Source organism: Nelumbo nucifera, chromosome 1 (assembly GCF_055504915.1).
Source record: "Nelumbo nucifera cultivar China Antique chromosome 1, China Antique-T2T, whole genome shotgun sequence".
In the NCBI taxonomy this organism is placed as follows: domain Eukaryota; kingdom Viridiplantae; phylum Streptophyta; class Magnoliopsida; order Proteales; family Nelumbonaceae; genus Nelumbo; species Nelumbo nucifera.
In genome coordinates this window covers 197,119,388-197,191,476 of record NC_142649.1, presented here as the reverse complement: position 1 = coordinate 197,191,476, position 72,089 = coordinate 197,119,388, and the positions used below count along the sequence as shown (strand labels likewise).

The 72,089-nt window shown below is 36.2% G+C and overlaps 2 protein-coding genes across 6 annotated transcripts in view; both read right to left on the bottom strand.

The window, feature by feature from the left end:
• Window positions 1-2,726, bottom strand: part of LOC104602305 (vesicle-associated protein 1-3-like) — a 23,592-nt gene extending 20,866 nt beyond the window's left edge. For both annotated transcript variants that reach the window (XM_010265931.3, XM_088895770.1), the window contains exons 1-6: window positions 2,544-2,726; window positions 2,251-2,321; window positions 2,054-2,135; window positions 1,796-1,911; window positions 1,537-1,698; window positions 1,360-1,401 (exon numbers count right to left, since the gene is read on the bottom strand). In XM_010265931.3, coding sequence (XP_010264233.1) covers window positions 1,360-1,401; window positions 1,537-1,698; window positions 1,796-1,911; window positions 2,054-2,135; window positions 2,251-2,321; window positions 2,544-2,595 — 525 coding nt within the window. In that variant the 5' untranslated portion in view covers window positions 2,596-2,726. The remainder of the gene's footprint in view (window positions 1-1,359; window positions 1,402-1,536; window positions 1,699-1,795; window positions 1,912-2,053; window positions 2,136-2,250; window positions 2,322-2,543) is intronic.
• Window positions 2,727-32,744: 30,018 nt separating this feature from the next.
• Window positions 32,745-63,764, bottom strand: LOC104602304 (oxysterol-binding protein-related protein 2A-like). 4 transcript variants are annotated; one of them, XR_016080871.1, is made up of 12 exons: window positions 63,611-63,751; window positions 62,944-63,357; window positions 58,384-58,743; window positions 53,483-53,579; window positions 47,373-47,815; window positions 45,940-46,095; window positions 36,388-36,555; window positions 36,157-36,297; window positions 35,487-35,717; window positions 35,258-35,407; window positions 33,796-33,994; window positions 32,745-33,069 (listed from the first exon to the last, which is right to left on the bottom strand). XR_016080871.1 is itself a non-coding variant. In XM_088895769.1 (12 exons), the coding sequence occupies exons 2-11, from the start codon at window positions 63,349-63,351 to the stop codon at window positions 33,830-33,832; spliced, it is 2,283 nt and encodes a 760-aa protein (XP_088751895.1). In that variant the 5' UTR covers window positions 63,352-63,357; window positions 63,622-63,764; the 3' UTR covers window positions 32,745-33,069; window positions 33,796-33,829. The 4 variants fall into 4 exon arrangements, 3 of the variants coding, with proteins under 3 accessions (XP_088751895.1, XP_010264228.1, XP_088751894.1); XM_088895769.1 differs by having other exon boundaries at window positions 35,258-35,371; window positions 63,622-63,764; XM_010265926.3 differs by having other exon boundaries at window positions 35,258-35,371; window positions 63,611-63,749.
• Window positions 63,765-72,089: the final 8,325 nt, after the last annotated feature.

Here is a 72,089-nt window from a genome sequence, read left to right as displayed (position 1 = left end):
GAATGACAACAAGGCAAGTTCGGGCAAGGCACCCCCTCCCTATCCTCGCCCCTGCCCCATAGTCAAGACATTGTACCCCATCCCCGATGGCGGGGAGGGTTCAAGGCAAGGCACCAACTCCTCGTCAGGGACGAAAATCCCCGAATTTTCCCCGCCCACCTAAAAATAATCTAATTTGTGGATATTTTACAAATAGGATTATAGGAATTTGAGGATATTTTAGGAATTGGATTATAACGATTTGGGAGTACTTTATAAATGGAATAATGGGATCCTAAGATTTCAAGAATTTGAGAAAAACTTGGACATATTTTAAAAATCAATATTAAATCTAGGGATATTTTACTAATTTACCATCGAGTTCGAGGTGAGTTTGGGGAATTATACTCAAACCTTGTACCTGCCCCGTCCCCGATTCAGGGAAAAAAAAAATTTCTCCATCCCCACCCAGTCCCCATTTAAGATCAAGGAAAACCCGCCCCATGTGGGGCAGGCCCCGGTTTTATGGGGAAAGTTGACATCCCTAATAGTTGGAATAATTAAAAAGAAAAAAATGGCGAAAAGGATTCATGTAGCCAACCTCATATGGTTGGGATAAGGCTTGCATGATGATGACTTAAAAACTAAAGTTTCCCAATTTTTTATCCTGTATTTTGAAATCCATATTATTCAAAAAGTATACATGTTCCCAAATTATTCGCATTTTTTGTGTTTTTTGAAAATTCACAATTCAGGATGTTTTCTTCAAAGAAACATATGCATGTAATCTTCACATGATACAAAAATTTGCTAGCCATGATTCCTCACCATATTAAAGTTGAAAAAAAGCTAGAATGAAGGATTGTACCACTGAAAAAACAAAGTGCAAACCTACCTTGTATCTTATGAAATTCCAATATAATCACTTTTAGTTGAAGTTTCAATTCCTTATGCTCTCTATGGCTCTACCCTCTTATTACTTGTTCTTTTGGATAGTAACTTAATTGTTAATCTCATTTTTTGCATATACAGTATCTTCCTGAAAACAGGACTAATCTTGAAGAAGGAACATCAAACAAGAATTGGCTTCCCTCTATGATCTAGGAAATCTGTTATGTGAGTTACATGTGAATAAATTATCTCAGATAAGTGCAAGATACTATAAAGTCCAACGTCAACATGCATTAACTTGCTGAGCAAATATGGACCAAAATTCAGTTATGAAAGCACAGGAAAAAGTGTAGTAAAATCCAAAAGTTAAAATAATAAAAAAAAAGAGGAACAAGAGCTCTGCCAAAACCAGTAGGACTGAGAGATACTGAACAAGGAGAATCAACTTTTAAATGCATGTACTGAAAGTAAAAGAATAATCAATTTTACCTCTGAAGATTTCTCTTTTTGTTCCTCTACCGATCTTGTTGTCTGAAATTTAAAAAGTGCAATGAAAAAAGTAAAACTAGAGGGAAATAATATAACAAATTGGTGGTTAAATTCCAAAACAGAATAAGTATCAAATGCCCTTGGAACAGGGATACAACAATAATAAGAAAGCCTTACAGCTTCAGATAACCCCATGTTTTGGTTGCCATTCTCTAGGATAGGTGCCCTAGGAGAAGATCCTTCTTCAGATCCTTCAGGAACAGGGGAGGGAGGATTAGCGGGAATATAAACCACCCTCAATTTGAACTCCTCCACAACCTTCCCAGCCTCTTTATTGAACTGGGGAATCATTTTATGCCACTTATGAGTTGCCAGAAACAAAAGGCCAAAAGAAGATACCAACAAAATGGATAAGAGGAAAGAAAAAACACCCTACCATCTCTGGGGTTATATCCTTTGTGGTCGCACCATGAGGAGCAGCAACGCTCTGAAGGAGGAATTTGTCTTTGCATTGCATATCAGATGGGGCCTCCTTTTGCGCTTGCATTGTCACTAGTAGGATGCAAGATCAATAAGAAGAGCAAACAAGAAAGCAAACAAACGATTGGTTGAAACTTACAACCCATTAACAAGCAAAACAATAGTAAAGGTCCAGAAGAAGAAGAACTAGTTTAGGTTAGAGATTGAAGGTCACCTGTGACATCGCATGTTGTCCCAGGTTGGACTATTCCCGTGTTAGGTCGCACGCAGTATTTCTTGGGGTTAGTTGTTTTAACCTTCCATTTTGCAGAAATGATCAAGTAAAATAAGTATCAAGCTCAACCATTACAACCTAGATTAACAAATACGAAATCACACGGCGAGATGACAACAGAATGCAAGCATAAGTACCTTGAAGGCTACATATTGTTCGGTCTTGTTTGTCAATTGCAGAGAACATGAACTCTGCTTCTTCAATTCAACTTGTCAAGACATACAAGGCAGTCAAAAAGAACATGCAAGAGGATTAGAAACACAAAATTGAACTAAGAAATTGAGAGTACAGAGGATCTAGGGCAAGAAATTCATCAATGGGGAAAAGAAAAGAAAAGTAAGAAGCACCCACATTCATCATTAAGAGATAAATGATGAATTAGTAAGAGAGAAGATCGGGCAATGGCAATCGAAGGACAAGACCTGCTTACATGGAAATTTGAGCTCGTGGGGTTGAATGTTGATAAGATCCCCGCTACTCATAGTTAAATGACCAGCTTCACCAGACGAAGATTCTGATTTACGGCGAATTTCGATAGTGATCAAAGGATAAAAACAGAGATCAAGAGAGAATTTACGAGGCAAACAAGAACCAAATAAAAGGAAGAATTTCTATTTTCTTTTTCCCCCCTTTCTTTTTGTTGTTGATGTCGATGAATGGCGGATCCAATTCTAACATCATCCACCCATACCAATACCATAAAACCCCGCAGAAAATAGAGAGAGACGAGGACAGAAACAGAGCCAGTGGGGTTATTAATTAATTAATTAATTAATTAATAAGACGTCCCCGGTGGGACACACATGGATCCTGCGGCTGCGGTGAATTCAACTGGAGCGTGTGAGTTTGATAGTGATACAGATTACAGTGTACCAGTGGGCACTGCGTGTGCGTGCCTCACTTCTCCATAACCATAAGCCACTATTATTACTAAGCTACCCCTAATATCTTCTTATATTCTCACCAAACCTGACAAATTTATCAAGGCAAAAAAATTCAAAGACGGTAGATCGTAGATGGCGCAAATGAAGCAAAGATTGGTGGTACATGTGGCATGCATATCGGCTACGTGGACCAGTGAAATCACCCACACCCAGTCACCCTGTTGGTGCGGTTGCCTTCGAAGGACTCCTCATGCGTTGGGGTCGCATGTGACAACTGTTGCTGCAGAATTTTTCACGCTGACAACAGGATAATGGGTCCAGGCTCCAGCCAGAGCCAGCACCGGCCATGCCGCTGCTACTGTATTTATATACGACCCCGATGAACTGATGTGCTCCCATTCCCATTTCATTGGGATAGCATGCGGCCACAAAGCTAGCAGCAGATTTTATTTTCTTTTCAAAAGCTTGGTTACGTCACGTGAGCTCCGGCTAGAATTTGGTAGAGATGTTCATCGCCGGGCTCGGGCTAAGCTTTTTCCAGAATTTGAAAGGGTCCGACCAACGCCCAAGCGGCTCAGCCCATATATATGTATTTATTTTTATATGTGCATATTTAATTTTGAATTAAATTAAATCATTAAAATACTAGCAGTGACCCTGTGATGCATGAGCTGCTTTTTAAAAATTTGTTTTTAAGGGAAAATTTAAGTAATAGGGATTCATCAAAGTTTTTATATATTTTTAATTCTTTACATATAAAATAGTAGAAAAAAATTATTTTCCTTTTTAGATATTGAGTTTCAAACTTATTCTTTTTTATATAGCAAAAAAAAAATGTGCTTAACATGAAATCAATAACTAAGTTAAAAAAAAAATCAAAATTGAACTAACAAAGATAACTAAAGGCTCATCTTTAAGTGCTTTTTATTGTTGAATCATAAGAATCTATGAAACAAATCTACATTAAATTAATAAAATAAGAGAAAACCTAATAACCCATGGAAAAGACAAATAGTTTCTTTAGAATTTTATATAAGAAGAAAATTGGTTCACCCCATGTATTCGTGGGCAAATTTGGGTTTTGACGTTAGCTTTGGTCAAAGCTAGGGTTCATATTTAGATTGGCCCTTAACCTAACTCAATCCATCTAATGAATACCCCTACTTTATTAGATATATCCAAAAGAGATTAAAAAGAGATTTAAGAGAAAAAGAGGGATTTAATGGGAGAGGAGATGTTACAAACATAGACTATTAAGGTGAGAGAGAGAGAAAAATGATGTTATTAAAGAGTAAATATGGATTTTATGAGAAATAATGAAGATCCATGAGGGTATTAATTTTGATTTGTTGTATTTTTAATGATTTCATGTAACTATAAAAAGCACGAATGTGCTTTCAAGATTTATAGAACTTTTTCTTAACAGAAATTGTCCATACATTTAAAGATGTTCATACTTGAAAAAGAAGGTCAATGATGTAAAATTCAATCACTTACAACATTTATAGCATTTATTTCTCTAGGAAATAATACCACTTTTTAAGTTACTTCTATTGATTGAAATAAAACAGTCATCAATTATAAAGTAGTTCAGATCCATGCAATTGGATTTCAATAAGAATTTTCCATGTCCACTGATTAGCACAAGGTCAAACCTTTAACCTTATCGATCTCTAATAAAAAGTGAAAACTAATAAAAGAGTATTTTGAATTATTTATTTTATTTTTTAAATATCAAAACTAAACTTAATGGCTCACCGTTTGCTTTCTTGACTCCCTTCAACCCAAACAAACATGGAGAAAAAGCAATATGCCAAATCAAATTTCAAGGTAATGGTAAGAGGGCAAAAAGTAGGAAAATCTTTCAACCCCTTGAGAAACAATGATGTAAAAGCTATACTTCAGCTGAATAATACATGACCATTCAAAGGAAATTTCCAAGGTTTTTAAAATTGACCTAGAGAACGAACCGGTCAGAGGTCCGGTTCCCGAATCGGTTAGTCCAACCATTTGAACCAAACGGTCGGTCCATTCTAATAAAAAATAAAAAATGGTCAAAACCATTCGAACGGTTAACCGCCTGGGTCAGTGGTTTGCTAACCAAATTAAAATCAACGGTTTTTGGGAAAAATCCGGTTTTCTGGAAAAAATGGAACCGGTCAGGTGACCAGTTCCCAGTTTTTCTGGTCTGGTCCGGTCCAATTTTGAAAACCATGGAAATTTCTTACCATTTGCAATTAGTGGGTTAAACGATGAATGGCTATTTGGTAGAGTGTTGTTGTAATTGATTCGCTTACATTGTTATTATTGTTTTCAACGATAACAGCAATGGATTTGAAGTAGCAACCCATCGACCCTGTATTGGAGATTCATACGAAAATGATGTAAAACTCTAGAAAAATCTCCTATTCTATCATGGGTTATAATTTAAACAGTAAATATTTTTTTATCAAAAGAAACAACATATTTTAGGTGAATTTATTTCTAAAGGGATTTAATTATGAATCTTTCTTAAATTCATAAAATAACAAAGGATGTTATTTGTCAAGACAATAGCTATTGGCTATCAAAATTTCAAGGAAGATCTATAGTTCTAGAAAGGTATAATATTGGAAGAGGTTTGACCGGTCCAAAACACAGGTTATTTTGATAAATGCCACCTAATTAGTTACAACTTTTATGATACCAATTGATTGGTTACAAAAAATTTCTGGTATCATAGTTGAACCCCCAAAGTTTTGCCATTCATCATAAAAATGGTCAAGAAGGGGTTGTTGTCGTTTCAAGTTTATATCTCTTGAAAACTAACAAAAAGAAGTTGTTTTCATTTTAAAAACAAAATCATATATATTGGCATATACTTCCAAAGTGAAAATTTCTCCAATTTTTATTTGGTCATTGTAGACACAAATCTAGAGTATATACACTAATATCAAGAGTATATTAATTAAATTTAGTATATAAATTAATATCTAATATTTTAATTACTGAAATATTTATTAAAAAGTACGAATATCATGACAAGGTTGTCTTATGCTAGTCCTAGCTAAAACCTCATTACAAGACATTGAGTTGGTGCACATTTTTTGAGATGCATCACTCCCTTGTGATCCTCCAATTAATGAATCACTGAACTTTAGAAAATAACATATAAATGCTAATAAATTTAAGTACTAAGATTTGTAATGAACCCTAGAAAACTAGAAAAATCGTTAATAGAAAAAAAAACCTTGTAATCCACAACAAATCGATTTAGATGTAATAAACAAATAAAATACAATAAAAAGCTTACAAAATAATTGAATATGTATTTCCTTTTATAGGCTTGGTTGGAAAGTTTCTCCATTGGTTCTCTCATATTGCCATACATATCAAACATATCAAAGTATGCCTTTAATATAGATAACCTACACTTTGTTTTTCCTTCTTATGATGACTAGAAATTAATGTAGTCATGATCCACCTCAACTGATGCAGTCTCATAAGACATAGGCCAAATTGGTTTAAAATAAAACTAGAAAAGTTAAATCAAATTAGATTAAGAGATCTAATATCCATGTGTTAAGTTTAAAAGAGCCTTTGAGAACATTTTTGTTCTTTCTTCTTCTTTGTTTATTTTGGTTTAGAAAAATATATATTTTAAATGGATGATACATTGATATATATATATATGACATTTCTCATAATTAGATACATGCTTCTCTCTCTCTCCCTCTCTCTCTCTCCCTCCGTGTGTGTGTGCCATTAGTAAATACTAAGGGTGGAATTGAGCTGAGCCAAGCCAAATAATTGGCTATTCGAGCTTGACTTGCCAAAACAATGTTATGCTTGAACTCGATTCGAACTAGAGACTTGACCTTGAATTCAACTCAGCTCAAAATCTCATAAGTTCGACCTTGGGTCAGCTCGAGCTCGACTATGAGCCAAGCAAAGACCCCCCTGTACTATGACCATGAGACAAAGACCCCCTTCCCCGTTAACTCAGCTAACAGAAAATGTCATTTGACGAAAATGCACTCCATAACTCAAATTAACATTTTCCAAATGTCGAAAATAGACACCCACCGAAAAAAACTCTCGTGTAAAACTCTGCCTGAAACCCTAAACACTGCCTAAAACCCAACCGAAATCCTTCGTGTAATCCATCCCAGTGTCCTCTATCAAAGATCGCACCAATGCCACACTGAATGTAGAGGAAAAGCAAGTGTCATCGTCACCAGAAAAGAAGATCTTGTCGCTGTCGCTGAAGAAGAAGATCTATTCCCGCCATTGCTAGAGAAGAAAGCCTCTTTTCACTGTCGTAGGGGGAGAAATCTTATTTTTTCGCCGTCTCTAGTCAAGTGAAGGTTTATTGTCTGTAAACCTTGGAGAAATCTTATTTTTTCATCGTCTCTAGTCAATGAGAAGATCTAGGGTTTCATTTTGAACTAAACATTAGATTCTTTGATTTTTCCTCTGCTATAGTTGTTCGAGCCTACTATTTAGTTGGATTTTTCGATTTTGTCTGAAGTGGGTGTTTATTGTCTATAAACAGTTGTTCGTGCCCATTGTTGTTTGTGCCTATTGTTTATTGTCTATAACAGTTGTTTATTGTCTGATTCAATTTTGTCTCTGTAACAATTGTCTTAGATTCTTCGATTTTCCTTTGTTATAATTGTTCGTGCCTATTGTTTATTGTTTGTAACAGTTGTTTTTCGTTTGATTCAATTTTCTCTCTGTAACAATTGTTTATTGTCTGTATTTGGTTGCCATTAACATTGTTTTATATAAATATAATAATGAAAAGTTAAGTGTGGGGTTGCTTCTTTTAACCTACACAAAATCTTCTTGGTGGGTTTATAAAAATAGCTTGTAGAACCCCTTACAATGAGACATATTCACAACATTTAAGTGTGGGAAAATGGGGCCAAGAGTGGAGGAAAACTTTTGAAATTCAAATGTCAGAAGGATGGCCCTTGAGTGGAGTTGCTTCCCTTAACCTACACAAAATCTTCTTTGTGGGGTTTAGAAAAATAGCTTATTTCTTATATTTTCCGAATTATTTCTTATCTCCTTAGAGTGTAAATCAACATTATATTGTTTTTGATTTTAGCATAATGCTTGTACATGTTTTTTGCATAGATGTCAAGTAATATATATAGCATGAGCATACACCATGGTGGTTATTTTCTGAACCTACCACCAACGATATACACTTGTGGTGATGTCTTTGTTAAATATAATGTTGATGCTAACTTGTTATCATTCATTGAGATATAGTTATTGGTGAAAGGTCTTGGTTACAACTCGATTGGTGAGGTATATTATAAGAGGCCAAATGCAAATATAAATGATGGGTTGATAAGAGTGAAATGTGATGGGGATATACTAGAGATGTGTAGGGTCCATGAGGATTGTAGATACATTCAAATATATGTGATAGGGTGTAAGAGAGCTGATGTAGGGTTGTCACAGGCAGTAGTGTCACAAATATGTCTTTCACAAGTTGGTTCATCTAGTGTTGAGCCACCACCACCACCATCCGGCTTAACTAATAATGTGAGTGAAGTTGATATTGATGTTGATGCTGACTTTGGGTTTGAATATGGGTCTGATAGAGAGGATGATCCTGATTTCAAATTGGAATGTGAGGTGGAAGAACAATTGGAAGCTAAGTATAAGGTTGAGGATGCTGATGTCACCAAGAACCCTGATGATCCTATTGACAATGTTGAAGCAGTTGTTGGATCAGACATACTGTCTGATTAGGAGTAGCCGGAGGAGTTGGAGAGTTTATATGGTTCTGATGATGAGGAAGGACCTCCATTTGATGCTTTTGCTAAGAAGCAAATGGAGAATCCATAGTTGGATGTGGGTATGATATTCTCCAATCTTGCAACCTTCCGAAAGACCTTAGTCAACTATGCAATCATGGGTTGGTTTGATTTCAAATATGTGAAGAATGAGGGTACTAGAGTGACAGTTGTTTGTAAAAAAGAAAAGTGTGACTGGTGCGTGCATGCATCCTGGTTGTAGAGTAAAGAGGCCTTCCAAATCAAGTCGTTTAGGAGTATACACACCTTTGAATGTGTATATTCAAATACAAAAGTTACATCTACATGGTTGGCAGATAATTACAAAGACAAATTCAGGGATGATCCTGATTAGAAGAGTGGTGCACTATAGAATGAGACACTATGATAGGTTGGGGTTGAAGTTTCTAGATGTAGAGCTTACCGTGCAAAGAAATAGGCACTTGTCAATATTGAAGGTGTACATGTTGAACAATATAGCAAGCTACAGGATTATTATAAAGCAGTTATAAAGACAAATCCTAGAAGTGTAATCATGATTGGGTTCTGTGAGGATTGTACAGGCCAAAGATGTACAGGGGAATTTCAGAGATTGTTTATTTGTTTGGCAGCAATGAAGAATGGATTTAGAGATGGTTGTTGCCCTATCATTGGGCTTGATGGATGCCTTCTAAAGGAACCTCATTTTGGCCAGCTTTTACATGCTATTGGGTTGGATGGGAACAATGGAATTTTCCCTATAGCTTTTGCAAATGTTGAGGCAAAGGTGAAGGATTTATGGGCTTGGTTTCTGACATTGTTGAGTGATTGCATTCGACCTCCAAAGGAATGTGATTGGACCTACATCTCTGTCAGGAAGAAGGTAGATTGACTTACACGTAAATTTAAAATTTCTTTTGTTTATTAATCAATTCTCATGCTAACAAGATAATGCACAATTCCTTTCAGGGGTTGGTGGAGTGCTTTCAGAGTCTTATGCCAGGGGCTGACCATAGGTTTTGTGTTAGACACATGTATGCCAACTTCAATGATAGATTTAAGGGAAAGGATCTTAAGGATTGCCTATGGAAAGCTGCAATGCCATACACCATGTTAGAGTTTAATTGGCATATGGATAAGTTGAAGGGTTTGAATAATGATGCTTACTAGTGGTTAAGTGTTGTGCCAGCTAATTTATGGTCTAGAGCTGCTTTTGGACGTAGAGCTAGGAGTGATGATATATGCAACAAATTCTCCAAGTCATTTAACAAGTTGTTTTTTCCATTTTGGATTGTAGAGACAAGCCAATAATCACATTGGTTGATACTATTCGGAGGCAGATGATGAAGTTGATCCAAACAAGACAAGAGAAGTTGAGAAGGGACAAGGGGCCAGTGTGCCCTAATGCTAGGTAGAGATTGGAGAATGCACAAGCACATGCTAGAAACTACTTTCCAATATATGTGGAGAGTGGAAATTTTGAGGTTGATCATTTCAAGAGAAGAGTGGTAGTGAACTTACAGTCCAAGACATGTAGTTGTAGGGCTTGGAAACTAATAGGGTTGCCTTGTTGTCATGCCATTTCATGCAGTCAATCACAACATGTAATATTTACGACTATGTGGATCCACTATACACTAATGAGAGGTGTCTCAAGGTGTTCCAATCAAACCACCACCATTTAGAAAACAACCTGGTAGGCCAAAGAAAGCTAAGAGGAAGGCGCCAAATGAAGTAAGTTACGGGGTCCATGTGTCAAGGAGGTTTAAGAAAATGAAATGTACAATTTGTGGTGCTGAAGGCACAATAAAAGAAGGTGCAAAGGTCAGGGAAGAAGCAATGAAGGACCACCACCTCAGGTAATTCATGATATTTGTAGCTCTCTTCATTACTTGATAAATAACAAAAGTTGATAGCATTCTTGTTTCGTGTACAGGAAGGTCAAACAAGCATGATGATGTAGGGTATTAGTGGGAGTTCTACATTGTTATTAGAATCCCAATCAAATTAGGTTAATCTCCATGTGTCTCATGCTGGAGATGTTATCAGAGGAGTGACACAACAACTGGCTCCACCATAACAAGTTCCAACACACCAGGCTCCAAGACATCAAAAGGTAAATGCTCTCACAAGGAAACTTTTGTATTGTGTTTGTTTTTGGGTGTTATAGCTATCAATCATGATATTGTGAATTTGGTTTTTGTTGCAGGATATTTCATCAACTACCAGTTATAGGGGCAGGGCCATGGTAGGGGTGGGCCTATACCACTTAATCAAGTTTCTTCAAAGGTACAGGGTCACTACATATATAATCCAATTCAATCACATGGCATTACATTTTAATGACATTTCAAACTTTTGACATAGACTCTTGTTGAAACTTTGAAACACCATCTAGCTTCAATTCCATCAACAAGTCTGCTTATGGCAATTAAATTCATTAAGTGCCAATACTGATAATGTATACATGTACATAGACATGTATATTTATAGGAATATGTGTTCATTTGCATGCATTCAAGAATCCATGCAAGAGATCAAACTTTGCTTCTGAAATGGAGAAAAAGGTGTTGAAAATTCGGTCTTTTTCATCAAAATGATATGAATAGATCTTATTTTGGAAGCCTATCCAAACAATTAATAACTAAAACCCAAACTTAAGACCTGGTTTTTAACAGAGAAAGAGAAAGAATGATGTAGCAATGGTCAGGTGCCTATCTATGATTAAACAGTGTGGTGATTGTGTTTGTTTTGTCGAGGCCATGAATTATGCAATAATGGTGATTGTGGTGCTGCTTATGTATTTCTGCATTAGCTTTGGTGTTGGTGAAGTGTTTATAACCATCAATTCTTTCTTGTTGATGTTGTAGGAGATCTGTTAACTGGTTGGTTTTCTGGCCTATGACATTTCTCTGGTTTTCAGTCCATTAGAACTTGGTTGGTTTTCAACATTTGATAAGAAGACTTGGATGACTTGCAATTTATTTTTTGTCAACTACTTGGACTTTCGGGCAACCCAAGTTGCCTAGTTTCCAAGATACACACTTTACCATTGGGCCATAGTTTCATTTTACCCTCTATAAAATCTTTAATTTTCAATTTACCTCCATTTGCCTTTCTTTTCTAGTTCTTCTTTTGTAGCTTTATTGTTACTTTTTTCCAGCTTCTCCTTTTTAAACATAGCTTTGGTCAAAACAGCATGGCCCCTGCACTATGCTATAAAAATTTGAAAAAATAAAAAGAAGATTTACTTAAAAAGCTTCATTGCAAACATGTTTCCAGGTTTGCTCTCTCTCTCTCTCTCTCTCTCTCTCTATATATATATATATATATATATATATGTTCATTTATCGTAATACCCATCATGATGTTATAACTACTAGAAAGTGCAGTAAAACTATATTTTTCATTTCATTTTTCCTCTTTCTAGGCTTCTATGAAGTAACATGTACGCCCATAATCAAATTAGGTAGCTATTAAGCTGGACAATTCAACTTGAGAAAATTTAATCTCCCTAGGTTTAAGGTAAGGCTACCAACATTCCCTAATCTTTACAACCAAATAATCCGTCCTTTTTAGAAACAACTTCAAAAACTAGGGCAGGTCTTTTTAAAGCAACCCATGTCACTTTCCCTTTCTTCAACTCTATCATAAACCAAACTAGTATTATCTTTCTCTCTCATGTATGTTCTTAAGTGATCCAACAATAGTCATGTTTATCTCATTGCAAAACTCTATTTCATCTTTCTATAGAGCCTACCAATCATTAAGGAAAAAAAGAGGATTCAACAAGATTTTTTCTTTTGTTCGAACAATCACTACAATCTAAAAGGCCATGTAGTTAACTAGTTTTGCTGTTTCATTTTATTTCTTATATGTGAGTATGACTAAATCTTCAATAGACCAAAAGAAAGATGCAATTATGTATAATCTTGAGCTATCAAAGAAAATTATGTTTGATCAAGATCTTGATCCACTTCTTAAACTGGGTTACTTCAAGCTTTTAGTAGAATTATTTCAGCAAAAAAAATCAATGAGGAACAATGCAAGAAAACTGAAAATAGCAGGAAGTTGCAACAAATAGAGAGAAGAGAAGAAGATAAAGAAGAGAGTGAAAGAACAGTCCAAGTTGTGGGGGTTGAAGGAGAAGGTGAAGACCATGTGGGGGTATTTATAAAAAAAAACAGTCCTAGTTCCTATTTAAACAAGTTTTCTTCTCTCGATGTGTACAATGATTTGTTTTACTAAATTTCAAAACACTAATATTTTATTTTTGTTAAATAATTGTAGAGATTAGATTAGAATAACAAGCCTCTTATATTTCAATCTTCTGACACCTAATATCTGTATATATCTGAAGTTGATATCTAATATCTGTACATCTTACAATTATAAGTTAGAGTGGTAACAAAAAGGAGAGTTTGTAAATAATAATATTACCTGAAGCCTAAGTCCAATTTCAATGTTCCTAGCTTCAATTATATCTGAAATCCTATCAGTCACAGTAATGGATATCCCAATACTTGAATGATTTGGGGTTTGCTTTCATAATACCAAATGTTTCCTTGGAACCGATGCATGCTTGGTGGAACACAGTCCAAGAGTGAAAAATTAAGGTCCTTTTAAGAACCTTTTTGTTCTTTGTTTTAGTATATTGGTATAAGTTGTGCCTTTCTGTGGAAGCCCTCTATGAGAGGTGGATTTTAGTAGTGATAAAATTGATTTGATACATTATCATTATTCATTAAAGTGCATAATTGTCTATGCCACATAAAATTGATCCTACTAGCACCTTGGTAAAGAATTTAAATCTAGGGCTTGTCCAATTCTTTTTGTTTTATATAGTTATGGCCCATGTGGCCACACTGTTGAAGTGCTTATGTCCTTCAAAAACATCTCAAAGAATTGGTCAACAAATTTGACTTGCCATTACCATATGTTTTATTTAACATTCTCTTTTTTTATAGAGTTCCCTAACATTATTTTTCCTCCTATGGTGCAGGAATCATCATATAGAGTTCATCAAAATTTGGACAAGGATCATTGACTTTGAATGATGTAGCCAATTCGGCATATAGGTTAATTAGACCTTTTTATTTGTTTATTTTCATGAACATACGATATAGGTTGGAACAACACCCAATTGGGCATATGGGTTAATTAGACCTATTTATTTCCTCCAATGGTGCAGGAATCATCCTATAAAGTTCATCAAAATTTGGACAATGATCATTGACTTTGAATGAAGATGTAGCCAATTTGGCATATGGGTTAATTAGACCTTTTTATTTGTTTATTTTCATGAACATACGATATAGGTTGGAACAACACCCAATTCGGCATAGAAGCATATAGAGAATTTTTGTACATAGTCTTTACGTGCTGAAATGTTTTGGTTGAATTTTTTGTACATTTCATGAACATGCAATACAAATTTTTTGGTTGTAGGGGTGCTCATTTTTTTTTTTTGTAAACATATCAACTATGGAACTATCATTACTCAAAAATCCGGTGCTTGAAAAAAAAATCATTTCTAAGTATGTTTCAACTTTCTAAGTTCGGTGCTCATTTTTTTTGGTTGTCACAACTTTCTAAGTATGTTTTAACTCCAACCACTTCTGGTAAAAAATCGTTGGCTTCATCAATAATTAAATACCTTACAAGTTGAACCACTAACCTATTGGATCAGGTCAATGGATCATGGACAAAACATTAGTTTTATCTTTTAAGAGAACATTTACTTGTTCAATACTATCCTTCTAGAATAGGATAAATTATATGTTTTCCAACTCTTAATTAAGCTTGCTAATAATAAGACCAAGTAGCTATGGTCCAATTTGGTTTGCGGGAATAGGGGTCTAGAATCAGAATCGAAATGGTCCAATTGTTAAGGGACTGGATAAAGCAAATCAAGAAGGTTATACAGGCCATTCAAGAAAGAACCAACAATGGCAACTAGATAACTCATGCACATCAGAACCATAATGCATAATATCACAAATTTTGAGAACTTTCAAGCAAAACATATCTCTAGAGATTAGAATACTTTAGTTGTCATCATAATAAAAGTCTTAACTTCCACCCATAAGTTAGAAGTCGTTTTGAAGTCCAGATCTTCAAAGGGTATACATTAATACTCTAACATGCAGAAAACCCATTGCTTCCTCTCTTCTCCTATAATACCCTACTTCCTAAATATAAACATTAAAACAAAGCCAAAAAGAACAATAACTTTCAAGAGGTGCATGATCCCAATTAACATTTGATCACACTTGCTCTCCAGAGTTTTCACCCGGTCATTCAGGTCAGCTAGAAACTTCTCCAACTCCCTCACATGGCATGCTTGGACATCATCATTGCACATATGTGAAGTAACCTCTTTTGAGTAGTTGATGGAAACGACCCATTCAAAAAAACCACAAGGCTTGACATTCGACTATTTCCCTGCATGACATGAAATATCTTTTTAAGACAACTAGGAAAAATGGCCATGTTGCGAAGAAAGTGATGACTTTATCATATCACTTACAACTTTGCGAGGGCATGTATAAAACGACTTTTTTGGGTTCGAATCCATCTCAGAAACCCTAATGATATTAGCACACTTCTTCCGACAATCACAAAACTTTGTCTCGAACATCAGATTATTTGGTGATTGCAAAGTGAAAGTTGAGTGTTCACTCATTTCTACAATAAAGAACAAAAATCCGTGACATAATTATAATTTTCATAATCTATTTAAAAAAGAAAGATTTGTATTCCTGGTTAATGAACAAAAAAGGAAAAAGAATGACAACTATACTATTTGTTGGTGGAAGCACTCCCTGGGAGGAGCAAAGGGAGACAAATGGAAACTAGAGGTTGCTGCATGCTGGAAGTGGTGATAGGTAGGTGGTGTTACAATCAAATTCAGGGGGCTTCAGTGGTAAGTTGTAATGATGCATTTATCAGAATGGTGCATTGAATTCATTGAATGGGGAGATTGGATGGGGAATGATAATGATGTATATATGAGTTCTTTGGCCTAGGGAATATATTCAAAAAGGTATACAACTATACATGAGTTCTTTGGTTAGAAATAAGTCCTACTATAGTATGAAGGAAGGGATTTTGGTTACTAGTGTCATAAGTTTCAATCAAGAGTCATAATACAACTTGTCAAGTGATTTACAAAAGGGAGTATAGAAAGAGGAATCCATTACAATTTAAGTCTAATAATAATATGCACTCTGATTTGTACCCACTGATAAATTGGTGCAAGAGCATGCCAAAACTGGAAATTTCTGAATTTTTATGTATTTCAGTTATTAGGCATATTTTGTTCATTTTATATGTCGTCAGCAGACCTGTTCATGGGTCGGGTGGCCCGACGGCCCGGCCCGGCCAGGCCCGACCCCCGGACGGGCTTGAACATGCTTATAGGCCCGCGGGCTTAAATTCAGGCCAAAAAGCCCGGCCCGCAATAATTTCGAGCCGGGCTCGGGTTTTGTCAAAATAGCCTGGCCCGAGCCCGGTCCGACCCGACCTAATATTAAACTTAAAATTAGTTATGTGATTATGTCCATTTGAATAAATTTTTTGATTTAAGAATGTAAAATTGTGTTTTAAAATATAAAAGAAAGGGAAAAATACCATCTTGTAGGCCCATTGTTCATTTAAATAGAAAAAAATACTATTTGAATGTTTAATTCTAATTTGAAAAGGGAAAATTGATTTTTTTTCAATTAGGTCGGGCTTCGGGCTCGGGCTCGGGCCTAGTATATTTTCATTAGTGACAAGTGAAAGCCCAGCCCGGCCCGGCCCATGAACAGGTCTAGTCGTCAGTGGGGTCAGGCATTAGAGTTTGTTTTTTCAGTCACTGTTGGAAATAACACTGTGACTTGGAAATAACACTTCCAGGGTAAAGAATTAAGGTGGGGGTGGGGGGGATCTGCAATATGCAGTTGAAGGGCATGATTTAACAACACAAAGTCACAAAGTTTGAACTGTGACCTTGTCGCCTTATGGGGTCTGTGACTGTTCTGGAATAGGGTAAATTACAAACTGTTCATCAAGTTGTGACTACAGATGAAATTGTTTATCAAACCTTATGCTTGATGAACCCATCCTTATGCTTTTGAAAGGCATGCCTTGGGACTCAAATGTTATCAACCTAGCCTGTGACTGTTCTATAATGTTATCAACCTAGCATTATGCTTTTGAAAGGCATGCCTTCGGACTGTAACTTGGACGAAACTCGTGAAGGTGTGATAACCCTAATAGAACTACAGACGAAGTGAAAATAGAAACTAAGTGATAACCCCTAATATTGATCACTCACCGAAGTAGGACAAGGTATTTTGCCCTTGCGACTGAAACTCATGAGGGAGAAATCTCGTGCGGCTGAAACTTGTGAGGGTGACCCTTGCTACTGTAACTCGGAGCTTGCAATTTAAACTCGTGAGGAAGAAATCCCGTACGATTGAAGCTCGTGAGGGAGATGTCCCTTGCTATTATAACTCGGAGGGTCAAGAAGAAACTTGGTCACGAAGGAGAAACCCTTATTGCAAGGGAGAAGCTGATTGCAAGAGAAATAAGGTGAGAAAACATATAACTCAAAAGAGGGTTAAAAGTGTCAAAATTGTTATTATAAGGGTAGTATGGTGATTAAAAAATTGCAACAATGGATTTTGGCTGGAAGGCTAACGGAAGGGGGGTCTTTGTCTCACGGTCATAGTACAAGGGGGGTCTTTGTTGCAAAACAAGTAGAGGGGGTCTTTGTCACAAACCCCATAGTACAGGGGGAGTCTTTGTAATTTACCCAAAGTAAAAATTAAACATATAAAAATTATTTATTATTATACATAAAAAGTAAAATATATTATATGTGATAATATTATTATACATGTAATAAAATTTATATGTTAGGCTCACGAGCCTCATGAGCCGAGCTTCACTAGGATCAAGCTCGGCTTGAAGATCAGTTAAAATTGAGTCGAATCAATCTTTTCACAAGCCAAGCTCGAATAGCTTGTGAAAAGATCGATTCATTTACATCCCTAAATACTAAGAATTGAAGCCTTCAAAAAAAAGTTATGGGTTCAAAGACGTCTTGAATTTTCAATGTTTTGAATCAATATTATTTTGTTTTTAAAATGATAAATTTGGAAATATCATCACGTGTGACGCACGTGCACATTTACTAGTATATATACACACACACACACACACAGATAGAGAGATAGATAGATAGATAACAAGTCAAAGTTAAAACCCTCATGGGTATTCATTGTCTCTCATAAAATTTGTATTTACTCTCTAATAAGATCATTCTTAAATCTCTCTCTCTCTTACCTTAATGGTCAATGTTTGTAACATCGCCCCTCCGCCATTAAATCTCTCTTTTCCTCTTAAATCTTTGTTAATCCCTTTGGGTTCTCTCTAATAAAGTAGGGGTGTAACTAATATGGATTGGGTGAGGTTAAGGGTTAACTCTAAATATATATATGAACCCTAACTTGGACCTAAACTAATGTCAAAATCCAAATTAAATTTGCCCACCTAATACATGGGTGAAATAAGAAAGCACTTGGGAATAGCCCATTCCCCAACCCTGGTAGTAGTAAGATTTTATCCCAGCTCTCCACTACAACTAGCCAAAGAGCCTACCAATTGAGCCACCATCAGTTGGTTCGTATACTTCTAATAATATATAAGGTATACAAAAAGAACAAATTTAAATATAAGTAACTAAAAAAGAAAAAAATAATTTTTTTCTATTATTTTATATGTAAATAACTAAAAATATATATAAAAACTTTGGCAAAATCACTATTAGTTCATTTCTCCCTTAAAGAAGTACATTTCTAAGCAACTGCTCAACTCAACGAACCTCCTCCTCTCATTTCTCACACATGTAGTTATTTATTTTTAAATCAAATGTTTAAAAATATATAAAGTAAAAATAGAAAATATCTTGAGTCCCAATTGTCTCTAATAAAGCCAATCATTACTATCTTCAATAAGATCATTCTTAAAATTCTCTCTCTCTCTCTCTCTCTCTCTCTCTCTCTCTCTCTCTCTCTCTCTCTCGCACACACACACACACACACACTAGAGGTGGGCGGGCCCAGCCTGAAATTTTGCTCAGGCTAGATTTGGATTTTCAGTCCTCGGGCTGCACTCAAGCCCAAAAAAGTTGGGCTTTTTTATTTTCGGGTCTGGCCCGAGCCTAGCCCTTAGGTAGCTTGGGCCCGACTCAACTATACACATTTATACATATATATATATATATATATATATATATATATATATAATTTTTTCATAATGTTTACATATATACATAAATATATGCATACATATTTACATAAAACATACATACATACATATATATATATACATACATACATACATACATATATATATATATATATACATACATACATACATACATATATATATATATATATATATATATGTATATATATATATATGTGTGTGTGTGTATAATTTTAGAGTGGGATCATTAACCAACCTGAGCCCGAACCCAAGTGATGTGGGTCGGGCTCGAGTTGGGAAAATCAGGCTTGACCTCGGGCTCAAGCCCAAGTTGACTGAAAATCCAGCCCAATCCGCCCGACTTGCACCCCTAACACACACACACACACACAATTCTCAACCCTTTTGCTCTAAATAAATTAAATGGATTGTGTTAGGTTAAGGGACAATCCATGACCAACTCTAAATATGGACCTTAGCCTAAACCCAAATTGATGCCAAAAAATTAAATTTGCGAACCAAAGCTTAACTTGTGCCCAACACTATTTATGGATCTTAGTCTAAACCCCAATTGATAACAAAAACCTAAATTTTTCCAACCAAAACCTAACTTTAACCCAACTCTAAATATGGACCTTAGCTTAAACCCAAATTGATACCAAAAACCTAAACTTGCCAACCAAAACCTAACTTTTCCAAACTCTAAATATGCATATCTTATATATAACCTAAAAGCAAAAGGCAATAGGGCTGATTGCTGTTGTGCATTTGCCAAATGGAATCTTTTTTTATATAAGCTAAATGAAATCTTATAATCTTATAATCTTTTCCTTTTCATGCTTTTAACCACTAACATTATAAATTTAATTAATTACAATGATGCCATCGAATAAAACAAAAAAAAAACAATCATAACTTGTCATTTCTCCTTTCCTCTTTCATATTTGATACTAAACATGTAATTATTTATAATGGTGCCACTACTAACTATTTACAATGATGCCACTAAACTTCTACCTTTTTCATATTTGTTAAAAAGTGTCTTTATCTCCCATTTTATTTATAATCGAGTCGTGTTGGGCCGTGTTGTGCGGGTCGTACTTACCTCCCCTAGGATACTTTAGGGGTTGGCCTAGCACAGCCCTTGGCCCGAGCCTGAGTAGGCCTATGTTGTGCCACAGGCTGAACTGGTTCGGGGGCCAAGTCTTAGGCCAAGTCGGACCATGAATCGGGCTAATCCATGTTTTCTAAAAATTTTGAAAAAAAAATAATGAAAAAGTTAACATAAATTAAAAAAATAAATAAAAATTTTAAAAAGATCTTAAAATTTTATTTTATATGAATTTTGATGTATAATAAAATGAAATAATATAATAAAATTATATATCATATAATTATTGTATATAATATACGGCCCAAGCCCACACAGGTCGGTGCCGTGCCACGAGTCGAGTCTTAGGCAAAGTCGGGCCACAAACTGAGCTAAGTCATGTTTTTTAAAAATTTTGAAAAAAAATAATGAAAATTTAACATAAATTAAAATAAATAGACAAAAAATTTAAAAAGATTTAAAAAGTTTATTTTATATGAATTTTGATGTGTAAAATTGTTTATATATGCAATAATAAAATGAAATAATATAATAAAATTGAAAATAAAATTATATATTAATATATTAATTAATTATTGTATATAATATTGCCTAACCCCACGCCATCCCGTGCTGTGCCATAGACCGGGCTGGTCCGCAGGCTAAGTCTTAGGCCAGGTTGAGCCACAAATTGGGCTAAGCCAAGTTTTTTTTTTTAATTTTGAAAAAATAATGAAAATTTTAACATAAATTAAAAAAATAGACAAAAAAAATTTAAAGAAGATCTTTAAATTTTATTTTAGCCCAAGCCCGCATGGGCTGGGCTGGTCCATGGGCCAAACCTTAGGCCAGGCTGGGCCACGAAGCGGCCTAAGCCTGTTCATGGGATCAGTAGCCTAGTAGTTCAGCCCAACCCATTAAGAGCGCTAAATTAATTAACTAAATAATTTGAGATAGCCTTTACAAACCTTGTGTTGATAATACATAAAGTTTTATTTATTTATTTACTTATTTTACTAAATTATTTAATTAGTTAATAATTTAATAATCTAACAAATTATTATTGCTAGCAAAGTAAGACATAGAATCATGTATATATTTACTCTCTCACTTGATTGTCTATTTATCTTATTTATTTATTAAATTAAATTAATTAGTATTTAATTATTTACAATTATTCCACTATATAAAACAAAAAATACAATGATAAAAGTCATATCTCCCTCTTTCACTCTATTGCCCAATGGCCATGATTATTTATTTATTTATTGTTTTATTTTATTAAATTAAATATATTATTATCCATAAAATTTTATTTATTTTAAATATATATTTTTCCAATAAACTTTTAATTAAAATTTTAACATTTCGCAATTTTTTTCGTATATAATAATTTACCTTTAACAAGCCACTTACCATCATGTTTTGCCCTTACAGAGCCCCTCTACTAGTCAGCCTAAATCCAAATTGATGTCAAAAACCAAAGTTTGCCAACCAAAACCTAACTTTTGTCTAACTCTAAATATGGACCTTAGCTTAAACTAGGGGTGTTAATTGGACCAAAATTGGTCCAATCCAATCTGGCCCAATATGAGTCCATTGCAGATGGACCAGGTCTAATCCAATGAATACTTTGGACCATTTTTTATTCAATGTTTGGACCATCCAATTTGATCAAATTGGTTACAACCCAAAATTGGTCCATTGATGCCTATATTTTTATCTTCTATCAAGGGAATCGGTTTTGGACCTTTATGTTTGGACTGGTCCACTGCAATATGCATTATTGGTTTGTCCAATCCATCAAAATTGATGTTGATTTGGACAGGGTCCAACCCAAAACTAATCCCTTTACACCCTTATCCTAAACCCAAAATTGACGCCAAAAACCTAAATTTGCCAACTTTGGTTGGGATTTTGTTAAATTTTCAATGGGCCTAAACCCATCGAACAACTTGCATCCTTAAGTGATATGCACACTCATAAATTTCACTTACAATTAGGTAGTGCAGAACAAAATCCAAACATAATTTTACCCAAGTGGAAACTTATGCCCACTAAGGGCCCACTGGATAACAACTAAAGTTGTTGAACTGAAAAATTTATTACTTTGTTTTTTAGTAGATAAACTAATTACAATTATGTCAAAATTAACAAAAAGTCAAAATTAAGTTAGTAGATAAGCTAACTTATAAATTATTAGATTAATTAACAAAAGTAAAAAATTGGCATAGGTCACTCAAAAGTAATGTTTAGGTTGGGACTCAAGCCAGTGCAATTCGTAAATAATAAAAAATAATAGTTACTAAAAATAACTCTGTAAATAGTAAAAAATAAATAATAAACATCATAAATAATAAAAAACAATATTTGAAATACATTACTTTTCCTAGAATAATATATTCTAATTTACTTTAATTTGAAATTCAAAATACATTATTGTTGACTTATATTAATTTATGATTTATTCAATTATTTTTTCTAGGGTAAATGATGTAAGGTTTATATATGCTTTTAATTCCTTTTGTCATCGTATTGGACATTAGGTTTTCCCGCACGAAAACCACTAGCATTATGAAGAGTGCTGAACCACCTTTGAGTTATGTCTTAAAAGGATAAAATGGATGAGAATTTTACCTATAGAAAGCATGAAATAATAAGAAATCTTCATAATATTGAGCCTCTCCATACTAATCTTCTTCTTCTTCTTCTTTTTTGGTAATCAATCTTACAAAAGCAAAGAAAAAAGAGGCAAGAGGGAAACAACGACGAAAAGAAAACTAAAACTACCACAACTTTGCAAACGATCTTCCTGGATCGAAATTAAAAGCCAATCCGGAGGGATCGACCAATTCTCCTCCAGCCCGAAGGCACCCTTTGTAGCCAGCTCATGTGCTGGGCCATCCTGTTGATTCCCCAGTAGGAGGAGACCAAAAAGATGATTCTGACTTCTGAAGTAGCTTAGGCAAACATCCTGTTGATTCTTGATGGGAAACTTTCATCACTTCCCTCATCCACCTGTTTGCAATAATTATAGAGCCCTAGATTAGGAGCAATATCACTAAATACAAAAGCATTTCTAGCTTTCCAGATACTCCACAATAAATAAATTGAAAACTCAACCACATTAGTATCACTTGAACCCACTGCATTTCCTTGACCAAGCCACCATTACCACCACTAAGAAAACTTAGAAAATTGACTGAATCTTGAAGACGGAATTCCAAAACACGATCCAAACCATGCTGATTTCGCATAGTCACAAAGAAACAACATATGCATAATTGATTCAGTATTTTCCTCGCAATGAGGACATAAATTGTTTTGTTTGATTTGACCTAATCGCCAAGTTCTGATTTACAGCTAGGCTGTTTAGGCAACATCTCCATATGGAAATTTTCAGCTTGGGGGGAATATTCATGGCCCATAATTTTTAACAATTTGAATTATGGATTTCGTGCTGTGGGGACTCTCTGTTGCTTGCTTCTATTTGTTGTTGAATTAGATGATAAGTAAATTTCACAGAGAACTATCCTTTTGGATTCAGAGTCCACATAAGTTTATCTTCTCCCTCCATCATGGATAGTTCCATTTTACCTATTCTTTCAGCTAACTCCCTTCCAAAAGCCAAAGTGATGTCTTCAATTTTCCATTTATTATTCCTTTGATCAATCAATTCTGTCAATTTCCTGAACAAAGGGTTTCTAGGACGGGTCTTATTGACTTAATGTGGGGGGTGTTTGGGATCTAAGGGTCATCTAACACATCTATGTTCTTTCCATTTGCAATCTTCCAACAAGTACTTTCTTTTAGTATATCCCTCCCTTCTGGAATGCTTCTAAACTCCCATGAACAACCCTTCGGGACCTTGACAGTCCAGAAGTTCTTTCCTTCTAAATATTTGGCCTTTAGTACTTTGGTCCATAGGCTTGATTGATTTGTCACTAGCCTCCAAGAAAGCTTGGCTAGAAGAGCAAGGATGAATGCATGAGGGTCCCTAAACCCCAGACCTCCCTTGAATTTACTTTTACATGTGTTTTTCCAGCTCACCCAGTTAATCTTCCTATTTTGAGCATTTCCCCTCCAGAAGAATTTTCTTTGGATTTTTGCTAATTGATTACAAATGTCCTTAGGGAGTAGGTAACAAGACATTGTGTGTGCTGGGATTGAAGTTAACACAGATTTTACCATAATTTCTTTCCCTACCAATGAGAGCCCAACCACCTTTCAGTTACTGATTTTTTGGGTCAATCTATCCTGCAGAAAATTGAAATTTTAGTTTTTTATTTTCCCATGATGGGAGGGAGACCCTAGTAAGAAGAAGGTTTGGACACTGCTTTTATTTTCAGCACTTTTGAAATTATTTTCTTAATTTTACAGTGCATTTTTGGGCTGAAAAAAAAAAACCACAGACTTTGAGAAGTTCACCTTCTGTCCAGAAACATCCCCATACTGCTTCAAAGTCTCCACTATACACCTTGCATCAGCTAAAGTTGCTTTCGGAAAAACATACGAGTGAGTCATTTGCAAAAAAGAGATGGTCTTTATTAATTTTGATTCTAGATAAAGTCCCTTTAGTTTGTAAGTGAGATAATTTAGTTGATAACACTTCTGAGCAGAGGAGGAATAGGTAGGGTGACAAGGGATCCTCTTGCCTAATACCTCTAGTGGGAAGGAAATCTTTGCTAGGGCTGCCATTAACCAAGATTTGATAGGACACAGTGGAAATACACGGCATAACCCAACTGATAAATCTACAATCATACCCAAATCTTTCCATTACTTTTTTGACAAAACTCCACTCAACCCTGTTATATGCTTTGTTCATGATTAATTTGATTGCCATGCACATTTGCTTTTGCCTAGTATCCTCATAAAATGAATCAGCTCATGTGAAACGAGGATAATATCAGTGATTGATCTTCCAGGTAGAAAAGCATTTTGATTCTGGCTGATGAGTTTAGGCAGTATGGGCTTCAACCTATTAACCATAATTTTTGTTATAATCTTGTACAGGGTGTTACAGAGGCTAATTGGTCTAAATTGGCTTGGATTTTCAGGCCTTTTGCATTTAAGGACTAATGCTAGGAATGTCCTATTGAGTTCCTTTTTCATTGTTCCAGTCTGGAAAAATTCCATCACTGCACCAGTGACCACTTTACCATCCAGACCAGGTGCTTTCTGGGGACGCAATTGGAATAGTGCTTCTCTTACTTCTTCCTCCTCTATTTCTCTTGTTAATCTACTGTTGTCTTCTTCTACGACTGCTCTTGTTAAACCACCTAGAAAGTCCTCATTCTTCTAAAATATCCAATTTGAACAAATCCTCAAAATAGGTTAGGAGAGTTCTTGACACCAGGTCTTGTCCTTCTACCCAAGTCTCATTATTATCCTTAAGGGTAACAATTTTGTTCCTAGCTCTTCTTCCAACTGTTGCTTGATGAAAGAATATAGTATTCTTATCACCCAATCTTAGCCAATTATGTTTTGACTTTTGAGCCCATAGCATTTATTCCCTTTGATCCATACAATCATTTGTGGACCCCTACCTACTCCCTGCCTGGGTGGTCAACGATACTTTATCACTTTAATTGATGATCACTTTAGAATCTAGATATATGTATTTTTACCTACTGCATAAAAAATTAGAAAACCTAGGGGCATTTAAAGCTTTTAAAGCAAAGGCAGAGAAACAAATAGGAAAGGCCATTAAAGTTGTAAGGTCTTATAAAGGTGGGGAGTATTATGGAAGATACACCGAAACTGGTCAAAATCTAGGAGCCTTCGCTCTGTTTCTCCAAGAACAAGGTATTGTCATACAACACACCATGTCAAGTTCTCTTGATCAGATGGTGTGGTAGAAAGGAGAAACAAAACGCTTATGAACATGGTGAGGAGTAGGATGTGAAACTCTCTACCACGAAACTTGTGGGGGGGAGTCCTTAAAACTGTAGTGTACATACTGAATAGGATTCCAACAAAGGCAGTTCCTAAGACGCCTTTTGAATTGTGGGTTTGAAAGAAACCCAACATAAATAATGTACACATCTGGGTCTATAAAGCCAAAGGGTGTATAACCCACAATTGGGGAAATTAGACTCGGCCAAAAACAATAAGTGGATACTTCATAGGATATGTAGAAAAGTTGAAATGATACATGTTTTACTATCTTAATAATGCCTTAAGGGTGGTAGAAGCTAGGAATGCTGAATTTCTAGAGGATCATGAAGAAAGTGGGAGAGAGCTCCTTGAAGCTCAACCTAGTGGGACAAGTGTTGTTGCATGTATAGATTATATTTTGCCTGTATGAGAAATGGAACAACAACAACTCATCAGTCATGGGGGAGTAACACTCACTGAGACCACTAAAGATGATCAAACAATTGAGTCTACTAATGAGGTTCAAGAAATTGTTCCCAAACCTAAAGGACATGTACCTCCTCGTAGATCTTCTAGAATAAGTTGAAGCACCACATTTCCGGCTTTTGTGTATCTCCAACAAACAGACTATGACATAGGTGTCAAGGATGACCCACTAACCTTTCCAGAAGCCATGAATGGTTCAGACTCTATGTTATGGCTTGAAGCCATGAAAAGTGAACCATGGCCATGAATGGAGTCTGCGAACTCGTACCACTGCCAGTAGAAAAAAGAGCAATTCCATGTAAATGGATATTTAAAACTAAGCGGAATCCTACCTGCATAGTAGAGAGGTATAAAGCCAGATTGGTGGCAAAAGAATATAACATGGAGAAAGGAGTGGATTATAATGAAACATTTTCTCCAGTTTCAAAGAAGGATTCATTACGAATCATAATGGCTTTATTGGCACACTATGATATGGAATTACACCAGATTGATGTAAAAACAACTTTTCTAAATGGGGATCTTGAAGAGGAGATATACATGGATCAATCACAGGGTTTCATAGCTAAAGGAAATGGACATTTGGTGTGTAAATTAAAAAGTCAATATATGGCTTGAAAGAAGCCTCCCGTTAATGGTATTTCAAATTTTACAACGTTATTACATCATTTGAATTTAAAGAAAACGCTATTGACCAGTGTATATACCTTAAGGTCAGTGGGAATAGTTTCATTCTGCTAGTGGTATATGTAGATGATATACTTATAGCATGAACATTGGCTTGCTTAATCAAATGAAATAATTCCTAACTAAACAATTTGACATGAAAAATATGGGAGAAGCATCCTATGTCTTGGGCACCGAGATCCATAAAGACAGCCTGCAAGACACTAGGTTTATCCCAGAGGGCATATATAAACAGGATCTTGCAGAGGTTTGGAATGGAGAATTGCACACTAAGTGTAGTACCCATTAATAAAGGAGACACGCTAAGCATAAATAGCTTCCCACAAACAAAATATGAAAAGAAAGACATGGAAAAAGTTCCCTATGCATCTGCAGTTGGGAGCCTCATGTATGCACAAATGTGCACAAGACTAGATATTGCTTTCGTAGTGGGAGTATTGGGCAGGTTTCAAAGCAATCCAGGAAGAGAACTAAGGACTATTTTCTTACTTATACAAAAGTAGACAAACTAGAGTTGTTGGGTTTTACGGAATCAGATTTCGCTGGGTGCCCCAACAGTAAAGCCTTGACACCAGGATATGTATTTCTACTTGTGGGAGGAGTCGTATCATAGAAAAGTACTAAGTAGAAGATTAGAGCATCCTCTACGATGGAAGTAGAATTCATAGGATGCCATGATGCCATGACACATGCAATTTGGTTGAAGAGTTTTATCACAAGACTCAGTGCCTTAGTGCTCAACTATGTGGATAAATCAATACAGTTGTCCTATGATAATTCTATGGCTGTGTTCTTTTCAAAGAACTACAAGAGTAGTAGTCAAAGTAAATATATTGACTTAAAGTACTTAGTAGTGAAGGAAAGAGTGCAAGAACGGAAAATCATCATCGAGCATATAAGAACTGAACTTATGATTGTGGATCCAATGACTAAGGGGTTGTCCCCAAATGTGTTTATTAGCCATGTTAAAAACATGGGAATTGTGAGTTCTTTTATAGACTCAACATGATGACACGTGTCAATAATTGATTCTCTCGTTCTTGTAGTCCCACAACTGTCTAATGCATGCACATTATTATATGCAGGCACAAGAACACAGCTAGGACCAATATACATATATAATCCACTACACTGAGGGTTACAAGTGTAATCGTCATGATGCATGGACGGAAACTCCGGTTTTAGGAGAGACTGCCATGATCTGAGTTTACATAAATAATTACCTAAGTGTGTTTGAGAATCACCATGAGCTCTAATCAAGTTGCGTCCTTCTATTGTTGACCACACTCGGGCCAAGTGGGAGATTGTTAGAGTGTGGGGCCCATAAATTCAAGGCCCATCATTGTGGTCATAGGGGTTCCCTACTATAACTCTCATTTTGGTTAAATCAAAACCACAAGGCCCTAAAATCTCTCACCCACTTATCATTACCCTATTTTTGAATTTAAAATTGAAATTAGGTATATGAGGATAAGTGGAGAGTGGTTGACCTAATAGGGGAGGTGATTGATTCTTATAGGCTGTTATATTAGGAGTTCTTTAGTGGGGAGAATTACCTACTAAATAAGTGAATAGGGTTCCTCATTTTAACTATCTTCTAAGAGAAAAGTACCCTCATTCGTTCTACTCTTACCCACCGAACCCTTATTGGGAAAATGAGAAAAAATAGTGAGAGAATTAGAATTAACTCTAACCTCTCTAGTCTAGTACTAGAGTATATAAAAAGCTCTCCATTGAAAAATACAAGAAACCTTTACAAAATACTGCAAACCGTCAACCCATGTTCAATAATCCATAAGGAGAAAAGTGCAGTTTAAGAATACAAACAAGAGGTTGGACTAAATGGCTGATCAACCAAACTTTAGGAACATTCTGCTTGACTTGAAATAGAAAGTAACAAGAGCAATAAGAGTTATTCATGGCAATGATTTATGCAGATATCATTTAGTTTATTTGTTTTTTTATTCTATTTTGTTGACATTCAGTCAACCAATACAAAAGTGATTGTAAGAATTTTTTTTCTCATCTCTTCAAAAGCAGTCTAAATGGTCGACTGGTTCTCGCTGTTCTTTTCGATGCAATGGACCTCAAATATGTGCATACCACTTTTAATTTTATTCCGAATGAAGTTGATCGTGTAGTCATCATATAGAAGCCAAGATGGCATAGTTTTTCTCATATTCGAAGTATCAGAAATGCAAACAATTAACTATTATTTTAATTTTATTTACGGATCACATACACTAAGAAAGGGAAAATGTCTACAGGTTAAACTTTAGAACTCCTTTAACAATAAGAGCTAGGACTGTGTCTGGTACAACAGCTGTTTCTAACTGATATGTTTGGGATTGATTGATACAAATTGACATCCAACATTTATTTGAGACTGTTTATACTTTATAGTTGAAGTTAGCATAAGTGCATGTGGTCGTTTATAGAAAAGGTCAAATTATTCTAGCTGAGAATTGACATTTGTTTCTAGAGAAATGAAGTCAAATCATACTAGCTAAAGCGACTCACAAACGTGATTAAAAACAGCAATTAATGATAAAAGACCAGTTAGGTCAAACATGATGTAATAGTAGACTTGTTACCTTCAACCTAAAGGATGGGATTCAAATCTTCTTATATTTTAATATTAAAATCACAGGATATGGGGGTGGGGGGTTGGAATGAAACTTCCGACTGTAAAAGTATTCCACTCGTGCAACCCCAAAACACACATGTATCAATAATTTTAGACGTTGGGAGAAAGCTTTCTCACTCCCCCAAGACTGGATGGAAGATGCTCTTGAAAAAGATCTCTATAATTTCCATGTTTTGAACAGCTGCTCGCACTGCTGAGCATCGCTCGCAACGTAACTAATCACAATTTACAAGTGAACACACTAGTGTGTGTACAGAATAATGTCATTGGTCACATAGCAAATGAAATGATATAGGAGTCTGAGCAGCACAGAATAACAAAGTGAAGATAGAAATGTAAAATTGTTCTGCTGATTGCTTTCCAGCAGTTAGCAGGGTTTGGGTTATATAAAAATGTTTGACGCCTTTGACTGGTTCAATGAAGTTACCAATATGACATTACCAAAAATATATAAAATAAAACAAAGACCTTACTGAAATAGATATGCTCGTACGCGGCACGTGAAATTCACTACCAACCATAGACGGTGGCAGAGTAAGGTATTGATTGACTAGAACTTAGAAGGGAGGAGGGAGCCCATCTTGCTGGCAGTAACAATTTCATACTGCAATTTCGACGGACAAAATGAAGACCAACTTCGCGCGCAAAAATAGAAATCGTGACAGAATGAACGACATTTTGAAGGCTAATGGAACAAAGTTCATGGGATTTTGCACCTAACCTTACCACAAATCACCGTAGACTGTAAACCTTGCAAGTTGGAACGTGCAACACCGTCTTTTTCACAACTCTTTCTTTAATGTCTTAACTCTTGACCAATAATGATAATATTCATTCTCCAACAAATGGCAACGGCCGTACACTTGAAGCAATCTTCCCATTCCTTTTATTTATTGTTTTAGGTGATGCACATAACCCCAATCAGTAGTCAGTACTCAGAAGACCAATTAAACAGGGAAAATAAAAGGGTTAGGTACTCTGCAACTCAATGCAGAATTCTGAATGACATCCCATTTACGGTCAGGATTCATCCCCCTATACCGTGGGATTACAAAATTCTGATCTGGACTCATCAGTCATTCTCCCTAAGCTTCCGTTCTGTGATACATCAAGGCCCAGAGATGTCTATTGAAAACTTGGAATAGGTGCTCATAGGCCCTCGATTTGGAATCCTCTATATGTAAGAAAATCCACTGGCCATGTGAAAAGTCACACCTTAATGAAAGAATTTGCTAAAATCATCCCTGTGAACACACTACAAAATACATTATTATTTATTTTCTAGTAAAAATAAATCTGTTTTCTATCAACTGTTTTTGACTTGTTTACAGAATGGTTATTGGGTCTAAGTTGGATCCATTTAACCTTTGACTAAGTCAGCAAGAAAAGGTTTGACTTAGAATGGGCTGAGTCATTATGTGTTTTAAAACCATGATCATTGAGACACTTGTCTCAATCCAAAGGGGCAGAACAAGTCAAAGTCGGTGACATTATGCTTGGTAATGGCTCTTCTTCTCTTTCATAAGAGAGACATTGTGGCAATTATCTATAAAAGGGAAAGAGTAAAAATCACAAACTGACAGAATATCCTCTTTATTTGGAAGGCTATCAAACCTCCAAGAGTTCTGCCCAATTCCAATTGTAACATCACAGAAATTTATATTTGCACCTTATCTCTATTACTGTTATGTTATTGTTTTACAATGTCTAGGAGTTGGGACCATGCTGCCAGATTTTGATCGTATCTCCACAAGTTCATTAATTAAGAAACTACACAGCCAGTCAATCACTGATTTAAAAACATACTTAACACTAAAAATAAGGATGCAACTTGGGCCGGGTTGGCCTGAACCCAACCCAAAAAAGTTGGATTGGGTTGGATCGGGTTGATGTTCGGGTTAAGGGTCAACCCTAACCCAACCCAAACCGACTCTATAGTACATGTCTTATATAAATATATGTTATATGTAATATATAACATACATTGATTTATTTAGATTCATGATATTTGTATAGCCCCCACCACATAATATCATATATTTCTCTTAAGATAATCACTTCAGTTAATCCTAATCAGAAAGACTAAAACCATAATAACATTATTTTATATTTTTTTGAAAATTTTATGTTTTATCACAAGTCATAACTCATAATAAACTATAGTCCTTTTTAACACTTGTTTTTCTGAATTTTATACCAAAAGAACAAAAAAAAACATCAATAAACAAATACTAATGAAACATAGGATTAATATATGTAGTGAAAATTGAATTAATATCTAAAATTAAAAAATTCTACAAGGTTTTAAGGGATGGGAAAAAGGTTGGATTGGGCCCAACCCAACCCAAAATTGACTTTGAATTGGGTTGGATTGGGGTTGAAGGAATTTAATTAGGTTTAGGGTTAGGGTTGGGTTGAAGGTTAAGTTGGGTTAGAGTTTAGAACTTAGGGTTGGCCTCAACCCGACCTAACCCGGCCCAACTTGCAGCCCTAACTAAAGAGAATGTAATTGAGAATGTGACCAACTCTACAATCGTTCCCCCCTCCCCCACCCCCAAAGAAAAAAGAAAAAAAATATCAACAACCCTGCAATCGAAGGGAATAAAGGTATAGAGGGGCACGGCTTACTATATACCCACGGGAGTACGATGACTAAACAATTTAATACAGGCCCAAAGCCCCATCCACACCCGTGATCCCCCTCCGCCCTTCCCTCCCCGAGTACGACTCAAACTCACAGAATTCCATACCCGTGATAAGTTCCAACAAACCTAGACCAAACACAGAGGTCGAGTTTCAATATCCTTAACCCGTTGTTCTTGACTTCTTGTTCAGCCTCATTTGCCATGAGAAGCTAGAAGATCATGCATAAATATTTCCTTGATCGTCCACCGGCCGTCAGGATCTTTCCATGAGTCGACAACGTCAGTAATGCCTACAATTTTCCTTCTATTCCAAACATTGCAAAAGGAAACTCTAAATATGAAGTTAATACATTTGGTTACAATATAGCATGCCAGATCATGCATAATAACCCAGGCATAAAGGGAAACTTGAGAAATTAACCTTTGCAGGACTTCTTGACAACTTCGAAATTAAATAATTGGGGACTAATTTCGTAAGATATGGGACTCAAAATATTAATGGATTAAAAAAAAAAAAACAATTAGACAATTAGTAACTCAACACCATCAACCCTCACCCTTCCAGCACGTCTTAAAAGCTCATGACCCCCGGGTCTGGTATTTCTGTATCTGCAATAGGTACAGCAGTGTTAGGTTAGTTAGAAAACGAAAGCAAACAAAATGATGTTAAAATGAATAAATACTTGGAATATTATTTAAGAACAGCTAGAACAGAAAGCATAGGACGATTTCTTTTTTCTTTTTTTTTTTTTATTTCTCTTGCAATCATAGGACGATTTCTTTTTTTTTTTTTCTCTTGCAAACATAGAACGATTTCGCTAATAGAATAAATACACTGACATCCTAGGCAAAAAAAGTCCAGAACTGTTTTAGCTAAGGTGGGAGACTGTAGTGAATAATAATGGCAAGGCGCCCATGAACCATATTGATTAAGACAATAGCCATCATCTGGACCAACATCTTTTTTTTTTCCCTGAAATCTAGGGTTAAATTCAACTAATGGAATGGATTGCAAAGACTCGATCCCAACGTTCCATACATTGAAGCAATTATCAATATCATCTAATAAAAGGTCAAGAATGGCTGACGACCCAGTGGGCAGCTGCTGAGATGCTCACCCGGCAGCCCTCCCAATATGCAGGCACCGAGTGGGTGTAGGCTCTCTGTGGTAAGGTCAGTGGACCTCACGCATACCCTGTCTATCCACAACCCCTTAGTCCCCTGTAATGTGTAACAACTAACTAGTACCAAAAAATGAAAAAAGGGTCAAGAATGTTGATTCGGACAACCAAGTATAAATAACTTTTCTATCAAAATACCAGAAAAAGTACACACCTGCATCTTTATTACTCCACAATATTCACATGCATTAAATGACCATCTCTTCCTTAAATTCGCCAAATATTTCCGGACATCCGTCCCATTTTCTACGTTCTCTAGCCTCCCAATAACCGCCAACATAACGGAAATAACCATTTTCGCCATCCTTCTGGAACCATCTTGGTTTCCACCCGTTTTCTTGTAATTTCCTGGACTGCATCAAGGATCAAATCAACCAATAAATAAATAGTCCTTCTCCGAATAATTTCAATATATTTTATTTAATAATTTCAATTCATAAATACCAATAACCAACATGCAAAAGTACATATTGATACAAAGCAACTACAACATACTACAAGCCATGTCTTCCCCCTCCACAAGTTTTTTTTTTTTTTTTTGGTTTCTACAAGTTCATACAATACAAAATCAAATAAAAAAGTTTTGACGCATGAAAAAAGTAGCCATGTATAATCCTTCACAACAGAAATTTACAAGGAAACATCAACCAGGTTCTCCACTCAATCTGGGGCTTTATGGACCACTTCATGAGAGTCCTTTTGATAATTGTAATTTGCTCCTATATAAAAGAAGTGGCACTAGCAAATTTTTTAAAGACAAAAAAAAAGAAACTGGATTACAGTGTTAAAACACCACTACTGCATCAATCCCTACTCTAAACTTTGATGAGTTCAAACAATTCCTGCTGCATAGCAATACCACTATGAATGGTGGGTCCCTGGTGCTACACTTCAACTTTCATCCCTTTAGTTGTTAGGGGGCGGAAAGGATTTCTATTCCATTCAATATACAATAGTGCTAATCAAAAAGAAATCTGTAGCAAAGTTATCATCAAGGAGAACCCCTTTTAGATGAATATGTGAAGCTCACTTCATAGAGAATGAAAAAGTCAGAAGATGGATTATAAATTGGTAAACAAGAGATCAACTTCTTAACCATCTGGAAAAAAAACTGCCAAACCTTTATTTCAAAAGGCAATACAGAACACTTCTACAGAAGAAAGATAGCATCAAAATCAATTTCACCATTGCAATGTCTTCGTTTTCATTTGCATATTCAAAAGTTTCATTTGTTCTAAGGCTCAGGTTGGCTTCATAAAAAGGTAAACACTTATCTTTTCTAGGAATATGTGCCATCCAGCAGGGGAAATGCTTATCAATCACAATAACAAAAAAGCTGATTGTTATATAAGCCAGAATGCAATTTCAATGAGAAAATAATAGGAGTCAAAACAATCAAAGGCCCCTGGCAAGATGGGGAAGTGAACCATCTTAAGGGAGAAATGACATTTGGATAACCCAGATATGAATTATACCATATAAGACTAATTACAGGAAGTTGGCCATGGAAACTAACACAGACAGAATTGATGGATAGCACAGATGTATAGCAAAATTGTTGCTACATATACATCGTATGTGTCAAGAAAAAAGTAGGCAAGTGGTCCTACACATACCATTCTTTGTCTTTGCTCTAACCGCAACTTCTCAGCATTTGCCTTCTCATATTCCCCATTCTCAAGATACCGTTGGTCTGGTCTAAGTCTTGAATCCGTGGGTGGAAGCTTCTCCTTAATCCGTGATCAAACACTCGGGATCAGACACAGCTAAAACAGACAATTAGAGATGAATAAGGGGGAAAAGGAAGTGGATTATAACAAAAGCGATGGAATACATTATTTCTACCTGTAATCCTGGTGTAAGCTCATTCAGTGTAATTGCAAATGATGTCATGTTGTACCGAGTGAGGTTAGGGGGTGGTTTACTACTTTTCCACAATAAAGAGGCCTCAGATGATAGATTACAATCCTTCAGCTTTGCAGATCCATCACCTTCAATATAATATATGCAGTCATCCCACTTTCCAAATAAGGTGGCAACCTTGTTTCCCATGACATCTTGAATATGTCCTTGCACCTGTATAACACAGCCAAGCATGTTCATATTTTGCCATTCAGTGGAGTGGAGTCTTGGTGACAATAAATAACAATGAAATTAGCAGTGGCACAACAAGAAATTTCAAAAGTTACAATTCATCCATGTGACATACAAATGCAGGGAGGTTATACCACACTAAATTGGAGAAAGGAGAGAAAAATTGGCCAAATCAAAATATTCTGACATGTATCTTTCTGTCAGTACCATATGATTGAGCTACTTTTTGGGCTGTATCCAACCCAATATTCCATATAATCATAAAATGGCACTTGATAGATCATATGAGCACATGGACCAATCATATCAAATATAGTTTTTTTAGAAGGTGTTGCATTTAGGAGAGTAAATATGGATTCTCATGTTCCCATGCCTGAGAAATGAAATGTATTATCCTAAGACCTATTGTCATATTACCTACCTGATGAGGATTACGGTCAAGGATAGACTGTTCTTTGAACTTGAGTTTGCAAGAATATTCACGGTTGCCCTGTATGTGCATTGTTCCATGGTGATCACAATACACTTTTCCAAGGATGAGATTGTAAATATTTGTTGTGACCTGAGGTTGGCATAAACATGCTACTAATATTCATTATGTCTGTATTTAAAAAGACAAAAAAGACAAAAAAGCTAAGAAATCAATGCAGACCTTGCTCCACTGGAAGATCTCACCATCATCAAACTCTAGAGTCAGAACTCCAACAGGGTCAAGTTGAATTGACCTTCCCCAAAATTTCGTCCTCAGGTTACTGTCACCCCAGAATTTCCATCCTCTGCCTTCACAGTGGCAGGCAATGAGCGTTGGATGGTGACTAACCTATTTTATCAGACGTTGAAATTAAAAAATAGCATATAAAGGCAAGTAAACAAAGATGTAAAACTACAAAACAATCTAATCTCAAGTAGAATATCTAAAAACTAATAAGTGGTGAAAGTGAGAAAATGAACTTCATTAATGTTAGATGCAAACCACTTGAAACCATGAATACAGCATTTAACAAAAATACCAAACTATCTCCATAACACTTCTTCTGGAGATTAAACATGTTTGACTTTTTACATAAAAACTTGGAGAAATTTTACACAGCATAATTCACCCAATTAAAACAACTTATTATTTTGTATAAAGTCCATTCAGTTCAGGTATCATATAATCAACAGGATTAACTAACATATGCAACTGCAGAATTTCTTAGTCTGCTCTCCTTATAAGATAGAGAGAGAGAGGCCTACAATCGATCAAGATGAATTTTAGGGTTATTGGCCAGGCTTTTTTTTCTTTTCTCCCCCCTTTATAATATCATGCAAAGAACCAAACACACTAAGTTCAAAAACACGGTTGTAGATGGTTTTATTCCCTACAAATCATTACAATTGTTACATTGTTGTAGAGGAAATAGTCAGCCAAGTTTGAAAGCTAAGCTGTAGACAATTTGTTTCTATTAAGTTGTTTACGCAGAAATAAAAGAAAGACAAGAGATATGTTTATGGATGAAGACATTAAGTTGAGAGGAAACAATCATCTTATCCAAAGAGAAAAAACTGAAGAAGGGAAGATGGCTTTCCCTAGTACCTAACATTCATCTATGGTTTGGAGGTTCTTGGACTGAGTTCTCATACTTTTTCCTTTTCTTTCTTTCTCTTTATTTTCCTCCTTTTCTTCTCCCCACTTCACTCTCTTCATTTTATGTATTTCAGTTTGCAAAGGATAGCCAGCCTAGCACTAGGCCTGGAGGTCCCTCCTCTTAATGACAGAGGTTTCCTATTTCGGTGCCATGTGTCCTACAACTTAAAGACAAATGACCATGTATTGGACACATAACAGGCCCGCTTTTTATGCCAAGTGCACCTTTTGATTAACTTTAATGGGCTTCCAAAAATCTCTTTAAGAAAGGTTTCATATCTTGGCACAATAGTTGGGTTGCTCCATTGCAACATGGGTGACCAAGGTTCAAATCTTGGAAACAGCCTTTCTGTATGTGCAGGGGTAAGGCCATGTACATCTGTCCCTCCCTAGACCCCGCATTGGCGGGAGCCTTGTGCACTAGGCTGCCATTAGATTCGGATCAGTATTTGAGGCCATTGCTCTATTCAATAAAGCAAAATATTTTCCTCTCCATTCAGTGTGCATTTATAATGATGTCAATTATTATTACATCCTCCATCAAGGATGGCTACATTCTGACCTGCAACCCTTCCACAAATCTCAACTGCGAAAAGCACTTCAATAAAACTTGACATTTAAAAGATAAAACCGCTTCTTAGTTAATCATGTTTTTAAACCAATAGTATTGGACCCACCAAGATGGCCAATTGTCATCACACCAATATCCTAAACCAAAGATTGAAACACAAACCTCCACTGCACAAAATGGCATTGACAAAAAAATTCAAAAAATATGTGAAATCACTTGAGAAACCAAAGTACCATTGGGAAAAGGAATATCTCTGAAAAAACCCAAAATGTCAGAGTCTGATCTAGGGAAGGGTATGTGGGGCTATCTGGATGGTACCACAACCACTCCTGATGTTACAGATGCTAAAGGGCTGAAACAATGGAAAATCAATAATGCCCAAATAGTTTCCTAGATATTAAGTTCAGTCACTGTCGATGTAGCTATTCCTATGAGAGGCCTGAAAACTACTAAGGAGATGTATGACTACCTTGAGAAGGTGTATCAGCAGTCAAATATGTCCAGACAATATCAGATTGAAATGGACATATTCTCATACACCCAGGGGGAGAGAAGAATACAGGAATATTATGCTGGTTTTGTTAATCTGTGGACAGAATATGAACTCATTCATCTTGGAGCCACAACAACTGATTGCTGTGTGACAACTATGAAAAGGCATTTCGATCAAAGGAAGATCATGCACTTTCTTATGCACCTTAGACCCGACTATGAGTTGATAAGATCCAACATACTCAGCAGGGAAAATGTGCCTGACCTGGACACCATATTGGGTGAACTATTAAGGGAGGAGACTAGATTATATAGTTTTTCTAGCTACAAAGCCAAAGGCAAAAAGTTCTTCTCCAAGATGCAGTGCTATGAGTGCAAGGAGTTTGGACACGTGGCCTCTCATTGTAAGAAAAGGAATTTTTGTACCTACTACAAACAACAAGGTCACATCATTACTGAATGCCCTACCTGACCTCCCAAGAAGGGTCAATTCAAGGCACTTCAAACAGTTACAGAGCCTTCATTTGACATTACTGTCTCCTCCAACTTAGAATCAAAGGGAGAGCCATCTAGTACTCTGACTAAGGATAAGATACGACAGCTTGTGTCTTCAGCTATTTCATCTGCCTTCTCTGCTATCAGCCTGTCTAGTAAGTCTATTACCACTTGCTCTTCTCCTAGCCATATGTGGATTATAGATTCTGGAGCCTCAAATCATATGACTGGGGCCTCATTTGGTTAGACTCCTAAACCCTACCCTTCTAATGACCAGATTATTACTGCTAGTGGTGAGTCATTAAAGATTGCTGGTTGTGATGATTTATTTCTTTCTACCTCTCAATTATCTTCCTTTCATCTCCCAAAAACCTTCTTTATTCCTCAATTAACTACCAATCTTATTTCTGTGGGTCAACTTGTTGATGATGGTAACTTGGTTCTATTTTCTCATGATGGTTGTGTCATACAGGATCAGCGCAATAGGGAGGTGAAGGGGAATGGGAGTAGGCTTGGGAGGTTGTTTGCCCTTGAGTTTGAGAAGAAATCTACATCTTCATTTTGTTTTCTTCCTACTACTAGTGATGTGTTACATTCTCGTTGTAATAATGTGTGGCATTTATGGCATAGACGTTAAGGCCACACACATGCTAAGAATTTGGATCATCTATTTTCTTCTTGTTTACCTACTGTTAATTCTGTTTCTAAGAATATTGATAAATCTTGCAAAACTTGTGATCTTAGTAAAAGTCATATTTTACCTTTTCCATCTTCATCTGTGCATGCTACTATTCCTTTCCAAGTAATACATAGTGATGTTTGGTCTTCTCCTGTTATATGTAGACTTGGATACAAATACTTTGTTTTATTTATTGATGATTGCACTAGATATACTTGCATTTATTTCCTTCGGAAGAAATCAGATGTACTTCCCACCTTTCAGAACTTTCACACCATGATAATGACCCAGCACAATGCCACCATTCGTATTCTACATTCTGACTCAAGGGGAGAATATTTTGATGGGGAAAATGGAGAATTTCAGACCTATTTAAAGAAACATGATATTCTATCCCAAAGATCTTGTCCACGAACTCCTCAACAAAATGGAGTTGCTGAACGCAAGAACCAACACATCTCGAGTACGGTGAGAATCCTTTCTGCTTGACTCCCATGTTCCCGTTACCTTTTGGGTGGAGGCGGCCAGCACTACTGTGTATCTCATTAACATCATTCCATCTTTAGTTCTTGGTAATCAATCACCTTTCTATTATCTTTTTCATCGTTCTCCAAACTACTCTACACTTCATGTTTTTGGTTGCATTTGCCTTGTACATCTTCCTCCCCATGAGTGCACTAAGCGTACTACTCAACCAGCTATGTGTGCCTTTATGGGGTACAGTTTAGAACATAAATGACTTCTCTATTATGATCCTAAAGTTTGTCATCTCCGTATATCTTGAAATGTTTATCTTTCTTGAAAATTTGTCCTTTTATGAATATGTTGTTAAATTACCTGCACCATCCTTCTCTATTCTACATAACTTTACTCTTGCAGGCGATTCAGTCTTGCCTCTTCAAGTCTATCACCGTAAGTATCCAGCTGCACCAATGCCTATGCCTCATCCTCCTTCATCGACCCCAATGCCTATTCCTCTGACATCCTCAGACCCTACACCATCCACATCTACTTCTCATGTAAGTGATCATTCACCTCCTACTCCCACTCCTTTACGACACTCTTCTAGTGTTATTCATCCTCCTGACTGCTATGGATATTCTGCTATCCATGGTTCCCTTTCTACTACTTTGTCTTCTACAGATATCCCTAAGTCTTACCAACAGGCCATAGTTGTCAAGGCGTCACCTAAGCGACTAGGCGCCCTTGGTTGGGCGCCTCGCCCAAACGCCTTGAGTTTTAGCAACTAGGGCACCTTTTATAATGTCATTTATATTGATGCATTTTATTAATGTATGTGTTGATACATTTTATTATATGCCATATATATCAATTATACTTTGTTTTAATGTTTTACTATTGAAATTCAAAAGATCAAAGGGTTTTGAGGAGACAAAAAGAAAGAAAGAAAAGAAATAGGAAAGAAAGAATAGAATTCAAAAGATCAAAGGGCGCCTTTTATAATGTCATTTCTATTCTCTCTCTCTAATTAAATAAAATAGAAACTCCATCCTTATTTTTTTTCTATTTTACTTTCTATCTTGAATATTTATCATATAAAGTTAATAACCATCTTTAGCTACTAATTAATATGAACTTGCTCTATTAAATACTTATTATAGTAGTATTATTTTCGAAAATAATGAAATTAATACATGTAATGGTATATAATGTTCTTAATAAATGATTTGCCACATTTTTAGAGAAAATTTAATGTTCTTAATAAAGAGAATTGCTATTATTTCAATTATCATACATGCTGAATGGTATATAAAACTAGGAAACTAGCCAAAAGTCAGTTTTTTATATTATAAAACTTTTATCGCCTAGGCGACTAGGTGACTAGGCACCCCAATGTCGCCTAGAATCGCCTAAACGCCTTGAAAACCATGCAACAGGCCGCAGCAATTGAGCATTGGAAAGATGCAATGGACTTGGAAATTCAAGCCCTATTGGAAAATGATACTTGGGACCATGTTTCTCCTCCACCAAATGCCTCCATTATTGGCAGTCATTGGGTGTTAAATAAAAAGGAACTATTGCATGCTCAGAATGAAAGGGTAAAATATGACTTTTGCTCAAACAACAAGTAATGCAAGATTTATTAACATTCTTAAAGGAAGCAGTAGAACTCGGTAAACTACCAGAAGCAAACAAGTAATCAAGTTTCTTAAAAAAATGATGTCTGAGGCGTCTATGGCACACATTTTCGTCATTATTACAACTAAAAGATTCAAAACTAGATGTAGTAGGGAGTAAACAAGTAGAAACTGAATTAGCTTTCTTATTATCAAGCTCCAGAGCAATCAGTTGACCCATTCTGCGCCCCTTCCCCTTAACCTCCCCAGTTTGCTAATCCTGTATCAAACAACCATTAGAAGAAAACAAGACAACGTTACCATCTTCCACAAGTTGACCAACAAAAATCAAATTAGTGGTTAATTTGGGCACAAATAAGGTCTTGGGTAGGTGAAAGTAAGATGACTTAGAGGTAGATAAGTGTAAATCATCACAACCAAGTAAATCTAGTTTTTCACCATTTGCAGTGACAATATGTCTATTAGAAAGATGGAGTTTAGGACGCTGACCGATGGAGGCCCCTATCATGTGATTAGAGGCACCAGAGTCTATAATCCAAAGGTGGTTTGATGAAGGGCAAAAAGTAGAAGACTTACCAAACTGACAACAGCTGAGAAAGCGAAAGGGATAGTCGAGGACATGAGCTGCCGAATCCGTTCTTCAGAAATACCACCAAAAGTATCATTCTATGAAGCCACTGAAATAGTGTTAAATGAGGCATCTGAATTCTCTACGGATGACAAGCAGGCTTTATAAGACCCTTTCTTCTTATTAGACCCATTTCCTTTTGGTGGTCGAGTTGGACATTCTGCAATGATATGCCCCTACTACTTGCAATAAGTGCAGGTATTCTTCTTTTTACAATGTGAGACATGTCCAAACTCTTTGCATTCATAGCACTGAATTCAGGAGAAATCTTTCTTCCTTTTTGATTTAGTTGCCAGAAAATAGCATCAATGTTGGAGTCTTTCCTCCCATCAAGTGTGGTCGGTGTAGAAAATCTGGTTTCAGCTCTAAAAATTTCCCCAAGAATAGTATCTAAATCAGGAAGTGTTCATCGACTCAAGATATTAGGTCTGACAACTTCAAACATAGGTCTGAGATGCATTAGGAAATGCATAACCTGCCTTTTATCAAAGTGTTCCTTCATATACTTGATGCAACAATCTGACGGATCCTTTCCCATGTGTACTAACCCATATTCTGCCTAAAGGTTAATAAACCCTACATAGTATTCTTGGACTTTTCTCTTTCCCTGATAGTATGAGAAGATATCAGCCTCTACTCGGTACTGTCTAGAGGTGTTTGATTGCTGATATACCTTCTCAAGATACTCATACATCTCATAAGTTGTTCTATAACCTCTCATAGGAATGGCAATGTCAACCTCAACCGATCCAAGAATCCATTATGTAATCTTTGCATTATCAATTTTCCACTGGTTTAAAGCCTTAATGTCTGAGTCATCAGGTTTAGGTGTAGTTCCATCTAAATAGCCCCAAAGACCCTTTGCCTCAACATGAAATTGGAAGTTAAACTTCCACAAGTCACATTTCGACCCATTAAATATAACAAGGACATTCATTCTTTTTGAAGCCATTAGCATAAAAAAAATGCTGATTTCCAAGACTAATATCAGAAATCGAAGAAGAGATGATGATGGGAAGGTACCTTTCACTCAGATGTCCAGAAAAGGAAACTATCACAGTATGCTGAACCAAGAGAAGAATAAAACCCTTCTTAAACCAAACTGATTTCAACCAGGCTGAAGAGGATCACAAGAACTCCTCTGGTTGACACTAGATCTTGAGTTTCAAGCAGATTTGATGTCTCCAAGTGCAGATCGAAGAAAAGAAGTAAATCCGGTGGCACAGACTTCCAGATTTCAGATCTGTCAACGTTTGATCGAAAGAGCCTTGGGAGAGAATAGTCTAGGGCACTAAAGGGTTCCCAAGTATTGTTAGGAAGACCCCTAGACGCCAAAAGATTCAAAGGACAGAGAAGTAAACTCAATAGATCAGATCATGACCTGCTCTGATACCATGTCAGAGTCTGATCTAAGTCTGTAAACCCAGGAAAAAGGAGAGACAGCAGCAGATTTGTGGGTGTGTCCAATGGAGAGATCGACACCCTAAGAAAGATATTTATATTAAACTGTAAAAGGACCAAATTGTCCTTAGTGTACAAGAGAAGAAATAGTGTACAAGATAAAATAAAATACAGCAAAAGGTAAAAAAACAAAAATAGCCTCCTTGGCTAACTCTCTTTATCTCTACACAAAATACAAGCTAAATATACTGCTTAAATAGATGAAAGCAAGGATTATAGAGATCAAGCAAAATACCATTGGTAACACCACTCAAAACCTATCAAACATGTAATACCAAACTTTTTCAGACCATCCACAATTCACCCCACTAAAGATCACGACATATTTTAAGTTACAAATAACTTCAATGTTTGTATTATCAGTATACTATAAAATCATATTACAGTGTGTGTCATATACACATGTACAGCCAGAAACTATACATCATTATCTCAGTCAAGCCAAGCGGAATTTAGAAACAATTCAATACACTCAATTGGAAATCAATTCTTCTATTCATAGAAATTAACGAAGCCAAATTTCCTTCTATTCTCAATTAATAATGCGACTGACAATGCCATTTCTTATGCTCAAATTGGAAACAAAATCTTCTGTCAATCCAGAATCTAAGTGATGTGCAGAAGAATAAGTCTACAGTGTCCTTGTATGATACTTCTCATGCTATATATACAACTTCGGGATGAATAGTTTTTACTACTTCAAGGTTCCAAAACCATCTGTCAGCCAATCCAATAAATTAACACTTTACATGTATGCATCCTCTGGTGATCACTTACTAAAATGCCAAACATAATCAAAGGGAAATGCTCCACTACTTCGCCACCAGACAAATTTGACACTCTACAGCACTAAACTTAGACACTATATCTGTTTCAAAAAGTATGTCAATTTGGTAAACAGTAAAAAAGAATGTACACAAACATCCATGAATAGACATAAAACTGCTGATGTTGGCTATATTAAAAAATGTTAGACAGATTTTTTTTTTTTTATAGTTAAGTGTAATACAAAGATTATTCAATAAAATTGAAATCCAAATAAAGCTTGATGATAGGGTTATACAGGAGGAATAAACCAACACACATGCTAGGAAGGAGCTTCAGCATTTAATCAATAAAATACAATCTGCTCTAAGTAACGGAGGATTTAAAACATAATTAAGTATATACTATGCAGAGAACAACAGAACTCCTGAAAAGTAAACTTTGACGCGAGTACCCAAGTTTATTAAGAAAATTTCTGATCAATGTTATCAGTGGTGTGGGGGTAGGAATTCTTTTGCAAAGAAATCTGACAATTTCTGCAAACAGGAGTCTGGTTGGAGTATTAGGATGAAATATGGAAGGATTGGTTGTAATAAAGACTTTTGAGTAAAACCTAATATGAAGGAAATCAGAGGTATGACACAAAATGATAACCACCGAAGCAGGTAAGTTTCAGGTTTGGGGAAAACTGAGTCACTGGAAAATTGTCAAACAAATAAGAATACCACTATTCAAAATATGTTGTTTTATCATGCTTCCCCTGGAAATTAATAGCTAAACAATGCTGGAGTTAGAAATTTTGCAAAGAAAGAACAAAATCACTCAATCAGCAAAAGAATAACTCAGAGGTTTATGGGAATCATCCAGAAAAGCAGCAATAAGCAACTCTCTCAAAATATCAATAGCCACATTTTTCATCAAAACACTAGTATATATACTCAAGAGCTCTATCATTTTTATTAAATATAAGGAAAATAGGCATCATAGTACATTGACAGACAAAAATCAACAACTAATTATCTACAAACACAATGACTCTGATACTAATACAAACTAAAAATATATAAAATGACAAATGGAACATTGCAATCCAAAAATAAAATTATACATGCATTTATGAAACTCCAATATCAGACAACTTGGCTCCTGTACACCCCCCCCCCCAAAAAAAAAAAAAAAAATCATGTAAATGCTATGAAAGGTAACTTGCAAGATGGCATGGACCAACAATAACACGATTCCAGAAAAACAATCCTGACTTTGTTGAAATGGACTTAAGAATTTAAGTGTTAATAATACACGAGGCATATCTGTATTTAATTTCAAGTAACTAGTCCATTGATAAGTAGGGTTTTGTAATTATGCCTCTAGGTGGTTAGATACTAACCTTCTCAGAGAAGAAACGAATCCCTTTCTCAGGGTAGTCAGCTTCATAGGTTTCACCCAATAAAGGATTGAAGGGTTTGCAGTGACGACCTTCAGAAGATGCATATCCAGATATTGCAAATGCAGCTACGTTCAAAATTCTTAGGAGACCATTTCCCTAGAAACACAATACAGGCCTCATTTGAGTAAAACAATGTAAGATGCCTGTGCATAGCAATAAATTTACAAACTCTTTGTTCCCTAAGGGGCTCAGTTTGAGAAGAGTGCAAATAGAAAAATGTTCAGTGTAAAACCTTGTATTTGCACTCTTCCCAAACTGAGCCTAATTTGCAGATAGTCTTTAACACATAAAATTGTTACTGTGCACTAATAACATTGGGAATGATAGGGCCATTACCCAACCTTTTTTCTGGCCATAATGGGTCTTGGGAGGGGTGGACTTCATAAGAACCTAACCTCTGACGTTTTCCTGCACAGTGCAGATGTTCTCAGACTCGTACTTGTCAGTCTGAGGTTTTATCATTGCACCAAGCAATGACACTTCAATCTCATTAAGAATCTATAGAGAAAATCAAAAGGTACCAATTATGAAAGGAATAGTTTGGGCACGCCCTATTTCTGATAAAAGCAGGCACCAAAAGTATATGCTTTAAAAGAAAAGGGCACCACAATGTTTCAACATTTATAATTACCAACAGTATTTCTTTTGTCTTTTCATTAGGGATGTGTCCCATTTATCAAAAATGTTGTCTGCCCAAATCACTTCCCATTAACAAATACAATACTTCAAGAAAATATAAATCCTGGTCTCTCACATGGGTAAACTCATCAATGGTCCATAACGGACAATTAGATATATGTAGAAACTTCGCCAGTGAAAAGATTTTTAAAATCAACCTATACCATGTCTTCTTTTCTTTTAACTTTAAGATAAATAAAACTTGTCCACATATAATCAACTAAAATCCAAAGGAGCATCCCTACCTGATGAATAATGACATGAATTAATTTTGTCCAACAAAATATATGAAAAATTGGAAATTGAAAGTGATAACTAATGTCAAATACCCATGTACAAACCATGGTAATAGCAAGGAGAAAGGATTTTCCTGGTCAGTACAAGAACTAACATAACAGGGTAACTTCAACCCCAATTATTTGGTTGTCATAAGATATAGGCAAACAATCATCATCATCATCAAATCCTTTACATTGATAGAATGGACTGGGGTAACAAAGTAAAAATTTGGAACATTGGGAAACTAACTTACTAATAACAAAATTGGAGCATATCTTTTCTTTCTTCTTTTTAGAGAGAGAGAGAGAGAAGCAATCATTGAAGCAAAGCTACTTTTTTACCACAGAAGACAATGAAATGTATATTAAAGAGAGCAATGGCAAATCTAAAAACAAATTCCTGTTTCCAAAACTTGCCTTCTTTCCATATTCATATGCTCGATCAAGAAGATAGGAATACTCCAAGTCCTCAAAGCATTTCTGTAGGGATGATATTGGTTCATTGAAGTAAACAGGGAGACACACTCTTGTGAGATCCTTTCCGACATTGCCTTTGATCATTGACCAAAGACTGACACCTTTCTCTTTCTCAATAGGGTCAGGAAGTTTCTTTCGCCTTTCAATGTGAGGGAATTTGAAGTCAAAGTCCTTGTCAGCATACATCTTGTCAGTAGTAGCAAAGTGGTTTCTGGGCTTCATACAGCTCTCAACATTCTCCCCCACTCCCATCATACACCCACAGATAGAAGTTGAATCACTAAAATACTCTCTTGTGTCAAAAAATAAAGTCTCATCATCATCTGAGACTTCCTCAAGCTCTTGTTTTTCAATATCATCAGATGATTCAGTTGTGCTGTATTCTGAACACCAAAAGAATAAGTCGGTCAAAAAGAGGCAGACTGAAAAATGTTCAAATATAATAACAAATATTCAGGAATATTAGTAGCCAGCAGAAGCTTCCAGTTATTGAAAATTACCTTGACATAAAAAACCATTGAATATGACACAACTAAATATCTTCCAAGGAAAGGGTGACTTTGTAAAGAGAATACAAGTAACACAATTCCTAGGAACTAAAATATACTAAATTAAATAAAGAAAAATATAGAACACTTTTTTTCAATTTGCAGGCGGTTCTTCGATTTTTTTGGAAGCATCTAGAGCTTAAGTGTTGAACTTAAGGGTCATCTTGAGATTTTTTGAGAAGTTGGTGGGGCAAAAGATCAATTTAACGAAAAGTGTGATGATTGAAATAGGAAACATCTTACAAAATCTTTTATAAGATTGTGCAGAAACCTTGGGATGTTTTGTGGGGGAGTTCCCATATATTTGTTTGGGCCTTCCAATTGGTGCAACGGCCTCTGCTTCTCTAACTTGGCAACCAGTGTTGGGTAGAATTGATCAACGTTTGGTAGGCTGGAAAGGGAGATATCATTCACTTGATGGGTGGACAACTCTAATTAAAAGTGTGTTGTCTAATTTGGTGGTCTAATATTTGCCATTGTTAAAAGCACCTGCCACTGTGGTAAAACGCATAGAAAAAATGCGAAGAGAATTTTTGTGGGGATTTAAGGGGGTTGAAAAGAAATACCACTTAGTTAATTGGGATAAGGTATGTAGAGATAAAAAAAAGTTGGAGGCATGGGAATTAGAAGGATGAATCTGTTCAACAAAGCTTTATTGGGGAAATGGCATTGGAGGTTTGTGACTCAGAGGGAGGCACTGTGGAGAAGAGTGTTAGCTTGCAAGTATGGAGTTATTGGGTTCAAATGGAACTCCAAAGAAGTAAAATCAACCTATCGAATGAGTGTTTAGAAGTGCATCATGTGTTTTTAATCATCCTCTTCCTTCCTGAATTCCGTATCCTTTAAGGTTGGAGACATAGTTGTCAAGGCAACACCTAGGCGGGCACCTAGGCAACGCCTAGGCGACAAGGCGCCCTTGAAGGTTCGTCTCGCCCAGTCACCTAGCAGTTTTGTGCACCGGGTTATAAAATACTTTTAGATTTTTAATTTTTTGACATTATAATTATAAAATAGACATTATTAAACTAGAATATTCATGTTATGTGTTTATATACTAATTTCTTTTTATTATTTTCTTATTTTGTTAGGGCTTAATCAATGCAAACATTGCTAACTGCTGTATTGAACCCATGGTTCACAATATCGATTACACCTCTATGTATTGGCAGAGGTGTATCGGTACTTATAACGATACTCCCCCTATTTTTTTTATTTCTTTGGTTTTCAATTTCATTTTTAAATAAAAATATATATTATTTAAAAAATGGGTCCCCAAAAACACCTGTAAACAGGTATCGGGACCCCAAAGATGCAATACAATACACCCGATACGGGGCATACTGTATCGAAATTTTGATCCTTGATTGAACCCTCAAAAATTTCAAAACCTGAACCAAGCAAGGGAAGAACTTAAAATTTTGTCTAATCAACACATCTTCTTCTTCCATGTCTTCTTCTTCTTATTCCACCTTTTCTTTTCTTCTTTCCTATAACACAAGTAGGAGTTCAGCCCCTATATTTTTTGAATTTTCTTTACTTTGTTCTTTTTCTTCTCATAAAATGTTGAATTTCTAGACCTAAACATGAAATTTATACTTTTCTTATGAAAATTATGAATAATTATTGAGAAAAGATGGTTATGGAACCTAGGGAACTACCCTAGGATCTAGGGTTTTACTTAAAAAAATCCATTGCCTAGGCGACAAGGCGCCCCCCTGTCGCCTAGCCTCGCCTTGGCGCCTTGAAAACTATGGTTGGAGATGGATCAACAATCAAGTTTTGGGAAGATGACTGGTTAGGGATAGGAAATTTATGTGATCTTTGCCCTTGATTCCATAGACTGGGCAAGAACAGTTTGATTTCAGAAAATTTTGAAATTGATCAAGGTAGAGCAACCTGGTGCAGAAAATTCAGAAGAGAATTGTTTGACTGGGGGATCCGGGAATGGTGGAAAAATCTAGAAATAGGGTGTACTCTGTTAAATCCTTTTACAAGGCTCTGATAAGAATGGAATTGGAAATTTCTGAGTTAAAAGGGATTTGGGGAAACACCATTCCTCCAAGGGTAGAAGCTTTTGCTTGTTTGGTGGCGTTGGATAGCATTCTGATTTTGGACCATATTCAGAGCAGCGTTCACTTAGCTGGAAGATGCTATTTGTGTGAGAATGCAGAGAATGTTCTTTACCTGTTTGTTGGCTGCCCTATTTGGGATTTGTTTAGGGTTTCTTCTTTGGTCGTTGGCCATAGAAGAAATAGAAGCAAAAATTGTGTGAAGTTGCATCCCTTTTGCTATTTGATGGGAAGTGTGGAAGGAAAGAAATAGAAGAATTTCTGAGAACAAAGCTAGCTCAAGAGATAAATTAACACTCATTTATTTTCTTTTTTGATCAATATAAATTAACACTCATTTATGGCAAAAGTCTTATCGAATGGGTACTCATTCTTCCAGAATTTGAAATAGCTTCTAAGGAAGACTTTGGTGCTGGTTTTTGGAGCCTTATTGAGTTAGACTGGTTGTCACTTGTTTCTTTTGTAAAAGATCTGTTCAGTTTTTTTTTTTTTCCTTTTGCTATTTGCACACTCTTTTGGTGATTTCTCGTCACCCTCTTGATGTACCTTTGTTTCCTTTTATCAATAAAGTTTTCTTTTTTATTTATTACCAAAAAAAGATAGAACATTTTTGACAATATAAAAGAATGGTTCAATCAAACAAGGCAATACTATTTGTCTTTGATTACTTAACCCCGTAAGTTGGGATACATTAACAAATATGAGGCAACAAAAAAGAAATCATACAGTAGAGCTCTTTGGTTCAAGCTTCTGAAGATTGAAAAACAAAATTAAAACAACAAAGGGAACTTAATAGATGTTTGGTGCATTAACGTATGAATGGAAATTAGGCTTAAAATGTCGGTGTTGATGGAAATGCCGATCATCCAAATATAGGAAACATCTCAAAAATGTTGGAAATATTGTAAAAGTTATAGCCATGGTGAAAACATTGTGAAATATGCAAAAATATAGAATGATATTTTAGAAATAATAAAAGAAGCATAGACACACCTTTTTAAATAATTATCTTGTTCCAAATCATTAAACTAAGTTAAGAAGCTAAAGTTGTAGAAAAAATAATACGTTGTGAACATAGTTGTCAAGGCGACGCCTAGGCAAGCGCCCTTTGAGGCTTGCCTCGCCTAATCGCCAAGCAGTTTCCTACTTCCTACTACAAAATAATTTTTTATTCATTTTTTTGAGATTATAATTATAAAATAGACATTATTAAACTAAAATAATCATTCCGTGTGTTTATATACTAATTCTTTTTATTATTTTCTTATTTATTAGGGTTTAATCAACACAAACATTGCCAAATGCTGTATTGAACCCTCGACTTAAAAACCTGAACCAATAAGTAAGAAGAACTCAAAATTTTATCTAATCAGCACATTTTCCTCTTCCATAAATTCTTCTTCTTCTTCTTCTTCTTTTTCTTCTTCTTCTTCTTCTTCTTCTTCTTCTTCTTCTTCTTCTTCTACTACTACTACCACTACTACCAATACTTTTTATTTTCTTTTTTTCCTATAACAAAAATAAGGGTTCAGCCCCTATATTTTTTGAATTTTATTTTCCTTCTTCCTTTTCTTCTCAAGAATATGTTGATTTTCTATACTTTAATATGAAATTTATACTTTTCTTATCATGAATAATTATTAAGGCTGAGTTTGGAAGGAGTACAAATGCAAATATGTAGAGTGCAAAACCTTATATTTTGTATTATTTTGTATGTATTTACGCTGTACATATTTGCATTTGTATTGCTTCCAAACTGAGCCTAAAGGAATATGGTTATGGTACCTAGGGAACTACCCTAGGATCTATGTTTTTAACATAAAAAAATCCATTGCCTAGGCGCCCCCCAGTCACCTAGCCTTGCCTTGGCGCCTTGAAAACTATGGTTGTGAAGTTGTCTTATAAACTGTAAGAGTCAAAAGTACATGATAGAATAAGGTCAAGCAAAACTTAAATTCATAGAAAAACGCAAATGATTTTAATAGACCAACCAAATAATCTATTACACAAACACAAACTAATACTAACTTCATGTTTGAAAAGAACATTGAGATGGCTCAAAGTGGTAATCATCTCCATTCGGTGGGCAATAACATTGCTACACCACATACCTACAATATTGTCACCAACTCACATTATAATACTATCACTTGTATTCCACTTAGTGTTGGTAGTGATCAATGGGGAATATGTAAATTCCATTAAAATTTCATGTCAGTACCCATGGAAATTGGAAACAGCCTCTCTATATGTGCAGGGGTAAGGTTGCACACATCTGTCCCTCCCCAGACCCCGCATTGGTGGGAGACTCGTGCACTGAGATGCCCTTTTTTTACCCATGGAAATGGAAATATGTCATGGAAATATTAGGAAATTTATGGACACATTAAACTTCACAGAACATTTCATCTCCATCTTGTTAGGTGGGACCATTATTTTGGGTAGACCTGGGAAAACAAGAATATAACAGAAAAAAGGGGGAAAAGTCAGGGTGTTCGACGAAATGGTGAAGCAATGTGGTCTCTCTTATTATATGGTTACACACATACATGAGATAAAAAGGGGCCATTACTTGGTGTAATGGTAAAATGTCGGGCTGATAAGCACGAGAAAATGGATTCTTCTTAGGACAGCCACTGTGCAAAAAAAAAAATGCCAAAGGTTTGGACTGTACTCAGTCTACCCTTCCCAAGACCCCAGATAGATGGGATTGCATAATGACCTTTTGGCCACATACACATGACAAAAGTGAAAAATAATAGGAAAAAAACAACAAGGTCTGGACATCAGACTTTCCCATAATTATCTACAATAGAACATAACAGCTAAGGAGACCTCAAAGTTCCATAGAAAAAAACTTGTGATATCAAATAAAGGATAGACATAATTATAGATTTAAATTCACACCATGTGAACAAGCTAATGGTGTAACTGTAGATAAACAACAATTTTGGGAAGCAAGATCATGGTGGTCCACATCTAATCAACAGCCAATCACACCTAAAGATCAAGTCAGCTATGTCTTTCACAAGATAACTCTAAAATGATGAAAAAGTAAAAATCGTAGAAAAAACATCCACTTATAGATTGACGATTTTCTTTGTCATTCTCTCATCCCTTTGCTTCCAATTGTTTTCTTTCTTTGAGTTGTAAACAAACCAAAAACATAACTAAATCCATTTCTCATGCTTGTGACAGAACAACACTCAAATGGTAGACTGATTTCATTTTGTGCTTATATTTACGCAAGGAACATAAATAAAAATGCAAAAGGCAATTGAACTCCTCATTGCTTAATAAAATTGCACAACAATTTTAAAGAACCCAATACCATCAAAAGCTAAAAACTATATTAAAAAACTGGCACACTGAGGAGAATTTGCACTATACTGAAAGGAAAATTAAAAATATGTACGAAAAGTTAATAAAATACCACTATATTTCCCATGGCCAAGGCTAGAAAATTCATGCTTTGTCAGCTGGAATTGGCTTTCATGTATTCCAGGGGCCTCAACTTCAATATTAACTGCCTGTTCAAGAAAACTGCTCATTAATCAACAAGAAAAGTACTTCCAAAGTATGACATTGATACATAAAGAATTAAAAAAAAAAAGACAACTTGTTTACAAGGATAAGTTTGGGAAGAGTGCAGATGCCAGTTCAGTGTATATTTATACTCTGGTTCAGTTGTGCTAGCGTTTGGTAAGACTACATTTATGTCTTGAAAATGACAGCAAACACAGATTTCAAGATATGTTTGCGTTCAAAATGAGAGCAAAGTTTTCATCCAAAATATGGATACAAACTTTGCACATAAAGTGGACCAATGTTAAAAGGGCATCTTTCAATTTTGGGATTCGTGTTTGTGCCTATCAGAACTAAAGATCGTTTGGTAAGAGTACAAAATTACCATTACAAAACTAAACCAACTTTGCATTTTTCATGAATATATATATATATATATATATATATATATATATATATGCACAATTGTACTGATCATTTGTGTATTTGCACTCTTCCCAAACAGAGCCCTAAGGAAAGGTACATTCAAAAACTAAGAAGCATGACAACCTTGCCAAAAACCCATATCTAGAAACTCAACAGCATCACAGAATAAAATATCAAATTTCTTAGAAAATTCAAGGATCAATAAAGAAAAAGAAGATCGATATGCCATATGTCAATGTTTGCATAGTACCAGGAGCTAAAGTTAGTGTATAGTTATTCAGACCAGCCTGACTTTTTTTCTCATTAAAATGACAATCCTGCAAGGCTACACAGGAGTTTTTGGAGTACATGAACAAGAATCATATTAAAACTATATGCTTACCATCATTACTGATTTAACTATGCAATCTGGCCAAAGAACACAACAATTTGGTTGCACGGGTTAAACAACATTCCTTGGCAATCTTGTAATCTCACATCCCTAAATGCATAGATAAGAAATAACTAAAACCAGGATGAACTGGAACAATAAAAACCTATTCAGGGACCTCACCTAACAGCTTAAGCTTTTAAGTTTAACAGTTCCTTGAGATGGCATCAGAGCTTGTTTAACCAAGTAGTCTAGTGTTTGGCCCTCATCGCCCCATTATAATTAGTTAAATTTCAACACAAGGGATGAATTGGTCTGTGCTTGTCCACGCTTTAAGCCCGATGGGCTTTCATGTGAGGGAGTGTCTCAGAGAATTAAAACCAATTTAGGGAGCTCACCTAACAGCTTAAGCTTTTAAGTTAAACAGTTCCTTGAAGAAATGTTTCTTTACTTAAAAAAATTAGGCTGTTAGGTGAGCTCCTTGAATTGGTTTTTGTTCTCTAACAGTAGCATAATGCTTTCCATAGAGAAATGTTTCATTTACTTGTTTTAATTTACAATGATTTAAAAGACGCACCTAGGCACAGTTTAAGGTACGCACCTCACCCAAGCCCAGGTGCAGGTCCTTTGAAAAGACATGTGCCTGGCGTGCCTTGAGCCTCAGTTCATGTGTGTGCCTTTTAAAAATCTTGCACTTTTTTGTTCTTTTGGAAGTACAACGGCCAGTTGCTTCACTTGCTCACCGAAACTCCAAGAAACCTATTTGCTAATGTTGTTCATGCATTCATTCATTCATCCTAATAAAAGATATTTTGAAAAGATAATCAAAATTACAAAATCATGTATTTGTAGGAATAAGGAATTTAAGACCCTAACATGGACATGTTTTGGCTTGCCTCAAGGGGCTTGGTACAAAGACAGCCCATAGAATTAGGAATGAAAGATGTTTAACATCAAATTAGCTATTTGAAATAATGCAAATGGAAAAGAAAGAAAATAAGACATTAAAAGTTTGACATGTTCGAATATATTTTGTATGCTATTTTTATTATATTTTTGCATTTTCAATTTGAATATGTTTTATTTTAATTTGACATAATAGGCTTTTTAAAATATTTATTTTAAAATTAAAGTTTATTTTTTAATTAATACTATTTTAATATTTTCTTAATTTATTTCGACCTTTTTACATTTTTGCATTTTAATTTGATTTTTTTTTAATTTTGCACCTTGCTTCAACAAAGCACGTGCCTCACCTTGCACCTTGTGCCTCAGGTGCAAAATGGCCTTTCTGCTTTTAAAATACTGAATAAACTCTTTAACTTTTTTAAGAGTTTCACAGGAAGAATCCATTACACAACTTTAAATAATCATTGCATATTCTATGGTAACAGCTGCAGTGAATTAATTGTTGATTTAAGTCATCATTCATTTTAGGTCAATGTCATACCTGCCTAGTCTTCAATCAGTTTAAATCGACACATTTTGAATTCCACAGCCCCTCTAGCATGATAATAGAGTGAAGAAAATCTAGTCAACTAAAAAAGGCTATCACACATTGCTGACTCAACATGCCATGGTCTAGAGAGTGGTGGGGACTCAACATAGAATAAATGCCCATCATGTTTAGCATTAAGTGGTTGCTCCCAAACTCAGACACAAAGCCTCACTCAAATGCTTGTCAGCCCATTATTCTACAATCTATAATGAAATGCCATTGTACCACTGTGCATCTCTGATGACTGAATTAATAAATTATAAACAGAAAGAAAAAAATGTCCAGATAAGAAGATCAAAATGGACACAGATGTAGACAATAGTATCCTACCTGATAAAATCTTATCAAGCTTTTACTTGTAGTTTTCAATTTTAATCTTCTTGGGTACTTCTAGCCTATCTGATGTAGTTTTCTAATACTTGTTTATCACCAACTAGGCAAAGCTTCCAACAATTATGAATTTTATGGTAAACATTAATTTAATGTACCCATTTATAATTTTCTTTTGACAAAACAAATACAGAAACAGTTGGGTCTTAAGTGAACAGTTGACTCTAAGTATGGTAGGATTATGAAAGCAACTTCTGTGCATGCTCAGAATATGTGTAGGGAAACAGAGTTAATCAACCGTCCAAAGATCCCAAATAGCTGGTATCAACATTAGGTAATGACCCTTTATACGAAATTAACCACATGGTCCACATCATAGCATTAATGTCCCTTAAGGCATGATGAAAAATCAGTCTCTAACCACTAAGCAATCACCATGTATTATTTTTCAACTTTCAATATATATGCATCTATTACATTTAACCTGACAGCTTTTTACAGCAATATAAAATGGAGAAAGGAAAAAACATAACAACTTCGGTGTTTCTTCATAGTTCCACAGAGAATAGAAGGAAAGGGAGAATTGAATAGAGAATCTAAACAGACATCTTTAACAAGACAGTCAACAGCATGTCAATATTGAGCTGCTCCTCCCTCAAAGTTATATGTAATGTACATCACAACTGTTAGGGTAATGTTCCTTAACAAAGCCATTTTTTATTATTATTGTCATCCAGCTATGTTGTATGGAGCAGAGCCTTGGGCAGTTCAGAAACAGCATGTCCAAAATCCAAAAAATGAGTATGGCAGAAATGCGAATGCATAGATGGCAAAATCCAAAAAACTGACTCTTGGATTCAATTTCTCTAAGCCTCATTATCATTATCTAAGCCTTGTTCCAAATATATGATTGGCAACATGAATTCTGTTTTTTCATTCTGGTCTGTTCAGTATCATATCCATCATTAAACTATGGATAACTAAATCATTTCTCTTTGCTTCCACCCAGATCCTTTCGGTCTGCCCCTAGCTCTTCTAGCCCCCTCAACTTGTAACTGATCAATTTCTATAAAAGCCTATATCCTTCAAATGTCTGGTAAAGCATTACACAACTCACCAAGATAAAACACCATGTCTGAGACCTCTACAAGATAGACTAATCAGCCTCAATCACTTGAGTGGTGACTCAAGGTCTATTACACAGTGAATCCACTGAGAATCAAAGTTACAGTGATTTTTCCTAGACCAGATCTATAGTCATCAACCAGACAGAGAGAAAGAGAGAGAGAGAGAGAGAGAGAGAGAGAGAGAGAGAGAGGGATCTGAAAATTATACTGCAACCAATGAGTTGTTTAATCAATGAGATAACTCTTGACCAATACCCATGTAGCTTGGGTTCTTATGAAGTGTCTCAGGGTGGAAGGTTTCTCAACAAGTAATTTACCACCAACTCTTGAGGGAATATTTATCTGAGATTTATACAACACTGAGGCACAAAAAATCCATACCTCATGGATTTGTAAAGGATTTGTAAGGTTTACTAAATTATATTTATAAATAAATTATACTTTGGAATTGATTTCTTTGCTGAAAACTTTTTTATGTCCTAATGTAACACACGGACAAAAAGATACTAGCAAGAATGGACCTTTGTGTTAAATTCAAGGATTAAAATGTCAATACGACACACCCGTATATTGGTCTATCCAGATACACTTGGATACACCGATACAAAACTTTTTAAAATTTTAAAATTTAAAAGTGGGAGTGAGATCCTCTAATACCTATTAAAAAAACTAAAAAAATAATTAAAAACACCTATGTGAGCACACTGATACCCACTTGACAGTATAAGGTGTATCGATATTTTAATCCTTGAATAAATTCCAAACTTTTGGAGTTCAATTGCAATTCCAATAACGGACACAATTGCATCTAAGGAGAGTAAAATACAAATATGTTCAGTGCAAATACAAGGTTTGGAAATACAAATATAGACCATATACAAAGTTTTCACACTGAACATATTTGTATTTACACTTTTCCCAAACGGAATCTAAATAAAATTAATGCTACTCCCGTCCATAAAACATCAAATAATAATATATGCCAACATAAGTTTCATTTACAAAGAATACAAGGGAAAATTCCAATAACAATAATAAGAAAAAAGAAAAAGAAATACCTCCAACTGCCTTAAAGTGTCAAGCAAGACAGATCGTTCTTCACAAAGAACTTTGAATTGTACTTGTAACTCTGAAAATTCTGAGAGCATTATCTTCTCACAATCCTGGATAAGTGTCTCGTTGCTTCCCTCTTCAAGTAAGCGGCATCTAAGCTTTTCAGTCGATATAGATAAATCATTTGGTATAACGGAAAGCTTCTCATTTAATGGTCTTAGGGAAAAAAAGCTTCTGGTAGAGATTAATGCATTAATCCAAGCAACACGATCTTTCTTTGAATCAGTTCTCAGATAAAGTGTCTTTGTAGCAGTAAATATGTAGAATCGTTTATCATCAGACTTGCTCTCACGAAATGATGAAATCTGGGATAAATAAAAATTGTTTAGCTAAATAATTTACAAACCTCTGTACAAACTAACAAATGAAGTACACAATTTCATATGATAGGCTTCCAAAGAGTGAGGTAAACCACACTATAGGTGCAGCCAAAAAGTAATTAAAATACCACCAGAACCTATAAAAAAGCATTGACATGTATGTGTGTGTTTAAAATATGTATTGCAATGAATTGTCACCAAGGTTATGAGCTGGTGAGCTGCCAGAATGGGAACAACCATTGGAAAGGAAGCAATCAAGTGGGGTTCATCATGATTAATACTATGAGCTTGCAGAACCCTGTAGGCCCTTCAAAATGGTAACAATCATGTATTTTAAGAAGAATCTGATTTGGGAATCCCAAGGCAAAAAAATGAATAAACAGAAATATATAACTCCAATTGACATTACAAAAGGGAATAGCATTTTGGCTCCAAAAAGACATTTAGAGTAGTAACCATTTCAACCCAAAAAAAAAATAAGATTCAAGGAAAAAAAACTACCAATTCTGCAAAACAACCACCAATTCCAGCAAGTAACACCTAGTAACTTGCAGAAGATGTTCCTAGCTGATGCTAGAGAATAGGTGTTATGAGAATAGTACCCATCCAATGAGATGCTACAACTTCAATCTTTTCAAATTTATTATGTAGATTTTGATGTAATTTAATATATGTTTATGACTGTATTTCCTAGGGAAGCTTTTAATATTATAATAAAATAAATTGTCATTTAAAGATTTCATGCATCTAGAAAGGCTACCGAATTTAAAAACATTATAGTAAAATCAATACTGCAACTTAATAAGCAAAGGTTTAAGATTAAAGCACTGACAATGCAAGCTTACAAGCTTTAAGTTATACACTTCTAACTCCAAGTTAACCAAGATCCAAAGATGATTAGACTCCTTCCTTTTCTCACAAAGAAATCATTGGATAACTACTTCTCAAACAAAGCCTCAGACCAGAGGGCTTCTCTTGCAAACAAGTGATTACCTATCTTCTCAATAGCATCCAAAGAGTGGTGCTTTCCACTCCCAGGAAAAAGCCGGAGTAGTTAACGCCATTCTCAAGAAAAAATACTCTCTTTAAAAGCATGGCTATCTATCCAAAAAGAAAAAACCACCCACTTCAAATGATATGGGACATGCTAACCTTTTTAATTCAGCTTCCTAATTCAAATAACAGACTCGTTCTTTTTAATGAAATGGGTCATTATTTACAAATAAAACCTGATTGAATCTCTTAAATCAAATAAAAAATTGATCTATCAAAAAAGCCCTTTAATTTATCAAAAAGGATCCTTTAGCAAAAAGGATTAAAAAAATCAAATAAAAATCTAACCTCAACTTACAACATAGATAATGGGTGTCAAACAAAATAGGTCAAATTACTTGTCCCATACCAAGTATGGGATCATTATCTAGCAATATCATAAAGAGAACCATTGTTGAAAATATATGACCTAAAATGTTCCCAATTAAGCTGAACAAAGAATATTTCTGAAATTCCAAATGATATAGACCAATATCTACCTTTCTTAGCATCAAAAGGGAATTGAGTGATCCTTCAAAGAGATCAAATAAGCTCTTGTTCTGATGCTTCTCCTTTTGACAACTCTATAAGAAATATTGTTTGCTCAATGGCTCAGATATTATGTCCTAAATTTAAATATTTAATACTTGTTTCTTTATTATGCTTCAGATTTCTACATAAATGGAGGAGGACATGCAGCAATACAAACACGTGGAGCAAAGCAAAATATAATTGTATTATCATAACCATCTAATCAAGAGGTCTTCCCCTTAACATTAATGGATAATGCTATTTTAGCATCACCCTATCTTAACATCCCAGAAATTTCTTTTATTTTCGCATTCAACTCAACTATTTTATCTTTCATGTAAACAAAATTGAATTCCATTTTACTAGAGGGCCATCAGTATTAATACCATTTGATGGATCATCAGTTAAAATGTAAGACTTCTTTGTTGGACAACCCAACATAGATTTATACAATACATGACAAATAGCAGTTGATCAGGTGATTCACACAACTTCTCTTGTCTATCCTTTGCCCTGTCATTTGCCAGTCCATGACATAAGCTTTGCTATGCTTTCTCGTTATTTCCTTGCCATCTCCTCATATGGCACATTAGTGCCAATACATGCAATAGTTATCAATTGAATATGGTATTTGAAAAGTACCAAAAGAAAATAAAAATTGGAGACTGTAACATTGTTGACATAAATTAATTAGTTTGTTGGCAACACATAAATGACAACCAAATGTCAAGCTACTGAGTTATGGGAAATCACAGAATGGCATAAGAAACTCAATGACACGAACTCTCTATTAATTACTCCTTCAGTATCATAAACTTTCTACAACATAACCATCATCGGAATAGCACAAAAAAGGGACGATTTCATTCACCCAAACCAACGCTAAAATTGGAACATACTAACAAATATTAAAATAATGTAGTAATTTCTAAAGATAATCTCCTGACAAGGAATTGATAAAATTTAAAACTGGAGTTTTCAGAGCAGAATAAATCCGAGTTATCAATCACACACCATAACTTGAACCAACAGATAAGCCACAATAAATGCAACCCTCTTAAAAAATATATGCTATTTAGCATCAGGTTAACTCCAAACCAGGAACCTGAAGGTTAATTAAAATAATTGTGCATATTCGAAATTCCGCATTTTTACACGCAGCAATTCAAGCAGGAAGAACCTAAGAGAAAGTCCATGGACCTCCACTCCGATCCAAGGAAAGAAAACAAAACAGTGGTCCTTTATGTGCAATTGAAGGGAAAAAAAAAAGAAAAAAAAACAAATAATTAAAGAAAGAACGAACAGAGTACAGATCAAAGGAGATGCAAGAACAGACTGGTCCACCTTCAACGTTAAGGAGTAGAAAATGAAGGATAGAAGAAAGCAAAAGTAGCAAACAAGATGAAATAGATAATGGAACAAAAACTCGACATATACCTTTCAAACGAAACAACAAAACTAAAAGCTAGTGCAATATTTCAATATCCTTCCTGTTGAAACTCCTGTAAGCCTCCAACCCCGCCAAAATGGGTGAACAACCCAACTATGCCAATTCATACAACCAGCAAAGAGGTAGGAACCCAAGAACAGTAACAAAAACAACGCGAGCACTCAACAAGAGTACAGCAAGACCAAAAAAGACGAAATTAAGCTCGCTTCGATCCTACAGAGATTAGCTCCACCACTCGTTAATCATGATATATTGTTTTATTCCTTTTCGGGCTTTCTCTATTTTCTAATCTAATTGAAGAAGGAGAGAACCTGACCGTCAAAATCCTGGGGAGGTCCCGCAATAAAAAAAAAAAAAAATTAAAAAAAATGAAAAAGAAAAACTGAAGTTGACGGGGAGAGCGACGAGCACAGATGGGAGAGAAAGAGCAAGCGCGTTGGAAAAGGTCGCAAGTTACAGCTAGGAAGAAAGGCAGAAAATTTTAGCCTAAAGCTATCTAAATTGATCGAGCAATGATGTGACATGCAGAAGAGCCCTAGGCCTACTTCATAGCCTATCGTGGCCACTAAAGCGCACCTGCTGATGTGACCCACTTACAGCTTAACAAGCAGTGAAACTGTAAACAACGGGATAGAAAAGTAAATTTTCGAACTGAAAACGAGAGATTAAAAACAATCGAGGGAAAAGAAAAAGAGAGACTATTATGGCGTGGTAGTGGGAGGGAACAGAAATATTTTTCGGTACGACCGAAAAAAATTACTGTGTTTTTCCTTGTATGCAGGCAGGTAGCTGGTCGCGGAAGAATGTGAGAATCGATGAAGGAACCAATGGTTTATAGTGTTACGCCCCAGTTATGCAAGCTTTTGTGGCAGGTCTATCAGAAAAAGAAATTACAACAGAGAAACGACGCAATTCATAAGCCGTATATAAATTCTTATGAATCCAGGAATTGCTGAATACTGAAAATGGCAACATTTTTTTCTTAGTTGTAGTGGATACTGGATAGAATAGGTAGGTAGAGGCTTTTCTCGATTGTCGCCAAGTAACTCAGCACCAGAGTTTCTCCGATTTTCCAATACTTACAGCATCAGAGTTTCTCCGATTTTCCAATACTTACAGAGTGATCGTTCGTTAAACGCTCTCTCTCTCTCAGAGTCTTTCCCAGAGAGTACCTTGAGATGAACGACGCCAGTTGTTTTTTGTTGCTTTTTCCTCCCTACGCTGTCAAGGCGCGAAAGTCGACTGCAAGAAACATCTCCAATCACTCGAACGTCATTAGTCGTCGACAACATATTGACACTCTCCGATCGTCGAATCTTGGAGTAAGAAAGGACGCCGTTCTTCAAGCAAAACCATCGAGATCTCCACCCCTTGCCGTAATTCGTCCATTTATAAAGAACACCAGCGACATTGACGTCAGATCCCGTCTCCATTCCCATATTGGTGTCAGATCCACTGCCGGTGGCCGTCGAACCGACGGGAAAGCCGTTTCTCGTCGCTGAAACCTCTGGCGATCGATCTCTGATCCCAGGGCTCTCCAGCGAGATGCAACACAAAGGATGCATTTCCTTTACTCGCATTTCGATCTGTACATTGAAATTCAACTATCAAGTCTTCTCTTCACAATGCAGAAAATGAGAAAACAAATAAGTTTAGAAATCGAAACAGAAATTTCGGATTCTCGGTAGAAGACGATTTAGCTGAGAAAGCTTTTGAAAGAACCCTGGAGTTCTGAAACCAAGCAGAACGCAGTGAAAGAGAGAGGGAGGGAGAATTGATGAATTTGAAGAATTAATAAACAAGAAAAAAGAGTTGATTTATATAATAATACATACATACGTGATACATACTAAGTATACGACAGCGGCTAGGACTGAGAGGGGGTGGAGGTGGCTACTGGCTAACCCGTTGGCAGTGTCGTAATTAAATTGCCAAACATGGGAAGATTCGTAGTCAGAGGCTCTCCCTCCGTCAAGGCCTACAGAAAGGAGTAGAAAATCGGTTTAAATAAACAATCGAAATGAGTCCACCCACCAGGCCACCACCCCCAACCCCACCCCTATTGGCTTTAACACTCTCCACTTTCAGTTGTCTGAAAGAGAGAAGTGAGTACCTACCTGAGTGCGAGTGGAGGTCCGGTTCACTAGTTCCGTTCGATAATTGATAGTTGATACTTGATACTGAAAAATAGGGGTTCAACATCTCGGCAATTTCTCGTTTCATTATCCGAGGATCATTTATTCGTTTTAGCTTTTTTCAGGTCTTTATTTCGTCCACTGCGGGAGTCAAATTGCGGTATTTACGACATTTAAATGGCATTTACTGCGTAATCATGAATTTGTCCCCCCTCCCCCTCTCTGCTCTCACTGCTCTGTGCTTGTCCTCTATGACGAAATTGCCCTTCAATTTATTAACGATATCTACAATTTATTTATTATAAGGCAAAGATAATGACCTTTCCTAGAGAAAAGCAGGTTTCCGTGGGTATTGTGAGAGAGAGAAAGAGATTGAAATCTGCGAATCGCCGGAGCCCGGAGAAGAAGCTTTAGCCGGTGGCGGTGATTGTCTTCTGTATCTTCGTCTCCGAACCCATACGAGGTGGGAGCTTGGTGCTCGTACGGTACTTTTCTTTATACGTGTCAGGGATCAACAGTTCACCATATATGTTGCAACCCACTCCCCACGCTTTTCTGATGTTTCAAATTTTGTTTTATTTTTAATTTTTAAGAGGAATAGGAAATACATGCTGGTGCTGCTGGAGGGCGAGCTCGGATCATTCCCATAGCGTATCACAGTCTTCGTTTCTCCGATTACAAGTGTTTCGTTTCATCTGTTTTCTTTTTTAATATAAGAAATAAAAAATAATATTTGGTAGACATAAAAGTTATGGTGATTTAACTTATTATTATTATAATATACACATAATGACAACTGTAGAAAAAATCATCTTCTTCAAATTTGAATGTGCCACGTCACTAAGGTGATTTAAAGAATTGTCAATTTAACAATTCAAGAAGTCTCTCCATTCTTAAATCTTCGAGTTAATTTTTGTAAAAATATTTTTTTTTGAAAAATACATTGAGGGTATTGGGTTCCGTTTATGTTTATTCGGTAAATGTTTATGGGTGGTGCCATATAGGCACCATATCAGCATTTTCTCTCTTTTGTTCTTTTTTATATATCAAAAATGTAAAAAGTGAACTTTGGTTTTCGTTCATGTTAACCATTTATAGAAGTTATTTTTTGAATCTTTCACAAACGGCAGACGTTTATTCACTGTTATGCTGAAGTGGTGCCTAGTGACGCTTAATGGCATGCAATTATTGCATTTCTCGGTTTTACTAGCAAATAAAGTATAAATGTTTATTCAATCAACATAAATGGAACCAAACACATACATTGTCAAATGCAATTTTCTCCCCTAGCTTGCAAAAACGTTTAATTGTTGATGTGGTAAGCAAAAATGGAACACTTGTGAAATGTTTTGATACCAAACACCTACTAAGGTAGTGTTTCGCATCGGTGTCGTTTTTTGAGAAAATGGTGCTAGAAGCAACACCCACTTGTTTGGTACCATTTTCTTAGAAAAAACGTTGCTCAAGACCATACCTTGAAAATCGGGAAAGTGTGGTTTGGAGCAACACCAAATTTGATATTTTATGGGAAAATGGTGTGTTGCTGCCAACGATGCAATGACATGGCATCAATGTGGCATCATCTTGGATGTTGGATAATAAGATCAATGTTGAAAATGTTGCTGCCAACACTACTACCAAACAAAACTACTGCTATTTTCTCAAAAAACGCTTATGTGACAGTATCGGTTCCAAACAAAAAATAAGCATCATTTTCTAAGAAAGCATGCTTACAACTCCACATGCCCAACACTATTTTTCTCAGAAAATGGTGCGATATTCCGAGGACTGATGCCAAACACCTACTAAGTGTTTAGCACAATTCACAATTTTGAAAAATGCCACTCAAGAAAGTACAAATTTTCAACCTTTTATTGGTATAATATTTATAATATAATAGAGATCATATTCAACCCTCACAAAACGATGCTCACATTGTACTCACAACAACTTATAGTTGTGCATTGGGAATATCTCCCCATGAATAAAAGAATGCAAGTACAGAGGTATTCCCAATACACAGTTGCAAGTGGGACTATTGCTACCATATAAGCATTTTTCACCATAACATCAGGAGAAGAAAATTAAGAAAAAAGACATTATTGCAGACCATACCTTCCCCAATTTTCAATAAGTGGTCTAGAAAAGCGTTTTTTTTAATGCCCAATCAAATGGTAAGCATTTCTTAACCTCCTATTTTGATTTTTGTATTTTTTTTTTGATAAAATACGTTTATATCATAGAAGGTACTTCACACCGACCTCGCAAACACATCCCATTGTGTATTGGAGACATCTGCCATGAACAATAACACATAAGTACGGGGTATATTCCCAATAAATACCGAGATGTGCTTGTAAGGTCGATGTGAGGAGTAGATCCAAACTCTATAAAAAGAATTGTCAACAAAGAGGCCCATGATCTAAGTTTGGATCACCTGCCAACAAAATACGTTTCAACGCTATACCAACATCATCTCACACTACACATCTCATGTATGATGGGTCCCACTTTTATGGTGGGCCACAGTTGATGTGATGCCATTTTTTCAAAAATTGGCATGGGTTCCAACTTCCAAATACCTCCATAGACAAACGATATCACACGAGTTGATTCCCAACATTCTACATGTGGCAGATGAATAGGACAGTTTACGCACATTTGAGTCCGGATCGGGAATATCTCCTATACTTGTATTTATTATTAATGAAAAAATATTATCAATGCAGGGTGGGATGTGACCATGAAACTTGTTTAGGAGAAATATTCTCAAATCTCAATACATGTCTATGAGTTTTTTTTTTCATTAACTGTCTTTATGGTATTTACGCATCCACTTTTCTATCAAATTTCCATTTAGACCAGCCCGAACTGGAGCAGAAGTTATAATGTATAGTGTATAGAGTTTGGACTGGAATACCCTTTTGCGGTTTATAGTCTCTCCGAAGCCCACTGCTGAGTGGTGACCAAATGGCGTGAAGCTTGAGAAAGTTCGAAAACAAATTTCAACAGATGAATAAAGAGAGTGACTGGAAAGTGAATTAAAGCAAACAATAAAGATTCTCAGCTAACCAACAAAAAAATGTACGGTCTATGGTGCCTTGTAGAGGATGTCAATAGCGTAAAGAAAAGCCTTCTCATCTTCCCGCTTGCTTCTTGGATTTGTTGGTATTAGTTGGATGCTGGTGCGTCAGTTGGGACTTTAGAGCTCTTCTCTTACATCTCATGTTTTTTGTGTGAAGTCTCTGTTCGAACGCGTAAATTAGATTATTAGATAATAAGGACTCATTCATTTAAGTGAATTGGATTTTCCATTCTTTCATTTAAGTGACTGAATAATGTTATTTTAATGGAAAAAACAATTATCTTTGTTATTTTGCTTAATTTGAAGAATATGGTGTAGTTGAAACCACACCATATTTTTGTGAAGCTGAGGTGTCATTGCATAAGCAATGTGGATGCTTTTATTAAATAAAATCTTTTATAAAGTAGCTCGAGAATTTATTATAAGACTTTGTATGAATAATTCCATCTATTGATACGTGAATTGGTCCATAAAATATAAATGTAGGATAAATTGTGAGATGATCCAATTCAATCTATGATATAATGTAGAGCAAATTGAATTATATTTCGAAGAGTGTTTTCAACCCACATTGACCTGAATGGTTAAACCAGTTGAATCGTTACTCGATCATGATTTTAGGTCTAATTCTACTAAAACATGAGAATTTGTAAAAAACTATTGATCTCGTAAAACATTGTTTGGCTTGATGGTTGGGCCACTGACCCATTTGACCAGGTGATCATGTCACGAGTTGCACACTAAATGTTTTGTAAACTTCCGGACCCCATAACTTTATGCTTTGATGTCCAATTGGGTGATTTTTTTTTGGGTACTTTGGAGAGATCTATGCATCTTAAGGTGTCATAGATTTATGCATCCCAAGGTGCATTGCCTCACTATTTTTCATGAAAAAAAACCTTTTTTAACTTCAAATTGCAATTTTTATTTGTTTTATAAATAAAAATGAAAGTTAAAAATAAAATAATAGAGAGAGAGAGAGTGAGTGATGATGTGGTAGTATCTTACCAATTCCACTTGGATGGTTAAACCGGTGACTTGCGACCCCGAGGCAAAAACAATTCAACCTATGGGATTGATTTCAAATGAACAATTTTTTTCGTTGTAGCATGAATCATATAATTGATTTATAATATTTTCAAATATCACACTACCAAACACCCCCTTGTATATAATAGTTATATACATGCATAAATGTGATTGTTTTAGAGACAAAATAAATGTGATGAGGGCTAATTTTGTCCTCCAATGATATGACAACACGTGACATTGCAGAACAATAGAATGACACATCAGCACCACATAAGTAGATCCCAGGAGCACTTCAGATACTTTACAACCGCATCAGCGACTTCGGCACCACCCGGTAGGCCAAACTGCGAACAGCTAGGCAAGACCTCAGGTCGGTATAAGAAGCAACCTACTTCCACCGATCTAACATGTTTCCGGTTAGCGACCTACTTGATGTGCCGAGCGACCTCGCCCTTAAGCGGGTTATTGCCTCTGAATTCCCCAGGATCATGACATCACATAGGAAGAGCTGGTTATCACTTCGCCCGCTTCAGGCGGGATTGGAACATTACTTGCTTACATGAAGTCCACTTCTAGGTGTGAAACCACATCCGAATCAGACGGATCGGAGATTCCGGATGCATATCGTGAGGCTCACGACAACTCGCCTATATAAGGGCCTCACCTCCAACCTCATAAGGTATGCGTGATTTAGCACTCAAGCTCTCTAGCTCTCTCTTGCTTTTTAGCTCTCAAAAAACTCCAGTTCACTGACTTAAGCATTAGAGTGCCCACACCGAGCAAAATAGCCCAGGTACTCTAATCCTCTCTCTTTCTTTACAACTCGACAAAGTGACCTACATAGTCCGACGTCTGAGTTGTCCTCCAGCAAGGAGCTTCTAGATCGTGCACCATCAATTAAAGCTGTGTGGGAAACGCTACACAGAAGACATACTCTCACACTCCATTTCCAAGTATATCTTCAATGGCATCTTCCAGCAACACTCCCATCAACAACCCTGTTAACAATAATAACTTGATCATAGGGGGATAGGATTAATTGAGCCCTCAACAACACTCCCAGCAACTCTCCCGCTAGTTGAGCCCTTAGCAGTCCCAGTCAAGATCGATGAATGCCAGTTCAATGAGTTGATGTAGTACGTCCATGGGACAAACGTGCAGATGAGGACATGGGAAGGACGCTTTGCCGCCATAACTAGGATACAACAACAACAACAACAACATTAGCAAGGTTAGGCCACTGGGCAGCTGGTCAAAAATAGATCTAACTAGCAGCCCAGTAACCAGAATCATAACCCAATATCTGACCCACCTTGTTGCTCCAATGACCAGAACCAGGTCCCAGTCAAGGAATTGAGCCAGGCCACAACACCAATTAGGGCTGAGGCCACCAGCTCAATTGAGGGGTCACGGAGAAGGTGTCACAGACACACACATCATGCTACAAGAAGGATTCGCCTTGCTTCGAATGACAACGATGAGGTGGAAAGGAAAGAGGAAGAAAAGGAGGTGAGTCAGATCGACATCTCGTTAGCATAGCCAGTGTCCCAACCTTCCCCATTGACTATTGAGAATCTCATGGCCCCACGACCTAAAGACTTCAAGGTCCCTAGCCTGGAATCCTACAATGGGACAACCGACCCTGTCGATCACCTCAACAGCTTCCAGGCCCTGATGCAACTACATGAGGCAAACGACGTGAGCCTTTGCATGGCCTTCTTGACCAATTTTCGGGCATAGCTTGAATGTGGTATTCGGGGCTGGCTATAGGCTCCATCAAAAGTTGGAACCAGTTCACCAACTTGTTTACTACACACTTTGTGATGAACAAGCAGTGCCCGAAGTCAGCGACTTGTTTGTTAAATGTCGTCCAACGACCTGATGAGAAACTATGAGACTACATCAAACGATTCAACATAGAGCGACTTTAGATTCCCAACCTTGACTCAGCCATCCAGCTCACCGCAGTGGTCAACGGCGTCCGACATCCCAACTTGTGCTGGGAGGTCGAGTTGAACCCTCTGTCCTCTATGGAGGAGTTCCTCAACCAAGCAACCAAGTTTACAAAGGCTGAAGAAGCATTTGGATCCCGATTAGAGTTGAGTGGCAAGTAGAAGAGGTCAAAAGACAAGCCAGGGAGCAGTAAACAACGTCAGAATAGCAAGTCACCAAGGCGCAATAGGTCCCCTGCAATTATCACAATAGGTCACCGCGGAGAAGAAGCTGGTCTTCGTACAGAAGCAGCAGGTCCTCAAGTCAGCGTTCTCACACCCCTTCCTTCCAGAACTGTAGCTACATCGCACTGAATGCAAAGAGGGGAGAGACTCTGATGCAGATCAAGATGACTGAGTACATCAGATGGCCACCTTGGATGAGAGGGGACCCTTCCAATAGGAACCCTAACAAATATTGTCACTTCTATCGGGACATCATCCATGACACTAAGAATTGCCATAACCTCAAGGACGAGATTGAGGAGCTAATCCACTAGGTTATTTGAAGCAGATCATCAAAAAGAAGGGCTGAATATGACATGTTGACCAGCCAAGAGAAGTGCCACAGTCGAGCAGTGACTAGAACAGAGACCAGCCTTCTCGAAACCCACCACCAGTAGAGAGGCCCATCTGTGGTGTTATCAACATGATCACGGGAGAGTCCATAGTGGTAGAATGTAGCACCTAAGCGAGAACAAACTCAGTTTGGGAGCTTGAGCATAAGGATGAAAACCCGTTGAAGCACCCCTGTGTGGAGGAAGTGATTTACTTCACTAAGGATTACGCTTGCGGATCCAAGATCCACACGACGAAGCCCTCGTAGTCAGATTAGTCATAAATGACTTCGAGGTAAAGTGGATTTTGGTCGACTCCGAAAGGTAGGCCGATATCATCTTCTTGGAGGCATTCGAGTGGATGAAGTTTGAGAGGAAGGACCTGCAACCGACCCACGTCCCCTAGTCAGCTTTAGTGGAGAAGTGGTCCAACCCCTAGGTTGGGTGAGAGTGCCAATAACAGTGGGATCGGCACCGAACTCAATTACACCAACCTCAACTGAGCTTGCCCAAAGAACAATTTCTCACTCTTTAGGATTGACTGCTTGGTAGACACGACTTCGAGGTTCGAGCTATTGAGTTTCATGGATGCATACTCCGGCTACAACCAATTCTAGTTTCTCACTCACAAATGACAGCTTCTCAATCGAAATGGGCTTGTATTGTTGTGAAGTTATGCCCTTTGATTTAAAAAACGCTGGAGCAACTTACCAACGCCTTGTAAACAATGTCTTTTCCGATTTAACTGGAAATAAAATTAAGACTTATGTTGATGATATTGTTGTGAAAACACAGTTTTCAAACTCTTTAATTTCCGATATTTATTGTGTTTTTGACATTCTAATCGAACAAGTGTGTCTTCAAGGTCACGTCGGACAAGTTCATCGGCACATAGTGAACCGATGTGGCATCGAAACCAACACGAATAAAATCCAAGCTGTCCTAGATATGAGACCTCCTAGAATAATTAAACAAGTACAAAGGCTAACGGGTCAGATACCCGCCCTGAACCGGTTTATGTCTAAGTCAGTTGGGCGGTGCCTTCCGTTATTTAAAGCTATCAAGAAGAACCAAGACTTCGAGTGGATAGAAGAGTGTCAGCTCACGTTTGATGAGATCAAGAGGTACCTCAGTTCGCCACCTTTGTTTACTAGACCGAAACCCAGGGACGAGCTCAAACGTTACCTCATGGCGAGTCACAAGGTAGTTAGCTCGGTTCTAATTCATGAGGTAGACAGGGTGCATTGACCTCTCTATTACGTAAGTAAAGTCTTGCACGTTATCGAGACGAGGTACCCGAATATCAAGAAGCTAGCCTTCTTGCTAGTGTTAGCAGCCTGCAAACTGTGTCCTTACGTCTAAGCCCACACCATAGTAGTCCTAATCGATTAACCTCTGAGGCAAGTCCTTTAGAAGCCTGAGGTCTCGGGAAGGTCAATAAAATGGGCAATCAAGCTCAGTGAATATGACATATGGTTTGACCCGTGCCCAGTGTGAAGGGATGAGAGATCCATCATA

Excerpts from the sequence above, each read along its gene's own strand:
- LOC104602304 (XM_010265926.3), bottom strand. Across the intron at positions 47,816-53,482 it reads TGGCCATGGGAAATATAGTG|AATACAGCACAACTGAATCA; the intron begins GTATTTTATTAA and ends TTTGGTGTTCAG. Across the intron at positions 36,298-36,387 it reads AGATCTTCCAGTGGAGCAAG|GTCACAACAAATATTTACAA; the intron begins GTCTGCATTGAT and ends TGCCAACCTCAG.